General features: G+C 39.3%; 1 protein-coding gene across 1 annotated transcript; it reads left to right on the top strand.

Annotated features, from left to right (window-relative positions):
- Positions 1–15468: 15468 nt before the first annotated feature.
- Positions 15469–57518, top strand: FAM126A (family with sequence similarity 126 member A). Its single transcript, XM_030446245.1, has 11 exons — positions 15469–15566; positions 32552–32631; positions 33517–33618; positions 38717–38896; positions 41506–41586; positions 41964–42079; positions 42415–42510; positions 45276–45392; positions 45814–45901; positions 46351–46510; positions 53162–57518. Exons 2-11 carry the CDS (start codon positions 32581–32583, stop codon positions 53716–53718), a joined length of 1548 nt encoding a protein of 515 aa, XP_030302105.1. The 5' UTR covers positions 15469–15566; positions 32552–32580; the 3' UTR covers positions 53719–57518.
- The last annotated feature ends 14571 nt before the right edge of the window (positions 57519–72089 follow it).

Raw genomic sequence — 72089 nt, 5'->3', positions numbered from 1 at the left:
TAACTTGTTTAAGCTCACATGAGCTTAGCCTCCAAACTGGAAACATGTTTAGGGAGTAATAGAGCTGTTTGTACAAAAGTCAAAATCGATGGATAAAACTGTTGCCTTGTGTTCCTGAGAGTCACTCCACAGCCAAAGTTTTAGCAGTTCAGAGGTTTATTCTCAGCCAAATAATAAACATTATTTGACATTGCAGTAAAAATCTGTATTTGAACTCTCTGAATGTGACTATTTTCAACATGAATTTGTAGCTTGATAGCTGCTCTTTTTTTTTTCTTTTTTTTTTTTTTTAAGGTGGCAACATACAGGACAAGGGACTGAGTACAAGGCAGGGACTGAGTTTTTTTTATTACCTTTGTGAATTTTGACCACAGATAAACTGAGGTATAGAAAAGGAGCTTAACAGTAACAGTTGGGTGAAGTTTATGCCATGTCACCTACCCATAAAAGTTCACAAATGTTGGATTTCATCAACAGAAGAAGTTGGTATCAGTACTGCCAATTCACAGCTTTTTACTAATATCCCAGGGTGAGCAAGGGATATTCCTGAGCAAGCCATTAACTGCTTCATGTTCAAAGGCCAAAAAAAAAAAAAAAAGATTTGCTTTGTTTAGGGAAAAACCTTTAGGGGGGCACAATTTAAAATTTTTGTAGCAGCGTGCTAGAAAATAGCAGAACTGTCTTCATAGTGGTGTTGGGTTCTATCATCATTTAAAGGAACTCAGCCACTACATCCTGGCAATACTTGTGATGATAGGTCTATGTATACATTTTTAAACAAATCATATTTTTCCATTCCAAATGTTGCCTGGAATGGGATGCCTTCAAGAAAACAATGTGTGAGTCATCCTCAAGAGATGTGCAATTTGAGGCACCTCCTTTGGAACAAAGTCATGTATATCCAGCTGAAATATCCAATTATAAACATTATTATGTTACTCACAATTGCCCAATGGCCTTGGAAGCAATCTGTTGGTTGTTTTTTTTATGACAGTAAGAATTAATGTTGAGTTGTTGATGTGAAAAGTTATAATAACATAATGTGAAGATTAAAATGCCATTTCAGTGATAGTTTGTTCTGGATCGTGTAAAGAAGAGAAGTATGAGCCTGTGATTATTTAAGACTTGTAAAACTTACTTGTAAAACTTTTACCCCTCATTAAACACTTGTTTGACTGTCTGAATGTATAAGATACTTTCTGAGGATTAATTCCTGTGGGAACTTAAGGAAGGATGGAGAACTTGCTATGGATTTTGGTGTTTAGCAAATCTCACAAAGTTGTGTGGATTTTTCTGTGTACCTTTCTGTATTATGAAAATACAATGATAGAACAGATTTTCACAAATTTCCAGTCATATATGGGCTTAATGCTGACTGTGTTTCTCAACCCCTTTGTTCTGTTTTTTTATTTTCCCACTCTGAAATGGATGGGAGAACTAATGCAAGCAGAGAAATGTTTTAGAAGAGGTAAATATGTGTTAGCACTTGCTCATGGCAGGTGCAGGTTAGAGGGTCTCAAATTATAAACAAATCATAGAATCATAGAATTGGCTGGGTTGGAAGGGACCTCAGAGATCATCGAGTCCAACCCTTAGTGTGGCATGTTTAGGTGGAGCAAAATCATTTTGCTTGGCCTGATGTATGAAATTTAGGGAGTATGGAATCCATAAATCCAGCCAGCAGCCCACCTGCTTGGCTATAATACTTCCATGATATTGCTTGCATCCCTCTACTAGAAGAGGTCCTGTTGCTCTCTTCAGTCTGGGATAGTATGTGCGTGCCACATGGAGCTAGTGCAAGAATAAATGATTAGCTGAACTTCTCCCACTCTCTGGAAAACAGTCAGGGTGAATAAAAAGGGCAGCAGAAGGGAAGCCAGCAAACATTGGTTAGTTAGCACAGTAAAGGGACTACACAGACAAGCTCCATCGTTTTGGAATTTGCTTGCAGAAAATAAAACCATCTAGCTCCTCCAACTCTTTTCTGTCCAGTCACCCACCAGACTGGAGGTTTTGGGAGTTTCTACAGCACAGCAGTGGGAGGCCTTGAGAGCCTGGGAGCAGCCTGAACTCTCCTCTCAGAGCAGAACTCTGAATGGCTGCTGGAGCAGCAGTGAACCTTGGTGTCAGTAATGCATGTGCCATATGGAGCAGCTGGCTTTGAGGAATCATCTTGGATGACAGTGATGTGTTTGTCATGTTCATTTGACTGCATATTCATTTTGTGGGTAGAAAGAAGCTGGTTTTGAAAGAAATAATGGTGATGAAAAGGTGTTTTGCAGCGATTGTCACTGCTTCCTGGAGCAGATCATGAGGGCTGCTGGATTGCTGCCTTCCACTGAGTCCTCCAGTGACAGGGGTACCCCCATTTCCCTACCTGTGGTACTTCATGCCTTTACTTTTTAATGTTTTTCCTCTTGAAGCTCTTAACTACCTCTATTCAAATATCCTACCTCTGTAATTTTCTCTTTGGACTTCTTCACAGCTTTTGGTCACAACCTAGCAATTCTCTCAGGAGTACAAGCCAAGGTTATACAGCTGAGCTGTATTGAGTTGGATCCTAGGCACAGACAGCTGAACCTCTGGAGGGTGACAGACGAGGTGACCAAGAGAGGGTTGAAAGATGTAGTAGATAGGAGGTTACACGGTGCAATAGATCTGTCTGGATCCAAGCCCAGATGATGCTAAGTGAGTTTGTGTTGCAGGGATGCTGGGAATAGTGTGGCTGCTTTAAGTAGCATATCATATTTTCCCTTCAGAAAATAATCCAAAATTCAAGCAAATTAAGAAAAGTCTTTGTGAGTTTGTAAAGGTCAGACAGTGCCTGCTACACACTGACCTATGACATTTCACTTCTTCAGTTGTGGCAATGTCTTGGTATCTCCCAAAAAATACACATGCAGCTGGGATAAAATAAGGGCTTTACTGGTTTCCAGTGGGCAGTGAGTAGGGCTATGACACAACCACTGACCCATTTTTATCTGAAACAAACAACCGTTCTCTCTCGTTCCCTGCAAACAATAAAGATTGTTAGATCCAAGGCCAAATTCATGTTGTGAACAGCTGCAAATCCACTGACGTCAGCAGAGCTGTAACCACTTAGTAAAACAGCAAGTCCAGCTCATGGTGTTTTTTTCTTTGGATGAATTTCAGTGGAACAATTGCATTCTATCTATCTAAAATTCTGCAGAGTTTTTCTTGAGATTTATATGTTTTTCCCTGTCCAGTGCAGCTCTGAATTGTGTTGTCAAGCAGCTGCTTGTGCCGTGTAAATTATTCTTGCAGATCTCTGCCTTATGAAGACCAGAGTCTGTCTGGCTGAACTGGCTACATCATGGAAATGTGTGAGATTGTAAAAGGAGAAATAAAGCTTTGTATCTCAAGGGCCCCATGAACACAATATTCCACAGTGCTGGAACTATGAAACCTACTAGCTAGGCATAAACTCTACATGGCCAGCAAGAATCATAGAATCATGGAAGGGTTTGGGTTGGAAGGGACCTTCAAGGTGATCTAGTTCCAACTCTCTGCATGGGCAGGGACACCTCCCACTGGACCAGGTTGCTCCAAGCCCCATCCAACCTGGCCTTGAAGACTTCCAGGAATGGGGCACCCACAGTATCCCTGGGAAACCTGTTCCAGTGTCTCTCCGCCCTCACAATGAAGAATTCCTTCCTAGGATCTAATATAAATCTACTCTCTTTAATCTTAAAACCACTACCCTTGTCCTATTACTACATGCCCTTGTGAAAAGTCCCTCCTCAGGGAGGCCTCTTCAAGGCTGCTGTAAGCTCTCCCTGGAGCCTTCTCTTCTCCAGTCTGAACAATACCAATCCTCTTAGCTTGTCTTCACAGAAGTGCTTCAGCCTTCTAATCATCTTTTATAATATTCAAAGGACTGCTCAAAATAGTTGTGATCTTACAAGATGCTGTCCACTCTGGCTTGATCTTGCAGTGTCTAAAAACCTTTTTCCCATTGACACAGACCTTTAGTTACAAAAAACCCTAAGTGAAGCAGAGAACCAGGGCTGTAGAAGTTGAAATTTTAGAACAGTCGCTGGTGATTGCAGGGACTAATTTTTCTCTCTTTCCCTGAGTAGAAGGGTAACTCTAAATGGCAATGGAGAAAGTGCTGTGTCTGAAATATGGTGGAGCAAGTTTTTTTGACCATTGGCAGAAGTCACTTCCACTAGACTATGCCTACATCAGGTTGAATTGTGCTGATCCTATTCCCTGCCTCCAGTTCTTCCTATTGGAGATGTGTTGGTCTCAGGGGTTTCATTCTCTGTGTTGAAATGGTAGATATGAAAACAAGATCTTTGGGGTGGGTGCAGAGGAAGAGAAGTATTGCTTCCTATAATTTAGTCAAATGGAGTTTCTGTATGGACATTTGTGTAAGAAGTTCTAATCTTCATTTAAGTTATACAATGAAGTGTTTGCAGATTACTAAGGCAGACTTTCTAAGGCTGACATGAGCATAATACAACATCAGCAGTCAGGGTCTATTGATGATCTTCTTTGTCCTGAGTCACACTTAGGCTGATCTTTGATCCAAGAAGTCTGAATGACAGTGGTTTGGGATGCTTACAATGGGTATCTGATGAAATTGAGCAGATGTGATAAAAATTTTAGCACTGAAATGCAACATTTTGATGAAAGATGCATGTCTGAATCTCCGAGGGAAGCAATGTACAGGGTGAATTCTGAGTGTCCCATCTTCCTCTTGCTTGGCTAGAGGCTGTGGGAGGAGCAGACAAAGAACGTGTAATTGTTCCTGTACAAGAACAGACAAGCTTACACTGGAAGGATAGTAAGTGGAACTAGCAGGATTCAGGGATATTACTTGTAGTCTCTAAGGAGAAACAAATTTCAGACTAAGACCTTGATTATCAAAAGGAGTCAAAACACTTGTAAACCCTTCTGGAAGACACAGACGGGGAAGATCACCTTTCTGAAGCTTCTATGTGGAGACAAACTGACAGAGATTCTGAAGAGAATTAAAAAACTTCATAGACTAGGAGGATACCTGTGTACAGTTTCATGATTTTAGAGTTATCTCTATCTTTCATATGCAAGTAACACATAATAGAATTTCAGCTGGCCATTCATTACCTCTGTCATCAATACTAGAGAAAACAGAAGTCCAGTTATGTATGAAGGATCAGGGGAGTCATAATTAATACTCTGGAAAGTGCAGACAGCTCCCAACAGGAAGCAGAAGCATCAGGATATTTCATCACACAGACAAAAAAGGTGATAGCTAGAGGCTTGGGATATGGGAATAAACCTGTTCAGACTGAGGTCAGAAGTATTTTTCAAGTATAGCAATGCGAGCAAGTGGCTTTTCCCCTTTAAAAAAACTAAAGGAAAGGAAAAGGAAAAGGAAAAATGATCAGGGTAAAGCCCTATCTGTGGCTTTACCTTTTTCTGTCTTCTCTCTTTTGATACATATAGTCCTCCTAAGGGTAGTATTTTACGTATGGGGGTGTTAAATACTTGCATGTACTAGTAGTTCTTGTAACTACTACTCCAGCTATGTAGGGGATGTCCTTCAAGGAAAAGGCACTGGTGTTTCCTAAAAGCATGATTTAGCTTAGTTGTTGGCTTTGAAGAAGCCTTTTGTAAAATTATTTTGAAGCATCTTTTTTTTTTCTTTTTTAATAGAGGTATGTGATTTACTGGGGGTGTGATGGTTTTCTTTCAGCACATTTCTAAGCTGCCAAGCACTGACAGCATTTTTCTCCTAAGGGAGCCCTAGTACCTTGGGCAGTGGTTTTTAGGAGCAGTCATCTGCTGCCAAATTACTGTGCCAATGATTTTCTGATTCCTAAGCATCTTGAAATACAGGACAGGTGCTCTCAGGCAGTTTTGACAGAGGGCACATCAGGCTTCCTACCCATCTGTAGACTGAGCAACTGCTCAGCACGTCTCATATACAGTGCTCTTCCTTGTTGGCCTCCAAGTCACAGGCAGGGCTTCTTTCCAGTTTGTCCTGCATTATTTCCCATTGTTGTCAGCAGTAAGAGCTATTTTTTTTCCAGTTAACAAGTTTGACATCCAGGGCCTTACTCCCTGAGCCTCCTGTGATACCCAGACCATTCTCATTTCCTCTCCTCTTGCTTTCCACCACATTTCTCTTGCCACTGCAATGATTACTTCATGTTAGTCTTCTTACCTCTCTCCATTATTCCAGTGAATTTCCTTCATGTGGAAAAATTTCCTGAGTTTGTATATCGTGACTTTTCTGAGGAATTAATTTATTTCAGACCACCTACTAGTCTGCAGGCACCTCTTATTGTTTCTTTTCCTGTATCAGTAGGAAAGGTGGACTCCAGGAGACAGACAACCATCTTTTGTTAAATTAAAGCCTTCCTTTTGTTAGGTTGTGGCTTTTTTTGTTTCTTTGGGTTTTTTTCTGGTGAGTCTGAGTTTGTGCAGTGTTAGGCTGCAAGTTTATCTGATCAGGGCTGATTTTGTTTGGTTTGGTGTCATGGCAAAACCTGGCCCTGTGTGCACTTATTTCCTAGGAAATTCTTCTATAAACTTACTCAGAAACAACAGCCAGAATCCACATGCATCCTCTCCATTCCAGACACAGATGGAGCCTGCAGACATCACTTGCTAGCAGACAGCATTTGCCCCACATCATCAAGGAACAGAGTGACCAAGAAGACAACAGAGAGACTTGACACATGCCATCCCTCCTGCAGGTAGGGGACCTCCTCAGGCTGGAAGGTGGCTGCCAAGGTGTGGCCATTGCTTAACAGGGATAAATGGGCTTAAAGCAAAACAGGTGCACTTCCCTGCAAAATTTTAGTTTAAGAAAGCAACCAGAACGGTTGGCAACTCCAGTTTCATTTAAGTAAATTGAAGAAACTAATTGCCAACAAAATAAATTAAAGGTGATGCTTCAGAAAACATATTAATTCTCAATTTTTGAGTTATTATGTGTTCACCCCTCTCTCGTCCAGCAGGTGGCATCGTGGCAATGGAGAATGCTGCTGGGGACACTGGTGCTGAGACCTCCTGTGCCAAGGCAGGGGGAAAGCTTTGCTGTAATAGACTTCGTTTCTCTCAAAACGAGGTAGTTCTCTCAATGCGTAGCATTTATAGAGAGCTTTTCATTTCTGTAATGCTTTGAAAAACACGGTGACATTTAAAACACAGTCACCAGTCAGGTCACAGAGGGATGGGGTCTGTGGCAGTGGTGTCTGTATGCTCCAAAAGTGACCATATATTCAGATAAACATGGGTAGGTATGTGTGTACCATACTCAGTTTGTCAACTATTATTTTTTTTCAACTATATAGTTTCATTCATTTGCTGCTCCTTCCTCGAAGTTATCACAATCCCTTCTGTTACATTATTCCCACCTTGGAAGTGACAGTTTTGGTGAATGTGTGGTATATATCGAGTGTGTGTTGTGCCTTTTTAATTTCAGTCAGTGCTACACCTGTGTTCTTCATGACAGAATGATAATATATAAGATGTTATTGGATAAAATAGAGCACAACCTGAGTGAAGTGAAGCCAGAAAGCGGCTGAGCTGAAATGTGACTTTCTAAAAATCAACAGGGTGCAGCAATATCAAATAAGAAATCCATAATTTGAATGTTCTTTTTCATCTCAATAATAGCCCTATGAATAATAAGGTTTCCTGCTTTAAAATGTCAGGCTTCTGGGGAAGCAGACAGCAAGAAAGCAGAACACTAATGGTCCGATTAAGTTAAGAGTCTGCTTCTCTTCGAGAATGAAGCAAGCCTCTGAGATCAACACTCTAAATTCTAAGGAAAATGGCCAAATGATTAGACCAAATTTGTGACCTCCCACACTGAGAGGAAAGCAAGCATACTGGCAAGATTTTTTTCATTGTTCACATTCTTAAAAAAAAAAACATTGGCTGGAATTTTGTCCTTGACCAAGCATAAAGGCTCTCTGCTGGCAGGAAAACAAAGTATTTAAGCAGAACAAAGCAGCTGATGCTCTTGACAGAGCAAGAACAGACATCTGTCTGGCTGTTCTGAGTAAGCGAAGACAACTCAGAGAAAATATCAGATGAACTCCATAAAATTCTATTAAAATAAATGGAATTGTGAGAGAGATGAAAAGAATGCATTTGTTCATAAGTTGGGCGCTGTCAAAACCGTAGAGGAAGGAGTAAAAAAAGAAGGTATCTCTTTATTGTCAGGAAATTTAGTGTTTTATTATCAAAGTTAATAATGAAAGCAAACTGTAAAAATACCTGCAGTAAAATTTTAAGAACTGGGAAGCTGCAGCTGTGACCTATAAAAGCAGGAGGCAAACTTAGCTATAATTTATCAGAAAAGGTAACAAACATAACTACCTAGCTCGTGTTTGCTTTGGATTTTGCTTTGGATTTTGCTTCAAATATGTGAGTTTTTTGTTACACATATATTCCTGTTTAAAAATACTTATGTTCCTATTAACAGTGTTCCCTACTTATTCTAAAAGCTTTTTAGAGCACTGTAATTTAGCACTCTGAACTTCACTAAGTCTGAAAATATTCGTTCTATAACCCATTACTTTAAGGGGAGAGAATAAGAACATCTGATAACAAGCCGGAAGACCAGAAAATTATCATGAAGAGATATCACTCACTTCTCTGTATCTGTGTTAAAGCAGGGTAAACTATACCTAAGCTGGTTTTAATAAACCAAGCTGATGGTAGTTCCACATTTTCTTTCAGTGATCTGCTCCAGCTGCAGTGCTATCTGTACAGTCAGAGTAGGACCTCCCCCCACCCATCTTCTGCCTCCCTTGCAGCTTAGCCCTGTGATTTGTCAACCTACCTGCTTCAAAATAAACATTATCCTCTCTCAGGGCTATGAAACTTACTAATGTAGGTGAAGCTTTAACTTTTCCCAGGGGACACTGCTTGTTCTTGTAGCCTGGAAGAGCCACAGCTGGGAACAGGATGAGGCCATGGCACTTGAGTTGGGTGGGACCAAAGAGATGTTGCTGTACACACACACACACACACTTGGTGCTGCTTTCCAGGGCTGCTTCCACTCCATCCTAAAAGAGTGTGCCTGTGCTTCCAGCTCTCGTGACTCAAAGGAAAAGCTGACAAGGCCAACCCCAGAGTACGCAGTAATGAAATGTCAGATGGTAACCACACCCTCCTCATCAGCTAACCGCATGCCAAGGGAGGAAGTGGGGAGCAGAACAGGGCCAGCCTCGGACACAGCCATCTGCTGGGTGGTTCTGCCCTGGCCCAGGACACTGCCCTGGGGTGCTCAGCTTCTCACAGTCCCTTGGGAGGCAGGGTGGGACACAGGCTGGGAGACAACTCATGGCTGTAAGCATCTTCTGAAAAGAATAAGGAGCTCTCGGGCTGGTCAGGGTGTCTGACAGCCCTTGTAAACTGAGCTGTTCATTTTCTACTGCCCCACAGCAAGACAGTACATAAGTACACTCGAAACATTGCCAGCATGCCCAGTCATACGTGGGCTTGAAGAGGAATTTTCTGTAGGAATAACAGTAAGCAAGTGTCTGAATAACCATGAAAATGTAAAAAACCTCAGATTGCCTTGCATTATTTTTCCCCATCTTTTTTAACTTTCATAGGAAACCCTCCTCAGCCCTCTCTCCCTCCCTCCCTCCCTCCTCCTCCTTGTTTACACACCAAGGAGGAGCCCCCAGTCAGGCATCACAAGCAGCTGTGGTTAGAAAGAGGAAATCTAGCTCAGCTGTGATAATTAAAAGAGCTGTGATGCTTTACTTGAGCTGCTAATACCAATGCAAGGATGTTGCACAACAGGCCTGATGGGAAGCACCCTTTCTCTTGGTACTTCACCCAGCAGGGACAGGTGTTGTGCTGTGGAGGAGGATGTGCTGCAGGACTCAGAGGAGGTGCTGTGCTGGGGTGGATCCTTGTCACCTTCTTCTAACTTCCCTCTTCCAAATGCAGCCTTTCCTCCTCTTGTTTCTGTCATGCTATGCTTGGTTGTACTTCTTATGAGAGCAGTTGCTGTATAATGCTCCCCTTCTCTTAACCTTAGGGGCTTTTTTTCTAGAAGTCTGGACTACGTGGGTTTTGGATAGAATGCTTTTGTCTTTTCTCTCAAATGATCTTGTGAGCTGCTGCACTTAGAAACCTACACAAGTGCTTTTAACCTCTCCTTTTAAACTGTGAAGTAGTAATGGATTTCCTAGCTCTCCTGTAGTAAAACCAGTTTATGAATTATTTATGTTTATCATGATTTGGTTCCTACCTTTTTTTAACTTACATTTATGATACAGTAAGAAACACCTTTTTTTTACTGTAACTAATCCTTATAGTAGCTTCTCATTAAAATTTAATCAAAATTAGGAGCTACTGCATTTTATTTTCTAGTGTTATGAGCATCATGTCTTAGTGCAAAATACTGACATAGAACATGTTTCAAGAACTGGCCTTCAGCAGCTGGTCAAGTGTGGTTTTAAATTTGAGTTCTGTGAATTTAAACATTTGGAAGGACTTTGAAAAGTAAAAAATAAATGAAATATTTTGATTTTCAGTTCTACTGTGGTATTTTGTAATAAATAGATCTCTGCAATATAAGCAAATCAAGGCATAGTAATGCTGTTAGTGTGTAAGTTTTGTCAAGAAAAACTAAGAAAGAAAACCTAAGGAGTGTTACGGGTTGACAGAAAACTTCCAGAACAGTAAGAAACATATGAGAGAAAGCTATCTTTATTTAAAGTAAATAAAACTTGTAAGTTAGGAAATAAAGGATTTTCTAATAGTTCTAGGCTAATGTCTGATTCTTTTATATCTGAAGTTGTAGTAAAAGGACTTTTAAAAATCAGTTATCCAATAAAGTGTTTATAGAGGCCTATCTTTTCTTGAACATTTTCCTTCAAAAGGCTTTTGATAATACAGGAAAATTGAGGCTGGGATCTATCTCTTCAGTGTTTCAGAGTCAAACAGATGTAAGTGATTTTTTTTTTTTTTTACTCTTTCCTGGAAGATCTGGTAAACATCCTTTTTTACAGGAATTTTTTGTCAAAACATGGATTTGATAAAATACAACTTTCTGTACAAAAGGATCAGTTTAATCTGTATTTTCAAGAGAAAGCTATCAAAATATTTTATTCATGGTTGAAACTAGAATAGTAAGAGGAAAACCATAAGTTAAAACTAAAAATCTGACATTGTCAAAGTATTTTGTCAGTTGTTTCAGCGCTCTCAAAATAAAAGTTGCAGAATTTGTGTTTTTGTTTGGCTTAGGTTTTGCTTGGGGTTTTTTGTTTTGCTTTTTGTTTTGTTTTTTTTGGCTAGAAAGTGTTTACTTCCCATTTCTATTTCAGAGGACATTTCAGAATATCTGGGTTTTGTTCTTAGGCCAGCATGATTTTTTGATCCTGGCCTGGATCAGGAACAGCTCACCAGCAGGTCCAAGGAAGTGATTCTGCCCCTGTACTCAGCTCTGGTGAGGCCACACCTCGAGTACTGTGTCCAATTCTGGGCCCCTCAGTTCAGGAAGGAGATTGAGGTGCTGGAGCAGGTCCAAAGGAGGGCAACCAGGCTGGTGAAGGGACTCGAGCAGAGACCCTATGAGGAGAGGCTGAGGGAGCTGGGGCTGTTCAGTCTGGAGAAGAGGAGGCTCAGAGGAGACCTCATCGCCCTCTACAACTACCTGAAAGGAGGGTGTAGCCAGGTGGGGGTTGGTCTCTTTTGCCAGACGACTTCCAACAAGACAAGAGGGCATGGTCTTAAGTTGTGACAGGGGATGTTCAGGTTAGATATTAGAAAGAATTTCTTTACCAAGAGGGTGATCAGGCATTGGAATGGGCTGCCCCAAGAAGTAGTGGATTCTCCGTCCCTGGAGATATTTAAAAAGAGACTGGATGTGGCACTCAGAGTCATGGTCTGGGAACCGCAACGGTGGTTCAAGGATTGGACTCGATGATCTCTGAGGTTCCTTCCAACCCAGCCAATTCTATGATTCTATGTTCCTCCCCCCCAAGTTTTTAAGGGCTTTGGTTACTGAATCTGTTCTCGCAGAAGATGTTGGAACAGGAGTCTCCAGAGCCCTCTGCATTTGATACAAAGCTCTCGGAACTCTGCTGACATGAAGACTGACTCAGTGCTTGCTTGTAGTGCCAGTTACTGGAGTTATGGAAGGCTTTGTATGAGAGCAATGTGAATTCTGGGCATCTTTGAATACTTTAGCTGAATCTCTAATCAAGACTATGGCCCACTCTTAATTCTGCAGTAAGCAGAATCCTAACCAAAACAGAAAGGCTGCTCCACTATGATGTGACCATCCCAGTTGTTAAGGTCACAACCAGCCCGGCCTAGGCTGGCATTGGGACAGGGGACCAACAAAATGTCACTTCTGGAATTCTGTCTCTCTCCCTAAATAGTGCCCTTCTCAGTGTCTTATGGTCTACAGATTCACTATGAGATAAGATGACTGGAAATAACTTTTTTTTTTTTTTTTTTCCCCAAGGACCATATGTACTGCCTTTTAAAAATGGATGGCGGCTTGAATTCAGCTTTAAGAATGTGGTCATGTGACAGAGATTACAGTTAAGTATTTATTTATCAAGGATTTCTATTTTCAAAGCAGCTTACAACCCCATTATAGTTCACAATCTAAATATAAGATCTTAATGAAAAGGCACAGACCAAAAATAATGAAGCATGCAGAAGTCCTGTGTTCCAAATTATGTTCCTAAACAATTAAAATATTTTGTCAAATCCAAAGGAAACTGCTTCCTGGAAATACTGAGCAGCTCTGAATGCTGGGGAAGTGGAACAAAAGCTCTGATTTTTAGAGGGCACTTTGTATTGGATTGCTAATGGCAAAAAACCTGCTGTAAATACGAGACTGAAAGGCAGTAAATAAATAAATGTGCACATTTATACACAGAAACATAAACCTGGTAAGAAGCTATCACATAGAGTTTTATCACAGAATCATAGAGTCATTCTGCTTAAAAAAAGACCTTTAAGATCATTGAGTCCACCCATGCATTTGGAATATTTAAGGCTAATGCCATAGGAATGCCTGAAACACTAAAATAATTTAGGAGTTACTAAACTGTGTGGCAGTAATGGAAGGTGAACTATTTTCTTCTGATAATGTGATCTGAAAAGGGAGAACTATCAGTGTATGTCATGCTGCATGTGAAGATTTTGCTTGTCTTTTGTTTGTGGGTGATTCATTAATTTTACTGATCATTAGTTGCTACTGATTGGAGTCGCAGCGTGTTGGGAACTGTAAAAATAATAACTAATGACAGTATGATCTCAGTACATCTCTTTGCAATTTCAGGGTCATCTCAGTACATCTCTTTGCAATGTTAGGGTCGCTTAGGATGTCATCAATGTCACAAGCTGCATCAGGACCCAGTCTCCATTCTGACGCTGTAGGAATTCTGGGTCTGAGGATGAGAGCTAACAAACTCCTGCTCTGCTAGATTTTTGCTCCCATCACTTGTTCTTTGGTCTGTGCTGCACCCAGAACTGCAGGAGTCAGCAGGAAAACAGAGATGAACTCAAAAAAACAGCTTAAAAAGAGCAAACCATACCTATTCTGGATGTGATTCAGATGTATATTCTTTCTAAGAATATTATCTCACTCATAAAGTTACATTTAGTTGTTCCTAAGATTATGGCATTTAATTGTCTCTATTCATCTCAGTAAAATAATAAAGCTCTCTTGCATCTTTGTTGGAACTTGTATCATCTAGCTTTTCAGGAAAACAGACCTATTTTATCCAGTGTCATAGAAACTGGTGCCAGAATGAATTCAGACCATAACACAGTGGGAGTACTCTAAAGACAAATGACTTAGTAAGGAAGGTATTTGTATTCTAAAAGCGTTGTGTTATGTGTATTATAAAAGATCCTTAAAAATAATCCATAAGTTTTATGATCAGTAAATGACACTGATATACTATATACCTTTGGAAATGAATGCTACAATAACACAGCTCCAGGTACAGCTCAGACAAAAAGATGCTGATCTTGTACATACACAGGTTGTCAGGTTCAACACATTTCTTCAAGATTTCCTGGCCATTTTCACAGGTTCAATGCTCCAGGGAAGGCAACAGACTTTTGTGTGAACACATTACTTACCTGTACAAAGTCATTTAGGAAATTAAGACTGGTAAGGCATAGAAAAGTATTGCTCTTAAATGACTAATTGTATAGCACAAAGCTTTGTGACAGTAAGTGTTGGTGGAACTAATTTGGGCTCTGTCATTACATGGTAGTTGATGCTGACCAAATCACAATATCCTTGCCTCGGTTTCACCACACAGCAGCTAGATTACTGATTAATTTAATCTTTATTAATCCTGAGATTACCATAAACATGTGCTTCTGAGGATTAAAACCTAATCCTCGAAGCATACTTGCAAAGCAACTCTGCTAACAAAAATGTAAGCTGAGTTTTAATTAAAACAAAAGGCAGCTAATGATGGAGTATCCAGTTTTATTTCAAATTAATTCTTCAGAACAATCTGAGGATGAAATCAGAAGTAAAACTGGGAGGAAAAAAAAAGAGAGAAAAGTACCTGTAATGGAAAAAAAGCCCTATAGTATGAGGGAATAAGACATGCTCACAATTGCTTCGCTTTGGGAAGGCTGATAAGAATCAAAGATCTAAATAATAATAAAGACACTCCCGATAATAGTTGAGACATTCAATTATGAGGCATTCTAATTCAAGTGCCTGGAAGCATCCCTTGAGGAGCTGTCAGCCAGTGTAATCGTCTTCTTATTAGGGCTGGGGAAGTTAAGGACTTTATTTTGCTTCATGGGATCATTGGCCAGGCTACCGCCAGCTCGATTTTTACTTCAAAGTCACGGTAGCTCGTGGGGGCTTGGGGGCAGCGTGTGCGTTTTCGGACAGCGATAAAACCCACGCAACTGGTGCCAGCTCCCTCAGAACCATCCCAAGCGCTCCTGCTGCGAGTTTTAGTCTGTGCGACAGCTCCCGCCAGCACCGGCCCAGCGATTTCGGGTGCGGGCGGCTCCCTCAACCCCGGAGGCAGCATCTATTCCTCGGGGCACAAGCTTCCCCGATGCTCCGGACTCCAGCCCACCACCCGGCGGGGCCGGGTGCTGGAGCCACGTTCCTGTTTCAGCTCCGGCGGGGAAACAATGACTTTTTACTCCCCACGAGCTGCCGCTACCTCTCACGTTTCCAGGGCTGCGGAAGGCGGCGCTGCCCGCCCGCTTCTGTCCCGTCCCCGTTTCCCGCCCCCTTCCCTCCGCACCGCCCCGGGGCGCCCTCACAGGCCGGCGACCCCCACCCTTCCAGCCCCGCCGCCGCCCGCCCTCAGCGCGGGCAGCACCGCCCATTGGGGGAGAGGAGGGTGCGGGCGCCCGCAAGGTCCGTTCTGCAATCCTATTGGCTGGCGTCACCGCGCTGCGCTATCCCATTGGCTGCGGCCGCCGCCAGGCAGCGGCGGGGTCGGGCGGTGCCAGCCCGCCACTCCTACTCCCCCTCCCCTCCTCTCCCCTCGCCTCGCCGCTGTCGCTCCCGGCGAGCGGGTCTAGTTCGCAAGCGGCCGCGGTGGCGGAGGAGGCGCCGGGCGGGTGGGGTGAGTTTGGCTTAGCGGCTCGGTTCCCGCCGAGTCAACTTTTTCTCGGACGGGGCCGGAGGAGACCTCGCCGGCGGCGGGACGGTTGCGGCCGTTGGGTAACTAACGGCCGGTTGGCGGCAGCCCCTCTGGCTCCGGGTCCCGCGCGGAGACTCCGCGGCGGGAGCGTCCGAGCCCCGCAGCGCCCCTGCCCCGCCCTGGGGCAACCGCCGGGCGCGCGGGTGGAGCGGCCGTTGCCCGCCGGGCTCGCGCGCGGGGAGGGAGGAAGGGAGGGGGCGGCGGTGGGTGAAGGGGACGGGCAGGGAGGGAAGGGGTGGCGGAGTTGCGGCGGCGGGGCCGGGGAAGGGCTGGTGCCCTGGGGCGGTGGAGGGGTAGGAGAGGGGGCTGTGAAGGGCTCGGCGGTCGGCGCCTTCTCGCCTTGCTGTGAGCAGCCGGTCTCTGCCCCCGGTGCTGAGCGAGGTGAGTGGGGCCGTAGGGTGGCGATCTGGGGGACCAGCTTCAGCTTCACCCCCACTTCCCGCGGGTCACCCCGCGGCAACGCCGGCATCCCGGCTCCGTCTGGCCGCCTGCCGGGGTTTTCCCGCGCCGAGCCTCTCGTTCGGCTCCCGGGGAAGGCAGAGGGGGAAGCGGCGGCCTCGCTGAAGCAGCTGGAGGGGCAGCGGTTACTTGTGTCACCCGGGAAGGGCAGCCGGGGGTGCGGGCCGGCGGCTGCGGGCGAGACAAAGGAGCTGCTGCCTCTCGTCTCCTGGAGCACGGGGCAGAGAGCGTGGTGTCTGGCAGCGGGCTTCCCGCTCCTGCTTCTGGGCGCCTGTGCCTGCTTCTGGGGAGATTTCGGAAGGAGTTTACTGCCGTGGGCTGAAATATATTAAGTCTAACCCATTTGTTCTCTACCCTTTTTTCCCTGCCACTTAGACTTAGATGTCCGCGGGTAGGGATGCGAGAGATGGCAGCAACAGTTACAATTGCTGAGAGTTCGCAGCTGAGGTTTGTAAGTAGGAAGTGTGGCAGACTGCAGGGGATTGTGCCTGTGGAGGCTTCGTTATTTAGCTTCATGAACGTTAAATTAAAGGAACTTTCCATGTGCTTTGTGCTTCAAAAGTAACGGTAAAAGCAGAGGTAATGCCCCTGGGCTAGACTTATTCCCTGTTTTGCTGAAAGCCAGCATGTTTGCTTCCGAGCCAGTTGAATTCTAACTAGTCCAAAAAAACTCCTGAAATCTTAATTTCACAAGGAAGAGATCTGTATACTCAGGAATTATTAAATCTGGTTACCATTGATCTCTCATATTTTTAATAAAGACCACTATTGTGTGAGCAGACAACTACAGAAGAACCAAAATGTTTCTAGTAAGTGATTGCTCTTCGAATGGTTAGCTACAAATCTAGTGATTAGCTTGTTTTTAAAAGGCAAGTTGAACAAATGACATTACCAAGAAGCAAAAAGCAGTTTTATATAGCAAAGTGTAGAGTGACAGTGACTATTAGTTTTCTTTGCATAAAAGGCTTTTCTGCATTTTTTTTTCTGCATATTCCTCTAATAATACAGATAGATGCTGCAGTGTCTTTCCAGACAGTTGTGCTTTCCATAGAATGTGTTCCTATATGACAATGCTTTGCTTTTGTTGTGCTCTCCACCTACCAACAAATTCTTTTATGTTGTGAAAAGTAAGTAGTATTGTAAAGCTTAGTCAGATTAACTTTTAATTTATTTTAGTTTCATCAATGAAATACTTGTTATGTACTTTGAAGTTGAGTTTCAGGTGCATCTGGTACTGTTCTTGGATCTATTTTTTCCTCCAGATGAAGACAACAATACGAAAATACTACTTTTGAAATGCAAAATTCATCTGCTTCTCTTCTGTGATAACCTCTTTGGGGCACTATGTACTTTTAACATGCCTTTTATGAAGAGGAGCGACAATTTTGAGGAAGTTCAGTATTGCTTGGGATGTTTTATTAATTGTAGCAGTTTACTTTCTTTCAGTGTTGGGCGGTTTTAAAGGTGCAAGTTAAATTTATTTGGTAAGGTTCTCACAAGGTAAAAAGGCTGTCATGGACAGAATTGTGTTGAACTTTTGCCAGTCTCCTGAATGGGAGGGTTTTCTCTCACTTGAGAGAGTCTGTGGTGGTGGACATGTTCACAGACATAGCTGGGTAGTTAAGTCACTTGGATTCTAATTTTGCAAGGACTTGTATCAAAGACAAGCACATGCATGAGATACAGCAAGGCTAGGCACTGCAAATGGTATGTGCTGTCTATATTTTACTTAGCACAATGGATCTGACTCTAATCTGGGAGAAGAGCCCATTTACTGATGCACATATTATGACTATCAAACCCAGTAGTAGGTTGCTGAGTTGAAGTCTTAATTCTTAGTGCATGTTAAGTGTACACCCCAATACCTTGAACATTCTCTGTTCGTATCAGGAAATGGATTTTCTTTCAACCCTGGCTTCAGGTAAATGCTAGGTTCTCTCTTAAACTTTTAACACACGCAAAGTGAAAATTGTTAATAAATGTTGACTGATAATTAGAAAATAAACGTACATTTTATGGCCTGATATGACACTGTTTTTGTGGCAAATGCATGGTTTGAGAAACCTGCAGGATTTGTAGGGAGAAGTTACAATTCCCAGGGTCTCCTTTGGGACTGAGAGCCTGTGGAGGCTTTCAGATGAAACTTTCATGAGGTTTAAATGCTCATGTTGATGAGACTATTAAAACACAGTAGCACTTGGACACTTAACAAAGATCACCTGGGCACTCTGCAGATATACAAAGCCTATATCGGGAGCAGCTTATACTTAAATCCGTTAGGTGGATCACCAGGTCAGGTTTCATTCCCAAGCCTTCATTTGGGCAAAATGCTCCCTGTGTAACCTGGCATGCTTCCTCTCGCAGATAGAAGATGTGGTATAAAGCTTATACTAAAGCTGCCATGGAATTTGTGTGGGTAGTTTAGTTAGCGTAAATGGTGATTACATGTATGAATCACTGCACTTGTGTGTTACCAGTTATCAAGCAGTTGGTCTTCCAGGAGCAATATATGCATGAAATTCAAGCAGGAGATCCTATCATGCTGTATAGAAAATGAGAAGCCTGACAATATGACCTTCACAGTGTGTATGCACTGTCTTCTTTGAAGTTAGAAAAACTTGAAAAAGTTAGTCTTGTGCCCTTTAGAAAAACTGAAGACTGCAAATTTGTACTTTGGTTCTGAGCTCTAATACCTTGATGATTCTTTACAACCCCTAAGACTTATTCCATGATATTATGAAAATATGGTGTCCTCAAACCCTGCATTTTATATGCACCGTTTTCAGTGTGTTGGTTTGCACTTGGAAGGATGTACTTGAAAAATATTTGTTCTACTTGAATCTGATAGTTTTCCTACTCAACAATTACAGCTTTAGATTTGTTAATGTTGTTCTGTTTATTTATGCAAGAAAAAAAAAAACACCCTAGTGAGGATTGCAGGCATGTTAATTTTTCTTTAAATTCATATTTTCTTTCTTTTCCAGAAAAATTGGTTCTTTTAGCTATTCTTAGTGGCCAGAATTGAAATAGTGGCTTATTAAATGCAGATTTGGGAGCAGAGAATGTGTTGGAATGAAAACATTTTGTTGCTAGCATCACATAATTGAATTAATTTAAATGAATTAATTTATTTGAGGTGCTTCTTGAGATAATGTTGGAAGGCAGTAACAAAGTGATATCAGGATATGAACTAAAATCTGTGTCAGATTGATGTCATTCAAGACAAGGAGTACTGGTGTGAAAATGTTCTGAATGTGTAGCAACTGCGTATTGCTGCAAGACCTTGTTTAAAGCTTCTAGGCTGCTCACACTCTACATGATATTGAAATGTTTTATTAGATCATGTTTATTAGATCATGCATTGACCAGAATCTTCCTTGTACTCTATCATGTATAAGTGTACATGGACACTTGCATGGTCTTAAGCCTTTCTTTATAATTAAGCGACACTTAAAATATTTAAAATTAGTTGAAAACATTGGTGAAATTTGGCAGTTTTCCCATGAAGTCAAGGGGTCAAATGCTTCTGCATTTTTCATTATTTTTAAATTTGTGCTGGAACTTTGTTAGCACAGAATCATAAATAATACTGGATTAGATTTGAAAAAAAAAGCACAAATCTGAAAATCCAATTAATAGAATAGTTTCAGTTCATAGTACATTTGAAATACAGGATATGAAGGAAGTGTTTTCTTGTACTTCTGGTGAAATGGTTGTGAAGCCTTTGTCCTAATTAGGACCACGTTCAAGAGCAGCAGAATAAAAATAGAATGTTGGCTTAGTCTGGGGTGGGTGGGACTGTTATTTGTGGTGATTTCTTTAGATGCATCCCCATATGAATTTACATGCTTTGGTACCAGCTGGAAAGGTAGTGAACGAAAGCATCAGAACTTGCAGCCCAAGTGAGATCTGATATTGTCTGAATGTGACTTTTGTCATTGTAGGGCCAGAAGCGGGAGGAAGTTGGTGTATTTGTTTCAGTATGTTGAATTAAGGGCTCTTTTTATAAGAATTCAGTGTAATTTCTCAGTGGTGTACAAGTTTAGTCTAAATGGGTTCAATAAACTGTTGTTACTAGGAGTGTTATTTATTAGAACTGGAATCAATAAGCATGTGGAATTTGGATAGATAGTTAATAATCGTCACTCTTACGTATGGAGAATGTGAAAGTTAAGGGTGTGCATGAAAACATTTTTTTAGCTTATTTTAAATGATTAGCATTGCTGAGGAATCATCAGGTAGTTGAGGAAGAGACTGGAAATGCGTTATCTCTCCTAAACAAATGTATGTTTGTGTTGCTCTATCTCAAGCCTCTGAAATTAAATTCTATATATCAAAGCATAACAGAAATTTAGGTATGGGCACTACTAGATAAATAGTAAAAAATGCCTATTGCTGATGCAAAAGTCCTTGAGTATTTGTGTTCCATCCTGATTGGCATAAGAGCTCTCATAAATTTAGTGACAGAAACTATGTATTTTGGACACTTTTGATAAATTTAAAGAGAGCTCTCGTAAAAGATAAGATACTCTACATCTTGTTACTTTTTTTTTTTTTTCTATTTGGAAGCCAACCTTTAATTAAAAATATCATGGTATGCTCTGAAGCAGCACTGGATATTAATTAACTCACTTTAGTGCTTAAAGCCATGCTGTCTCCTAAGGTTTCCTGTTGTTTGCACTGGGTAAATATTTATGCTTCAGCAAGGCATTAGCTTCAACCTGAGGGATAGTGCATACCTCTTTAATAATTTTGTTAATGCTAAATACCATGATTCATTGTTTTTTATTTATTTTATTGAAATCCTTGGGGTTGTTTTTTTTGTTTGTTTGTTTTTTTAGAAAGAAGGGAAGAAACCTATTAAAACTTCATATATGTGATAAGAGAATTAGAGAATTAAATGTAATAGTCAATAATTAAGCTGTCTAGCAGTCTGAATCTTGTACAGAAGCAAGTGCTGGATAATATAATGAATGCCTGGTTAATGGGCAAGGCTGTGCTATATTCATGTGGTTTGTTTTCAAGTACTGGAATCCTGTTCTCATACATAAAGGCTGCTGTTTTGCTTTTCGAATCCTTTTTAATCCTACAGTATTTGCTGTATTAAAGGAAATGATTGGAAAAATGTAAAGTCATTAATTTGTCCTAATAAGTCTTCAAATAGTGTGAGTATTTTCAAACAGCTTATTGTACCATGTTGGGTATATTATAGCAATGTTATCTGAGGAGGCAGCCTGTAGGATCTTCAGGTATAAAAATGAAAACTTTTTTCCTCAGCATCACTCCTCAGTGTTTGCTGAAAGAAATAGTTACTCTATCAGAATTGAAGTAGGTTGCAAAATCAGACTGCATTGTCATATGTTGTGTTAGGCTGATGAAGGGAAATTTTTCTAAAAGCGTGGGGAGGAATAATAGTGGATTATCCCTTGGTGCTAAAGTAACAATTTTATGTTCCTTGTAGTAACTTTGCGTTGGATTTTGTCAGTGAAACTCCCAAGTGCCCTTCTGCAGTTTATGGTTAGTAGCACATCTGGCTGAACCAATTACTGTCTATCCAGTTAATAATAATATCTTTTCTACTGGCTTTCTTTAGATTGTGACAAAATACCTACCTGCCTCGTGTCACATGCTATGGACATGCTACTGCTTTTATTCAGTTACAGCTTTTAGACTCAATAAGCTGTAGTCTTTCCACTTACATCTTCCATGCTTCTAATTATATTGACTCCATATGTCGGGTCTAGAAAGACTAATGGGCTCCTGCTTTTTTTTTTTTTTCCTGCTTTGAAATGAAATCCCAGTGCAGCACCCAGAGGAGTAGGTGAGGCTTTTGACAGTAATTCTGCACATCCGCTTACACATGCATTCTGAAGCTTTGCCAGTGCTGGTATGGTATTTACCAATCCCTGTCTGTCTTGAGAAAATGTGATTTACATTTAATTGTAAAGCTGAGGAAAAAAAAATAGTCTTTCCTTCCTTCCTGTTTTCTCAGCAGCATTTTGTGTCAGTACTGTAAATTATGGGCATTTTCACCACAGTGGTGTGATGAGACACTATGTACTTCAGACAATCAAATTTGTTGTGTTACTTTGAAACACATCAAATGATACATCTGTTTTGCAGAGTACTTAATGATACTGCTTGAAGTGTCAGAATTCTGTTTCAGCTGGAATTGGTTGAAGTTTTGTTGGATTATCAGTGATGTATGAAAATATAGCTAGACTACTCTTCCAGCAATTTTGCATTGTATTAGAAATTGATTGAGAAGGTTAACAGTCTCTACTTTTTTTTTTTTTTTTCAGTCTTAGTAACTTTTATTTGGAATACTTATTTTCAGTGTTATTCTTTTTGTCTTATGTTCAGATTTAAGAGTGCCTGAAGTATATGCGTTTACAGATTTACAGTGGTTACTAAAGTTCTTGCTAGAATGCAATGCTTATTTGTGTAGTGATATTTTTATCCCAAACTATTGTTAGTGGCAAGCTGTAGCTGTACAGGTAAAACTGCTAATGATTTTTCCCATTAAACTTAACATCTCAACTGTGCAGTCCCTCTGCATACATAATACATACATTTATTCATTCCTTAAGGAACTAATAGAAATCTTTGATTTCCATTTTAGTAATTTTTTTTTAAAGTATACCTACCTGGCAAAGAAGTGGATAATAGCTCACATATGTTCATGAAGTTGCAGCAGTCCAGTGAAAGAGTGACAAGGGCTAACTCAGATAACTGTTTTATAATAGCTTTTTTTGTGTCTGGTAAAATTGAAGTCCTATATAAATGCAGTAGCAGCAGTAGGATGAGGCTGTGCTTGACACCAAGGGGAGAAGGAACACCTGAAAGAAGGTCCCAGCTTGTACACTGAACAGAGAAACTGATACAAGTGTGAATAGAAACTAAACTGAGTGATTAAACAGTAACCAAATGATGCCACATTCACCATTCAGGAGGTTCCTTAAATGTCTGCTCCTTTTAAATAAGTGTATGAACCTTGTGTGTTGTGTAGTTATTAACCTCACCTCCTGAATGTCATCCTGTTTGAAATGTGGCCATTCACTGAGGTGATGTTTATTTCCTCTGATGTGATATAGCCTGTGTTGGCCTTGAGTCATTGCATCTCCCCTTTCCTATGAGCATGACAGTTTTTATGAACATAACATGTTGCTTCCTAGGGTTGTTAAGCTGTATTGATGTTGTTAAGCTCAGGTTCATTTGAGTCCACCGTGTCCCAAATACATGTGTAGTCAATGGTAGATTTCCATGTGTCGTCAGAATTGTGTGTGCCCTTCCAGTGGCTTTTCAGTTGTTACTTGTAAGCAGAACACACTAAATCAGATTCAGGTTATTATAGAAAACAGTGTTTACCACTTTGTCTTTATGCTACAGAAATAGTTGTCAGGTTCTAAATCATGAAGTTTGTGCTTCAGATTCAGGGCTTTGAATTTGTACCTGAATGTTGAAGTAATGCTTATGTATTCTGGAGATACTAGATATGCATGGCTCAAAGAATGCACTTAGAAATCAAGCCTGCCTTGAGGTTTAATAAGAATGCAAAGACAAGAAACAGGAAAAGATAATTAATGCTGCTATTTTTAATCTGAGCCTGTTTTCTGCTACCTAAATTTTATCAATTAAGTTAATTAGAAACTGTCGTTATGGCTTTGGAACAATGTCAGATTACTTTGTGCTACTGTTTGCTCTGGAAATCTGTATCTGACTTGCTCAAATGAGAGTCCCACTAGAACCTGTGTAAGTTGTTTCATTAAATTTATATTTCTTTCCTGGAATAATTAATATTCTGAGCTTTAAATGCTTTCATGAAGTGGGAACTTTTTATTTGAAGAACTTGTTCATCTAATGAATTCAACCTAATAGGCCCTAAAATGTAAGACAATTAGCACCTTTTTTTTCTGCTTTGCCACTGTCATGCTTTTGGGGGTTGAATTTTTTTTTTCAATGACAATATAGAGCAAGACATAGAGTAGTAAAATGTCTGACACTTTAAGTTGCATATACTTCATCTGTACTACAGCATTAAAATTATATGTGGCAATAGAGCATTTCATGTGTTGGATGTATTTTTTTTCTGAAAGAGAAGAGTCATTTCTGCTGTTAATTTTTAAAATTTTCAGCTAAAGTACTGTTTTTTGGTTATATATAATGTATGTAAAATACACAAAGTTGTTAGGTGCTCTGAAATAGTCTTGTGAGTACAACAGGCTTGTGCAGGAAGGCTCTTGGGGTAGGGGTGGCAGGAGGGAAGAAAATGAGAACACTGCTATGGAGAGATTAAGTGTATTTTTCCTCAAACTGTCTAACACATGATTATGTGCATTTATTGATGGATCATTTTAATTCTGTAACTTAACAGGGAGCAGTCATAGAATACTCAAAACTAAATCCTCAGCTTATTTTCAGTATCAATTTATCCCTACGGATAATGCTTAGTCTTGCAGTGTACTAAGTTCTTTAAGGCCTGTTTTTTAGACATCAAAATCATTGACCTATCCCAGGGTTTATGCCAAAAGCATGGTTTCATACTTTGTTCCAAATGTGATGTGTTGGACTTTCTCAGCTGCAAGTGGAAATGCTTTGAATGCGTAACTCATATTTGTGCGCCCATGAAAACTTGCAGAGTAGGAGTCCAGGTTGTAGAGTGAAGTTTTAACTGGATGTATGCATTATAATGTTACTTTAACTTAAATTCTAGTTTCTTATGATGTGTATGGTTATTACTTTGATTTTTCTTTATGTTAAACTGTTAAGTATATTAATCCAGAATAAATATGAACATACTTTATGATTTTTCAACTATATTTAAAAAAAAATATATAAGACTAGAATGTTTAGAAGTGTTCTTTATCAAGGTTTCGATAAGATGTAAGCAATAGTGTTTGCATGGAGTAGAAACAGAGAAAGGAAGTACCTTCAGCTGCTAAGAAACACTGTTTTGAAAGTGATAGCTCTTATTTTCATGTAATGAATGTAACTGTTGGTATATTATGGATGATAGAAAACCTATCCCTTGAGGATGGGGAAAAAAACAAAAACCAAACCAGACAGCAACCCTGAAAAATGCCTTTGGCAATATGAAATTCAAACTGATCAAAGGTTCATATCCTAAGGTTCAGTGACTTTCAGAGACCACTGGGAACAAACATGTTCAAAACAGTTATTTTTGTGTAGCTCACTATCATATTTTGAAGAAGGCGGCAGTAATGACCATTCTGAATCAGACCAGCATTTCTGAAACCTTGTTGCCTTGACAATGGCATTTAAGAGAAGCCTAGAAAGGAACTGATAAGGGAAGTTGGAAGAGTATTCTGGTGGAACAACTTCTGACTTCAACTTTCTGAACTGGAAGAAGTGCTTCTATATTTAGTGGTTGTGGATGGATTCTTCCATGAATGTATTCAGGCATTCTTTGCATTTGCAAATTCTTTGCATTTGTGTCAAGTCTGTATACTTGGACTTGGGACTCAATGCATACTTCTTTCACATTGTTTTTGGTAACTCCTGACTGGTTTGAGCATTTAATCTATGGTTTCAGCTAATGTGTGTTAGTTCTCCTATTGGAAGGGGCTGAACACCCAACTCTTGTCATTCTAGGGATTTGCTCCTGAGTCAGTGATGCTTGGTGTACTCTAGCTATCTTGTTGGCACTGCCTGATTTTACACTGAAGACAGCAATTACCAGAAAATATTTGATACTGAGACTTTGAGCATTGCTTGTATTATGTGTTTGAGTAAAGTGTGTGTTTCAGGCTTAGCACAATGAGGGTTTTGTTTCTCTGTGCAAATTTTAAAAATTTCAAGAAGTCACACCAGGCCTTTGTGGTTTCTGAAACTTGAGTAGTTTTTGTAGTCCACAGTAGCAATTCTTTTCTTGAGGGACCTTTAAATGAGTACCCATGATTGCACCTACAAGTATCTGTTTGAACAGGATAGATGGACCTTGCATAATAAATTAACAAGATCACCATGTCAGTAGTTTGAGTTCTGAGTTAACATCAGGACAATTCCTTCTCCTTTTTGGCCATTTATTCAGGAGTGCGCTTGCTTGAGTGCTATTTCCTATTTTAAGGCTTACCAAGGATTGTGTCTTTGCCTTTGAAACAAGCTGTAGACAAAAGTTTTCGGCAACATGAATTTTAAGTGTAGGGAGTAGTCCTTAAGTGAACTTTATCTATAGTGCAGAAATGATTAACAAGTTTTTAATACTGCTTGTGCCACTTCAAAGGATAAGAAAAGTTGAGTCCTAATTTGCCCTTCCTTACTTTAGTATACAAAGTACTGTAGAATACAAGATCAATTAGATCAGCGTGCCAGGGACTTGATCTCTTATGGGCCTGGTAAATCCAAACAGAACGTTCACAAGTTTACTTTGTTCCTCTTCTGGTATGAGTTGGCAGATTTGGCTGATGGTTCATAAAAATCCTAACTTTCTGCTCCATGTTTCCCATCAGTTAAAAAAAAAATTCTTAGCAAATAGTACAAACTTCTAAGCAGATACTTTTCAGATTAAGTAAGGGCACAGTATATGCTTTCCATCCTCTTCCAGCAATTCCCAGAGGGTGAGACTTGAGTGGCTTTTGGCTCCTGGTTTTGTTTTTTCCATCTCTGACTTCCACTAGCAAATGCAGAGTACTGTGGTTCCTGAAGGTCAGTTCTGCAGACCTTGAGAGTTCATTCTTCATCCAAGTCCAACCTCCTCATACTTAATCCAGATTTCATTTGCACACATGCACTGTGCGCATGAATTCTCCAGAGGCTGGGTAGCTTTAAAGAATAGGAAAGCCACCTTTTTTGAGAATTCAGTTTTAAAGAACAACCTGTGCATGTTTTGTCTATGTTTTCTTACAAGGCTATGGTTTGATGCTATTGTGTTAAAGAAGTCTTACGTGACACATGAGAAAACCTGAGGCCATTTGAGCAGATGAACCCAATAGTAGGTTTGGCTGAGAATGTCTTACTTCATCTTGGCTCACTCTCCACCAGCTCAGTAAATAGCAAGTTTTTATCCCCTCTCTATTAAAAACAGTAAGTTTGGTAAGTTCCTCTTGTATTTATGCTGTAATGGAAAAAGTAATGGTCTTGGTAGAGAATTCATAAAGTCTCTTCCAAACAAGACTTGCTTTTGTCAGATAAACTTTCTTTGTACCTCACTGTAGTTGTACTACTCATTTCGAAGCAAAGCAAAAGTTGATCCTGTGTAAGGAGAGCTTTACTATACTATTAGAGTAGAGCAAGATCAATTTACAGCTCTCAGATATTACTTGGGAACAGATCCAGAGAACAGTCTTACCTCAAGCTATGTCAAAATGGATTGCAGACTTTGAATGGAATCCGAGTTAGACTTAGTCTTCTCTTGTTGATATTAGGGCTTAAATTGTGTATACCCCGGGATTCCAATGTCAGATTACTAAGGGCTGTATGGCTTTATGCATGCTTGCTTTAAATAAATGTTCCACTGGGAAAGCGAGTTTGTTAATTATTTAACATAAATCATACTTCTTGCTACTAATTGAAGTACAGAGTCTTGTGGAAAATACTGCAAAGTGCTTTTAACTCTCATGGCATAAACACAAAAAATTGCCATGTATTAGCTGGGCTGTGGTATCTGTGTATATTAGTATCATATGGCAAATGTGAAGTTATAGGATAAGACCTTTAATGAACGAGTGTCACTTAAATTATTTACTTCATGGGTGCTATAATCTAATATTATGTATACATCTAATGAAAGTCCAACTGAGCTGTGACAGCCTGACTACTAATGAGATCCATCACAAATAATTTTGTGGTATTTGAATCTTTGAGACTTCTTCCTCTTTCCTGCAATTGGTTTGCATCAGGATGACCAAATGACTCTGCCACTTAATCTTTTGGAATGAGAAGCACAGGGACTGTCAAAGGTGCTTGTCTGTTTTAGTCAAAGTATTGTTTGATTTGTGGAGACAAAAGCAATTTGTTTTCTGAAAAAATATCTCAGACTCCACTCATCTGAACTATTTTCAGGGATTTAAGAGGAAGAGACCAAAGGGAATTGTGTGCTGACATACCTTAAAAGACCTTTTTAGGGGAAATGCTGGGTAGTGTCTATTATATTGTTTGATTGTTCATTAAAGTTTCGGTATTTATAAGATACCTTTTAAATATATATTTACAGCTTTTTCTCTTTTTTTCATGTAGAATTGTTTTACTTTATCCATTTCATAGTTTAATTCTGTGGTGACTGGGGCATCTAATTCTTACAATGGCCCAAATCTTGCAGTTGAATCCACTCAAACAGAGCTGTAATTAAGGCATGCTTTTTTAATCCTTTTGGGTTTGTTTTTTTCTGGAAAAGGTTAACAGATGCTGTAAATTAGGCCTTATTTTATCTTCAGGAAAAACAGCTCTAAAATAGATTTCTTCTTTGTGACACTCAAATCTATATTGCTGTGGATGCCTGTATGCTTGAGGTTAAACTGTATTCAGAGGTGTATGTGCATTTTTTAATGTGTGAAAGTAAAGTAAGGACAGTATTTTCTGTGCATCTTAACTGCCTCAACTCTCAATGTCTCTGCTGCTTTTAAATATCAGACCTGATCAGCAAAAACTTCATCCTGTTCCTTTAATCCATCTTTTTGTAGATTTTTTTTCAAAAATCCCACACTTTTGTCATCAAATACATAGTCATAAAAACTTGTAGTACTGTCCTTAGTCCAATGGATAACACTAGCTAAGGATGCTCTTGTTTTTACTTGTCACATGGCTCCTGTATTCTCTGGGAGCCTTTAATCTGAAAACAGTGCTTGATGCTAGAAATAGGTGAAAAATACCTCTTCAATAAATGTGGTGTCAGCTGTGAACAGGAGTATCCAGGACTCCTCTTGACACTTGAAAATCACAGGTTTCTTGCTTTAAACAGTCAATATTAGCACAGGCATTTATGCTACTAATTGGACTCAGTAGGGAATGGTTGCTATTGTCAACCCTGCTGAAGCAGGAGACACTGCAAAAGCCTCTGTCTGCCTTGGCAGGAATGGAAGTAGGGTAGTAGATCCTGTGATTCTGTAGGAACTGATGAGGTTGTTGCTTCAATAATTGTAGTAGGACTGGACTTCGTGTGTGTTAGCACACAGTTACATCCTTAAAAGCCTCACTTCACAACAGGGTTTGACACGCAATCTATACCATTCAGAGACCACTAATCCTGTCATCATTGTACCTTTAGAATCATTAGTCCTGGTCAGAAAGAGTTGGTATTAAGCTAAATGATTTTCCTTTATGACAATCCTTCCTATTTCTTTGTTGATACAGTATGACAGAATTGATGAGGTTTGAATTGGTTTGACTTGATCTGGAGATCAAGTCCAACCTTTTCTCAAAGCAGTGAAAATTGGCATAGTTTCCTTGCTCAGGAGCTTGTCCAGCTGGGTTTTTAATATCTTCCAGGATGGAGACTCCATAGCCACTCTGGGCAACCTGTTGCAGTGTTCAGTAACCTTTATATGAAATTACATTTGGACCCTTGTAGTTTAACACCAATCAGCAACAAAGCACCACAAAGCCGTTCACTCACTTCTCCCTGGTGGAATGGGGAAGAGAATGAGAAGGGTAAAAGGAAATATGGGGTTTGAGATGATGACAGTTTAATAGATAAAACAAAAGCCACACACACTAGAAAAGCAAAACAAGGAATTCATTCACTACTTCCCCTAACAAGGCAGAGGTTTAGGCATCCCCAGGAGAGCAAGGCTCTATCATGTGTGAGGATTACTTGAGAAGAAAATGCCATCACTCTCACCATTTCCTTCCTCCTTCTTCAGCTTTATATACTGAGCGTAGTATTATAAGGTGTGAAATATCCCTTTGGTGAGTTTGGATCAGCTGTCCTGGCTATGCTTCCTCCCAGCTTCTTGTGCACCTGCACACTAGAAAAGCAGGGAAAGAAATCCCTTGATCTCTTAGCTGCAACTAAACCCATCAGGATGTTGTCAACATTCTTCTTGCATATCAAATCCCATACTGAATCCAAAACACAGCACTATTCTACTACTATGAAGAAAATTATCTTAGTCCATCAGCTTTGTGGCCCTTTCCTTAATTCTCTGTATGCTTGTGTGCTGGGGATCCCAGTGTTCCAGATGCTCACCAAGGTTGAGCACAAGGAAGGATCGTATCCCTTGAACTGCTGGTGATCTGAGGGCTGTTAGCTGTCTTTGCTACAAGGTTGTGTCTTTGTTGAAAGGATGCATGTGTCTGGCTCATGTGCCCCTTGTTCATGATGACCCTCAGGGTTTTTATTGCCAGCCTGCTTTCTGGCCATGTGTGTGCTGGTGCCAGGGGTGGTTTGTCCCCCGGGATAGGGCTCGGTGTTGCCCTTTACATTTCTGAGATTCATGCGCTGGCTCACGTCTCTTGCTTGTTGATACTCTTGTGAATTCCAACACCCCTTGAGGGGCACCAGGCTCTCCTGGTTTTGTGTTATCTGCATACGAGCTGAGAGTGAGCTCTGTCCCATCAGCCATCTTCATTAACAAAGATGTTAATATTTCCTGGCCTAGGTATTGACCCCTGGCATACACCAGTAAGGTCTCCAGCTGGGCTTTGTACCACAGGCCTGAGATTCCTGAGGGGAGCTCTTGCTGGTAACAGCAAAAGCAAAGGCAGCAGTGAGTACCTCGGCCTTTTTCATCTCACCTCACAGCAGGCCCCATTCAGCCATGGAGCCCCAGTCTTCCCGTTGCTGATAATATTTTTGCAAGAGCATGTGAACCATTCTTGAGCTTTCTTGATCCTTCTTCCTCTTAGGACTCTGTGTACTACTGTGTCACAATCACTGTAGCTATGGCTCATGCATCACTGCTCATCACATGCTCATCACGGTAGCTCGTGGACCTGCCCCAACCCTCCACCTACCTTTTAATGGAGCTGCTGCTGCATAGTACCTCCTAGGTGTTTAAAACTACTACTGTTTTCTCCAGAAATTAAATCTAGCCCTATGTGGCTTGTAATTTCTTATTCCCCTTTCATCCTCAGAAAGCACTGTTTTTGTATGCTTTGTACAGACTTGCATACATTTCTGAGGTTGCAAGAGATTGCCCTATTTAGTTCTCAGTGTTTTCACCTGACCATGTAATTTATTTAATGATAGTTCTAGAAGAAATGTCTGCTTATGTTATTATTGTATATTAAAATTATTCAAGAAGTTTCTAGACAACCTGCTCAGTTTTATTCCTTTTGCTATGCATGTCTCAACAACAACAGCCTATCGATTGAAAGATTTTGGTTGCTTTAAGTAAAGCCTAAGTACTTTTTTTTTTTCCCCTTGCTTTGGAGGATTATAGTGAACTATCACTATTACTGTGTCTGGTTCTTCTTCCTTTAGGCTTCTTAGAATTCTCTGGATATATTCCACTATGGGCTGGATTTCAGAACAAAATTTATATTTCTGTTATACAGGAAAATTCTCCTTTTTCCCTCTTTTCCTTGCTTATCATTCATCAACAAGGCCATACTTGGCTATCAGTACTTCATAACTAATTTTAAATGGGGAACGGAAAACTTGATGGGATATTTTGCCTGACTGAACATTTCACTGAGTGTTCATTTTTTCCTCAGATGAGTATTTATTTTTGTAATTTCAAAATCCATAATCACATTAGGATAAGCTAATGTGTATTGTTTAACAGTTTACCTATGTCTAGTGTATGCCCCACAGCACGCTCATTTAACTTTTAGTAGTTTTGTATCGTCATGTTATGTTACTCTTTGTTTTAGAATAACCCATTCTGAAGGACAGTTGTTTTTAAGTGTTTTCTCAAGAATTAAGAGAAATCAGAGATGAGTTTCAAAAGCCACTCTAGATCTCTTATGTTCAAGTCTTCAGTACTGATGATCTTACTCTGTGTGAGATTTTGTGGAATGTTAGACTGGGAAGTCCACCTTAAGCTACATGCTGAGGCAGCAGGCTCGTTGTCTTGCAGTTGCCATGGTGGAGGAGAATTGAAATGTTTTCCATCAGTCTTTGTTTCAGTGACCTTTTCTGAGTTAGGAATAGCAGTTGACTAGGAAAAATCTAAATAGTAATTCTTTTTCAGTGAGTCCATACAGCTTTCTCCCAGGTTCTTTATGCTGGAAAATAAATTGAAATTGAGAAGGTAACATTTTCTGTTTCCAAAATGCCATTTCTGCACGTCTTTGAGTTACTGAGCTTCCCATGCAATATGTATTTGGAATTTATTAAACTGTGGTATGTGAAGACTCCCATGCTTCATGCTTCCAGTAGGTTGCTTAAGTGAGGTTGAATGAAAGTTCAAAGTAATGTCAGCATGTGAAATGTTAAAGGTAAAAGGCATTATAAGATTCTTCAAATATTCACGAGGTCTTCTATTTCATAATCTTTTTAATGCAGTGACTACATAGTTTTCACAAACTGTGCTTGCTTGTTCTTTCAGGCTGAAGGTTTTGGAACAGATGTTGGAAGATGTTAGCTGTGGATACTGGGGTTGTGGAGGAGTGGCTATCAGAGTTCAAGGTAATATAGTCTCAGATATTTAGTAGTGTATGAATTAGAGTTGGAGCAGTGTGCCTGAGTGCTTGATTGCTTTAGAAAGTGAAAAAATACACTAACCTTGGATTTTGCTGTGATAATGTGATTAATGCAAATGTCTACTTGAAAGGATTTTTCTCCTTGTCCTCTGTAGGATTAAATATTTCCTGACACAGCAGTGAAAATGTATCTTGCAGATGAATGGTCTTGTTTTGAGTTCAGACTAGACTTGACTATAGGTTTTGCTCTTGGTCAGCTAAAGTGCAAATAGAATGTGTTTTCCTATCTGTATGATGGAGCATGATCTCTGAAGGACTGCAGATAAGTACTGTAAGAGCTATGAAAAGGGAGTGTAAATATATGGCTTTCAAATGGTTGTGAAAAACATTAGATTTTTACCCTCCAAAATGCTGGCAGAAAATCTGTTTAGTGTTAGAGAAAAGCAGTTCATATCAACTGGAATTAGTGGTCTTTCAGTGTAATACTATATCCTATAATAATTTTCACTTGGTATGCCTAGTCAGTGTTAAGAAAATATATATCTGCAAAGTGCTGAGTTTCACAGAACTGAAATTTCACAATGAAATTTCACTGGGATTGCACCTGTCAAACTGCTGGATATTTATTTCCTATCCACTATCATTACACTGTGTATGAAACTCTGCAAAATTATAAAATACACTGAGTCTTCTGTCAATTATGTAATCCTGAAAACATGGTAATTTCTGTAGTAAGGATTTCTTTGTGGAAAAAAAGTTTGTTTATAGTAAGTGCTGATAAATAGTAACTTGTAATGGAAAAATGTTGAAATAGCTTGTTTATCTTAATGATAAAAATTGCTTTTTTTTAGTAATTCTGTTTTTATTTCAGACACTGCCAGAAGCATCCATATCCAGCTATGCTGCAAACTTGAAAGACAAGAGTACTTTGATTTCATCTCTTTACAAAGTAATTCAGAACCCACAGAGTGAAGTGAGTATATTGTATCTCTTGCATAAAATGCCTGACATAACACCAGCAGAATAAAACAAGACCTTGAGTGCTAGTTAATTGTGTTCTAACAGAACTATAGAACTACATGAAGAGTCTCCATCAAAATGTTTGTGCTTAGCTATGACATACTACCATGGAAACAATTCCTAAGTTTTGTAACCTACTGATCATAGCTTAGCTCATAGATAATACTCATGGGCTTCAGGACTTGAGTATAGAAATGAGAAATATGTGAAGGAATCCACAAGATATTTGAGATTTGAAAGAATCTTGTCTGTTACAACTAAATAAAACAGTCTTACATAGGTTTGCAATTCTTTTAATTATTGCTTAGATTTAGGTTGTTTGTAGTTTTTTTGTTTGTTTTAAATGCATACAATGGAAGTATATGCATTTATACAGTGGATGTACTCTTGCTGAAATGATAACAAAAATTGAGTGGAGAGGGGCAGGTTTGATCTGTATCTGTGCCAGAAATGGTTCTATGACCCAATGCTGCACTTGTTTTAAACAGTTAGGACACACAGTTGGTTTTACTTGTGTCTTCTTAACTGCACTGTCTCACTCTCTACCATCTAACAAACCTTTGTGTGTTATTTTAAAATTGCAACAACTCCTTAATTCTTCCTCTGAAAAGACCCAGCATAAGGAACCTTTACAAAATTTCAGATTATATCAGTAGTGGTCAGAGGATAAAATATTTCCAGTGGATACATTTTTAGAGAGAATACTGATAGAGTATAACTCTTAGGTTGTCTAGCAAAGAAGAAATGCAGTTTTACTTTGTGGTTTAGAAATTTCAGCTTAGTCATTTCAGCTACTGAGTCAAGGCTGTCTGGACTTCAGAATGCATATTAACATTTAATTTAATCTGATGAGTCTTCCTGTCAATAGCCAAATTGATACTTTCATATGTTATTTGATTTCTTACTATTTCCAGCTTTCACTAGGTTTCTCAGGGACCTTAGTAGCAGGGTGGTTAAGGACCTGCAAATTCTGCTTGAGACGGTTGTCGGTAATTCTAGGGGCAAAGTACAAAGTTTTTTAGTTAATGAGGCTTTGAATGGAAATGAAACACCTGTGATGACATTGGGTTTTGTGCTGTTTTTGGAGAGCAGTCCTAAAATCTTTATTTGAACTGTTCTCCTAGTACATGTCAGTTTGTGGAAAGGGCTGCTTGGAGCTTTCCATGTTGTGAGAATACTTAAAAAATAGCAGTTAAAAGACAAGTAATTTCTTTCAACTGTTATTTGGAATCTATTAGCTGCATTGTATGCTTTCTTTACAGTGAGTGTAGAATATGTGCTGTCCTGTCTTATCTCATGTGTAATGCAAAGAGAAAAGATTAATGTTTGAACACTACAAATACTGCTGAGATTAAAACCAAACAAAACCATCTGTATACCTATGGATACACCTACTTCAAATATAACTGTCATTGGTACCTTAAGGTTGTGATTAATCTCATTTTGAGGGGTGGATGTGTTCTTTTTTTTGAGCATTTGAAAAAGTAACTGTATGTGTTTGCATGTGTCTGCATTTTGTTTCCTGTTCATATTTACTTCTTGTATAGGTTTCTTTCTAGTTCCTTTTTGAAAAATTTAACCATCTGTTTGTAAGGTAAATGAACTACTTGTTTGCTATAGTAAAGAAACATCCAGTTCATAGTGGTCTTGTTAGGAAAGACTAAAGTTGGTTACTTTTGAGGTTCCTGAGCCACTGATAGGTGAAAAATGCAATTCAGTCCAAGGAGAGTCTTGAGTAGATGGGACTCAACAGTCCAACAGTAAAAAACAGTAACTATTTCTGAAGCTTGTTTCTGCACTAATTCAAGAGTTTTTGCTTCCTACCTAAGCCTCATGGTTTAAATTGTCACTGTTGAAGAAAGACCTCTAAGATCACCAGGTTCAACCATCAACCTTCCCCTGGCACAACTTCCATTTCTTCTAGTTTTACTGTTCTTTACTTGAGAGAAAAGACCAACACCCACCTCACTACAACCTCCTTTCAGGTAGTTTTAGAGAATGCTTAGGTCTCTCCTCAGCCTTCTCTTCTCCAAACTATACAATCCCAGTTCCCTCAGAACTTGTTTGCCAGACCCTTCACCAGCTTGGTTGCCCGTCTCTGAACTTGCTATCCTTTGACTTAGCAGCCATGCAGGCACTTGCATGAGGAAAGTGTTTGGAGCATCCAACACGTTTGGATGCAGCTTGAAAGGAAAAGGAATTAAATTGCTTGAGCATTCTTCTATTCCAGCATTAAAAATGGCTTCCGTCTAGATACATTAAAACAGTTCTTAAAGGTAAAACAATGTTTTGAAACAGCAACAGCGATTAGTATGCTTTGATATTAGGATGTAGCAAGTGGGGGCATTTTGGGGAAGAAGATCAGTTTTTGTACTGACTACACATTTAAATGTGCTGGTATGAAGTTGTCTCAGCTGAGGTAACACTGTGAATGTGGATACCTGTCATAGCTATTTTTATGTGATTTTTAAAGTTCAAGCACAACATTCTGAGCTGATACTTCATTAAAGGAAGCATGCAAATTCTGTGAAATATGTAAGCTGAAGATAAGCACTTGCGTTGGTAAAATTTTCTAGAAGAATCTTTGATATTCTTCTCTTAAAACTAATAACTAGTTTATCTTGGCATTTTTTTTTTGCCTTTGTAGGTTTTTCACATTTAAAGAAAATATTTTAAATGGATCATACTGTCCCAATTAATTTCTTAAAAAGAAGCAAAACCTGCTAAGATCCTTTGCGTTCAGAAATAGCTTTGGGAGGTAGGGGGTTTTGACTCAACTTTGTAGTCGGGAGGAAAAACTTAGGAAAGCAAGAAGATTGCTTTTGTTGTTGTTGGGTTTTTTTAGCATGCTTTCCTGGTGAAGGTGCCTCTTTTGGTGCAATAAAGGGAGGAAAATACAGAAGAATGGGTTTCTAACCTTTCTGATTGAAAAGACTTGATTGAAAAACTGAAGATGTGACCTAGACAAATAGCATAACAATTTTGTTGTGGTTAGAATAAAATGGGAAAACATGATCTGCACGTTACTAGTAGTAAAGTACATATCCATATTCCAGTTCTTAGGAATAATCAGAAACATGATGAGTAATACTTTTGCTTTCTCAGCTGAAGCGCAGTGGCAATTCTAACTACTGTGGTATCTTTTCACAGTGTAAGCTCTAAAACACTCTAAAATGCTGGTTTGGATTCTATCCAAAATGCTAAACACTCTGGTTTGGATTCCATCATTTTCAGGTTGAAACCTCTGAGTATTGTTGTGCAGGAATATATGTTAGTGAAGACCTATTACTACCCTGAGCATTCCTGGCTTGAGTCTGGTTTTTGTGAGCCAGATAGATGAATGGTTAAGAAATTAAATCTTGGAGGTAAGAATCAAGGTAGCAAAATGAGTCCTTTAGGTACATTAAATTTGAATTCTGTCTTTAAGAGCTTTGCAGTTGGAGAATGTCACGTTTTATGTAATGCTTTTTTATATGGTAGCTGGAGCTATTAAAATGAATCCTAACAGCTGGAATCTCAGATATAATTTTGTAAAGCTTGCTAATATAAATGCATCAACTGCCTAGATTATTTTTTGAGGGAGTAGTTTCTTAGATGATAGATTCTTCCTATTTCTTATTACCTGCAAATAAATAAATTTTAAAACCTCCTTTTTTCCCTACCTCTCTTTTACAGTTCCAAACTCTTATTGATGGTTTGCTGTCCAAAAAGTATTTTTTAATGTCTCCTTTTGAGTTTTCATTTGACGGTTGAGTGTCCAGTTCATCTGACTTTGAAAGTGCCTACTGGTTTTGATGGGTTTTTTTGATGGTATTTCCTACTTGGGTTAGGAAATCTCCTATCTAGGTGAAAGAATAAAAATAACTTCCATACATGGCATGATGGTTAACATTGTTTTTTTTCCTGTAGCACAGGTAGGTAGTAGCACATTAAATCAGAAAAACACAGTACATATTGATTGCTTAATAAAGTTTTTTTTAACTTGTTCTATCTCAGTGTATTACTTCCAGTTCAGTGTTATATCAGCTTAGGAAATTTGATTGTAAAATCACTCTTGAGGCTTCCCATTTCAGTCTCAAGCTTATAAACACATTCAAGTTTCTAGAAGATCTTAATGAGAGTGAACCAATTCTACCCCATTCTAATTTATTGTGATAGTGTGCCATGCAGCTCTTCTTCCTTGGTGGGGAAAAGCTTCTAGCAATTTGTGTGTATACTGTTGGAGCTCTAGAGTAGCCAAACCTTTTGTTCAGGTACTTTTTCTATATATTAGAGATATTGAGGGCATGGTATAAGGTGTGATGGTAACAAATATTCTCTATATATGCCTTTGAGGCTGGAGGAAGTGAGCCAAAAATGAGAGAAGCCATTGGAATTCTTTCTTCATATGGAATGGAAGGCTCTACTTTTATCATCTGAAAATATGTTGTAAGCTATAGAAAGCGTATAACGTGACTTGGGTAGTTATTTCATCAGTCACTCCCTAATAACTAAGTTGTGACATTTATCAATGTACAATTTACAGTTTTGTCCAAAGTATTGTGTTAGACCTTAACAAGATTACCTATAGAGCAAAATTAATTAATTAATTAGAACTAATTAATTAATTAAAAAATGGGCCTGTCAGTAATGCAGCATTATATATATATTCTGCTGCTGTAAAAAACCCAAACAGCCCTAGGTCTGCAATCCTGTCTTTTTCACAAGCTGCTGGTGTAGTCTGCACAGGAATAAAGCTCTTATCAGCTAACACAGCTTCATAAATGTGTTTCCTAGTGGCTTTTGAGCAACACACATTCAAGACAATCCTAGCAAGTTTAGAGAAAGCAACTTCAGAGAAAGTTGTATTACATCAGGGAAAAAATACCACTCATGGAATGTGTGCTGAACTCACAAGTAGCTTGGGAGAAGGTGGTTTTATTGCCACTCTCCCTTCTCCTCCCAGTTTTACACATTTTAAAACCTGTTTTCTGTGTCTGGCTACCACTGTCAGTGAAAGCTGTGGTTTCTTTTAATGTTTTATTCATTCTCAATTGTAAATTGTATTTCAGCTTCTGGAGCCAGTTTGTCATCAGCTCTTTGAGTTCTATCGCAGTGGTGAGGAACAACTGCTACGCTTTACGCTGCAGTTTCTGCCAGAATTGATGTGGTGCTACCTTGCCGTCTCAGCCAGCAGAGATTTGCAGAGCAGTGGATGCATAGAGGCTCTTCTCCTAGGAATTTATAACTTGGTTTGTATTCACATGTAATGATTCAGGCCTAAAAATATTGGTGTACTTTTACTATGGAGTATTTTATTGAGGGATAAGTAATTTTTCACAATTGAAACAAAGAGGTTGAGTGTCTTGGTTTTGACTCTTTAGTTGGAGTCTCCTTGTCAGGAAACTGCAACAGGAAATTTTTTCTTTTATTTTGGTGAATATCTTCTCTGTTCTTTTTATAGTTCCTGGAAAGTGTTAGTGCACTAATGGCTGAAGGAGCCAAAGGAGTCCTATTAATATTTTTTGTTAATTCTTGTATGGAGATTAAACTTAGATTCTGCTTGAGAGGCACTACTTTTGAAGTGGCTTCCAACAAATCCTTAGTACTTGACTGCTGAGCAGATTGCTTAGGCTTGAGATATTAGATGTCGTCTTTAATTTTGTAATAAACTTGACAAAATTTATGAAAGCTAACAATAGATAGTTTGCAACTATATCACTGCTTTGAAGAACAGAATTGTGAATGAATCTTTAAGAGCACTGTATTTTAGCTATGCATTGAGGCTTTTTATTGTTATAATAAAAAGCTTACTGTTGTGATGTCCATTGGGATTATCTTCACCGTAGCTTGTGTTCTGGATGTTTTAGGCAGGCTTTTTGGGAAGTGAAAGTGATGAACTGTAGGTCTCTTCCCATTCTGAAAATCTGGAGATGGCAGCTCCCATCCTTTTTTTAAAAATAATCTTATGTGCCTTTACCAAGTGAGTGAAAATATATTTTCACCTAGGGGTCTGCTTTAAAAGTCCAGAGCCTTTTTTAGGCAGAATATAGGCTGCATGTGCTTTAAGAGTGCTTTGTTATAACTAAGAAAAACATTCCTGGAAAGCCTTTGGGTATATTTTATGCCTTAAGTCAATTCACTTAGTCAATTTAGTCAATTTATATAGCCATCCGTTTCCAGCTGCTCAGGGTCATAAAACTTTTACATCAAGCATCCAGATCAACCTGATTTTTGGAATATTGCCCACTCCCCCTCCATAAGAACTAGTGCTTGTGCTAAAGTAAAGCCATGTTACTGATGCTGACTTCTTTGTTGATACAGCAACTTGGTAACAAGGTTGAAAAGATAGTAGGTGAACTGCTTAGATACTTATTTTCTCTTTAATCAGATACTTTGTTTTCAAAAGCAAGAGGAAAGAAGTAGCCTAATGCAAATAGTAAATCTTCTGTAAGCATGTATGGTGGTCTCTTGCAACTTGAGGTAATTAACATGCTCAACAGTCTTGCGGTTTCTTACTGAAAGAAACTGAAAAATTAACTATTGTTCAGAACAACTTTTAGATTTACTATGTTGTCAGAGTTATGGAATTATTATGGCTGAATCTTGATCATGATCTGTTTTTTTTCTACCCTCAACTTGGAGACATACACTGATGGTGCACGTAGGTGATATTTTTTACTTTCCTGACTGTAATTATCAGTTTTTCCTAATATGCTTCAGATCTTGAAATGCACTTCTCAAACTTAGTTGCAAATCTTATAAGAATGAAAAGTAGAAATAATAGGTATTTTTGGATTTTAAAAGTTTGGGTGTAGCCAGTTTCTCTTCCCTTCTCCTATATATCGAGGAAAAGCTTTTCCACATGGCTGCAGAAGCAATATTGAAAATTAGTGTCTGTGGTTTATGTGGAGTGTGGAGGAGCTGTGTAATTTCAGACAGAACAGCTCTGTGTGCCTTTTTATGTCTCAGTCTTCCTTTGTCACTTTATATTCTAGTTTAAAGATTTGAGTTTTAATAATTACTATGTGAAATTAGGCCTCTAGCCTTCCAAAGCATGGGCTTTTAGGAGACACTGAAGCTCCTCTCTAATCTTTACCTTTGGGTATTTGAAATCTGCTGTTGAAATTTAGAGGGAAAAAATTTTCTTGTGTGTGTGTTGTTAGTTATCAGTCAGGTCTGCTTTAGAACTTATGAAATGTTTCATATGAAGTACTTAGGTGCTCTTCTGTGATACGTAGGCACATCCTTTTTTTGCTTTACCCATTAGTCTTCCACTAACTTGCAGGATTGAGATGTCTGCTAACATACTGCTATGGTGGTATCTTGCAGAAAAGTAGCTTCTCTAAAGCTTTGCATCCACACTTTTCTGAACTCTCTCTGAAAGTATGGAGTTATGAAACTTGGGCTTTTTCAAATATTATGGAGCTGCTGTCACTCCAGAGCTGTTGTATTTCCAAAACAGTTACTTGTAGAGTCATTACTTGATGGGTAAATAGTTTTCAGAACAGAATTAAAAAGAATTAACCTTCATGATTAGCAAATAATGTATAATTGAAAAAAGATAACACTCTTTTAAACATCTGAAGGCTTCCAGTTAGTGTTTTTAAGGTCGACTATGCACACAAATGTATGTGCCCTTTGTTAAGTCATTTGAATAGTTTCCAGAAACAAAGCAGATGCACAGCGATAGAAAGGAGATATGGAGATAATTTCTAGGTTGTAGCTTGGAATTGCTATAGTGTCCTGGTAATCATTTGATGGCTTTCTTTATCCATTCAGCCCCACCCAGTATTTAATATTTTTGAGTGTCTGGTTTCTGTACTACAGCATCACCATTGGTATTTTCTGTCTGTTTCAGGAGATAGTTGACAAAGAGGGACATAGCAAAGAGCTGAGTTTCACAATTCCGTCTTTGTCCAAACCTTCAGTCTATCATGAAGTAAGTGATGTCTGCAACATAAAGTTGTTACTTATTGAAAAAGGAAGTATGCTGTTTTTTAACAGTAAAAATGAAAAGCTGTTTTATGTCTTGCCTGATGACATATTTCTTAGTCTGCTGAGTACTACTACCTGGTCTTTGAGGTCTCTTCAAGATTCAGTAATCATAGGTCTAAAATATCCATGCGTGAACTATGTAATTTTCTATTCTGAAGCCATTTATCTGGTGTAAAATAACTTGTCAAATCTGAGACAGCTAAGCAGTCAGAGAACCTGAAACCTGTGGAGAATTTATGTACAAATATGGTGATGCTGATTGTTGTCTATTTTCACTTGCATTATAGCAAGGTGTGTTTTGAATTAACCTTTTTCCTTTAGCCTTCCAGCATTGGCTCCATGGCTCTCACTGAAGGAGCTTTATCACAGCATGGTTTGTCCAGGGTTGTATACAGTGGACCTCATCCTCAGAGGGAGATGTTAACAGCTCAGAACAGGTAATAATATAATATTTAATTATATAATATATAATGACTATATAATAACATCTTGCTTGAATCACTAATCTTAATTTCTTAAAATTTTTAATATTGTTATAGACTGAAGGTGATATTGTTGTTCTTGAACACATGTAAAATGTACATGCAGAAAAACTGGTAGTGCATATTGCTGCATGAACAGGGAAAGCTCATGGAGCCAAACTATTCAGTTGTCAGTTCATTGAAACAAAATACCAAGTCTGTTCAAATAACTCCTGCAAATTTCTAGGTAAACTTTTTTTCTTTTCAAAAATAAAATAGGTAATGTAATTCTCATGTTTCTTAAATCCCAGGTTTGAAGTGCTGACTTTTCTTCTGCTCTGTTATAATGCTGCCTTAAGCTACATGCCTGCAGTTTCTCTTCAGTCATTGTGTCAGATTTGTTCAAGGTAATTTCTGTAGGTTGACTACACTTAAAATGACATTTTTTAATTGAAATGTAGTCAGTTTCAACTCTTTTTTTTTTTAAAAAAAAGCTTCATGTTCCCAAAAGCATTTGACTTTTTTATTTGTGTTTACAGCTGCATTATTTGCTTTTAAAAATATCTCTTATATAACTTTTGGGTTGAGGTCTCAAAATGGGGAAGCAATGGCCTGGCTTATATGCAGTGCTGTTAAATGGAGAAGTCAAATCAAGGGAACTGTTTTTCATCAAAGTATTTATAGATGTGTTAACTAAACACTCAGAAATGTCTTATAAAATCTTGGTAAATTTTGCATTGCAATCTTACTAAACATATTTGGGATTTGGGTGATGTGCAAGTTGAAACTTTCTGGAAATTGTAGTAGATATTCAAATTAGAAATGCATCCATTCTTGCAGATACTTTGGGTGTTTCCAAAATCTGTCCAAAAAACCAAAACAGAACTCACCTCAGCTTTAATTCCAGTGTCTATTTTCCATCCATTTCTTTTTTCAAAGAGGAAGAACTGGTAGTAAAAAAATCAATTTTGAGATTTTTTTTTTTAAGTGGACTTAAGGCTAAGCAAAATAAATGAGAATGTTCTCATTAAACCCAGAAGCCCAAGAGATATCTAGAAGTCAACTACAACCGCTTTTTGCCAGTCATAGTTCCCAGGTTCCTCACACAAACAAAGCATGGTAATGGATGCCTGTAGGATTCCTGCCTCTTCAGAGGAGGTGAGAGAGCATCGGAGCACTTGACTGTATTTACAAGATATTTGTTGGCTATGCTGGTCTAAAATTTAGGGTAGAGAATATTTAGAAGTTAAGGGTTGTGGGCAGAAATCTGATGCTTATTCTGTTTGGTTATGTTTGGATTGTATTTGGGTTAAGAAATTTTTAAAGAGTTTTCAAAAAAAACAAACCACAAAACCCAAGGAAATTGCCAGTAAATGCAAACAAGTCTGCTTCAAAATGTTGAGTATTTGGATACTGAATTAAACAGTATCTTTATTTTATCTTAGCTCTTCATTCCCTACTGATATTGGCATCCATGTTTCTCTGCTTACTGAAAATCTTGTCTTGACAGCAGTATAGGATTTTAAGGGAATATGTGTCAGAAGACCACAATAGTTTTCAGCATCCTGTTTGGATGTTTTGTTACTGACAAAACTACCAAGAATCTCAAGAATAACTCCTTTAATTGGAGGGCTTGGGCAGTGTTGAATTTAGGTTTGTTTTGAAAGATTTGCTTGAAAGCAATCTACAACGAGTGTGCTTTTTTCTAGTAAGGCTAATTCAATTTTCATCTTTTTTCTAAGGAAGCAAAAGCTTTTAGTACTTTTTATAAGCACCAACTATAAATGTGGCACTTGTAGCACAAAATATTTTGTGCTGATCTGAAGTGTTGTAAATCAAGTTTTTTTTACATTTGGGCATCTTCAGTCCTGAAGTCTCTTTTCATAAGAATATTATGTTACTCTGTAAAGCAAAGCACTTTGCTGATGTCATTCTAGCCTTTTAGAGGAAGTAACTTGATCAGACTACAGCTTTTAAAACTAATCAATACTGGCATTAACAGGGTGTATGTACTAAAGTCTTTTCTATATAATTATCAGTCTCATCATCACATTCCTACTGTGAATTCACTATTTTCTCCCCAAAATACTTTATCCCTATGCAGTAGTATTTAGTAAATGCATAAATATATACATCATAAAAATGCTGGTTTTATGGAAACTGGATGCTCATTTGCTGCTACTGCCACTCCTCAGGCTTTACACAGCACTGAAATGTGTAGTATTTTAGTGGATAAGTGTCATCTTTGAGCCAAACCATATGTAGAAAACTAAACTGTCTGGAACTAAAGTCTTAAGGTCTTTGTTTGGTTTTTAATTGGTTAGTTGAGTTTATTTAAGTAGCCAAAGCAGAACATAAATTGGGATAAAGAAGAAGAAAAAAGTGTAGTGTGTTAGTGGCAAAGTTGGTATTATTAAAATGAGGCTGCTGAAATCTCTATTACAGATATAATTTGGAAGGCACTACAATATAATCTGAATTCAAACATTTCAGAGGAATTTTAAAAGAATTAAAGCTTTCTGAGAGTAAACCTAGTTTATGCTTAGGAAAAGGAAATAATTTGATTAATATTATTAAAGGTCTTTCTAGGCTTGGTCCACCAATAGCCAATGAGTTGAATATTAAACTTTGATTTCCAAAATGTATTGAGTACACAACTTGATGTGGAATTTAGTTGACAACTAAATTTTAAAGCTGGCTTTTAGTGGGACTTTAGAATAGTTTTATGAATAGGACACTTCTGGTCTCTGCTCAAAAACTTGCACACAACTTCCATATTATATGCAATGACACTTTCTGTCTGTAATATTAACTGAGAGTTGCTACATGCCTTTATATCTTTAAATGCTATTAACTTTTTTTTTTGTCCACTCTGCAGCAAGTGCATGCATTCAGAATGACTTCTACTGGTAGTTTTCTTTCATATTCCATTTAGTATAAATTTAACAAGTGTCTCTAAGATGTCTGTATTTTGAAGAATTTGAACTCTGCCAGTAAAGGGCAAACCCTTCCTCCATAGTAAGAAAAAGTCTGCTTCAGCACGGGATTGTTGGTGGATTTCTTCCTGGGGGTCTGGTGTAGATAAAATGTATACTAAACACTTAGATTTGTAGAGCTCTATACAAAGGTGGTTCTACATTATTTACTAATGTCCAATGCATGATTTCTTCAGAATTTGTGTCTGTGGATATCCTCGCCAAAAAGTGAGAAAGTACAACGGAGTCAACAGTAGGATTCCAGTTTCATCTGAATTCATGGTGCAAATGCTAACAGGGATTTATTATGCCTTGTAAGTTGGGGGTTTTATACACATACAAAATTTTAAAATGTCTGCTTAATGCTGATGTCATTTACCCTTTAATAGCCATGTGTGAAGCTTTCTTGTTAACTGAGAGATTAGTAACACAGGAATACTCAAAAGGTGGAGTAATATTAAAACAGTCCTGTCTGAATTTCAGAGTATTTCATAAGTAGCTGATAAATAACTAAGTATGTAACTTTTTAACTGCTCAGGGTAGCCAGTGAAAATAGAACTTTGTCTCCATAGACACTACTTTAGAACAAGTTGTCTAAGTATTAGGCTTACTAGTAGTGAATACACGTAGTTAAACTCCTCTAAACTGAGCTCAAGGAATGCTAAATCTATGAAGGCTATGTGGCCAAGAAGGTTCATCTGTTGATAGACATGCTTATTATATTTATCTTTCTAGTTATAACGGAGAATGGGATCTGGCTCGTAAAGCTATGGATGACATTTTGTATAGAGCACAGCTGGAACTTTATCCAGAACCTCTGCTGGTAGGTGTTGTATTTCAACTTTTTTTTTAGTAGATTTTTTTAGCTGAGGATAACTTCCTGTGAACATGCATGATGTGGCATCACACTAGGGACCTTAATTCCATGAGGTTTATGTGGCTCTGCTTGTGTGAATACCTAGATCTGTAGGTATACACACATGCACGGGTGGTTTTGGTGTACTTAGTTAAACTTCTAAAGAAGTCTTGAAAACTTAGTAACACAGAAGCACTCTGAAGCTCCTGTTAAGTAATAGCCACATCTTTAAGTTGGAAACTTTGTCTTAAGCAATGAGCATTGCTTGTAACTCATGCAAAAAGCTAATGTGCTTTTTTTTATGTTAAACTGGAATTGTACACAATATTCTTTTTGAAGCAATAAGAACCATATGACAAATATTCTAAAATTTGCATTTTCATGTTAAGAACTTAACTGCATCTTTTCTTTTCTAGGTTGCTAATGCAATAAAAGCTTCACTGCCTCAGGGCTCCATGAAATCTAGTAAAGAAGGTACGAGATGCATTCAGGTTGAAATTACACCTACTTCATCCAGAATATCAAGAAATGCTGTGACTAGCATGTCTATCCGAGGGCATAGATGGAAAAGGCATGGTAAGAAACACATTTTGCAATGAATTACTAGCTTTTCATGTGTGTTTTAAATATTGAGAATTTTCTTGTTGGACATCTTCATTGCTAGTTAGCAAACAGCATTTTGAAGGTTTTTATTTTTGTAACTGATAGATGGGAATCTTAATGCAGTTCAGATGAAGTATATTCTTCATTTCCTTAATCATGTTTTTAAAAACAAAACAAAATAAAAACAACCAAAAAAACACACCAAAAAACCTGTTTTGTTAAAGGGAGCTGTACGGAGCTAGAGTCTTTAAAGAGGCTGATGTTCCTGTTTTCTTCTGAGAAATAGTGGGGTTCTTTATTGCAGAATCTCATCTGTCTGAGATTATTTAAATAAGAATAGGATTTAAAGGTAGAAGGATATTAGGTGTTGGGTTTGTGGCTTTACCCCAGCCAGCAACTTTGCACCACACAACCATTCACTCAGATCTCCCCAGTGATGTGGAGGGAATCGGAAGAGTAGAAGTGAGAGAATTCCTGGGCTGACAGAAAGACATTTTAATAGGTAAAGCAAAAGCTGTGCATGCAAGCAAAACAAAACAAAGAATTCAGTCACAGTTTCCCATTGACAGGCAGGGGTTCAACCATCTTCAAGAAAGCAGGGCTCAATCACACTGAACAGTTCCTGGGAAAGACATAAACCATCACTCTGAATGTTTCCCCCTTCCTTCTTTTCCCCCCAGCTTTTATTGTTGATCATGAGGTCATGTGGTATGGAATATCCCTTTGGTCAGTTGGGGTAAGCTGTCCCAGCTGTGTCCCCTCCTATCTTCTTGTGCACCCTCAGCCTGCTTGCTGGTGGGATGGTGAGAGGCAGAAAAGGCCCTGACTCTGTCTAAGCACTGCTCAGCAATAACAAAACCATCTGTATGATCTATACTGCTTTCAGCACAAATTCAAAACATAGCCCCATGCTGCCTACTGTGGAGAAAATGAACTCTTAACACAGCCAAAACCAGCACCTTTGGGCAAAGTAATATGAGGGTTTTCATGAAGTAGAACACAGGTCTGAGCTGAGAAGTAGAAAAAGAGTGGTTCTAAATGTACTGCAAAATGAGAAACATTATATTCCACTTCTTCTGCCATCTTCAGATAAGGGAAGAGCCACTGGAGCAGCTACCAAAATTTGCCGAGGCGTGTTCTGCTGTCGTCGTAGTTCTGATGGCAGGCTAAGTGAGTGAGTGTAGACAAGAGGGCTCCTATAATAGATTCAATAAAGATTTTGAAGTAGCATCATAAAATTTTTTGTCTGTGTACTATATGAGCTTTTGTAGCATATGTACAATCTGGTTAGAAAAATCAAGTTACTTGTAAAGGACTGAGAGGTGAGTCAGGTCAGTATTAAGAAAATTATTTATAAAAATGCTGGTAGAAGATGTCTTTAATGACAGAGATTATACTCACTCTGGTGAGTGAGTATTATACAGGTGGCTGTAGTACCAATTGTAGGCTTACAGAGAGAGTGGAGGGCAAAGTTAAAACAACCAAATTTATTTTCAATTGATTTAAAACTACTAAAAATATCAGACAAGTGTGAGGAGCAAAACATTAGTGTCTTTAACTTGAGTGAGGTCCAGTAGCAAGTCATTACTGAAATCTCAAAACTATTTATGACCATTTTAGTTTTTATGATTTAATTTTCTTTCTTTAGGCTTATGGTTGTTAAGGAGAGGTTATTTACCAAGTGGAGGAAAACTGTATGATATCTCAGCTTATAAATGGACAAATGCCCACTGAGGCTTGGCAATTTTGTCAACTATTATTTTTGAGTGGTTCTGATGCTTGTTCAAATGAGGTAGTGGAGGAGGATGATAGATGAGGGATACTGGATTCTAGTTCATTCACAATTATTGGAACTGCATTAAAACAAAGATGCATTTTGTCTTTGTTTACAGAAAAAAAGAAAAGAAATTAAAATGTTACATAATCAGTATAGGAAACACCCTTGTAAGAAAGCAAAATTTTCAGCAAAATCTAGAAGTTTTTACAATTATTGCCTTCATGCAGAGGGTGATACTTGGTCAAGTTCAAGAAGAAATGGGTGAGACAAATATGGCCTTCACCAGATAACAGTAAATGAGAATAATAGAAGGATTAATAGGAATGGGGAATGCTGTGTTTTATATGAGTCTCAAAGCAGGAAGAGTGATAATCTAGTTAGTTTGACCCAAGTGAATAGTAGCCAGTGTTTAGGGATGAGGATTAAGAGATCAAGGATTTAAAAAAAAACAAACCAACTTTGCAACATTTTGCATACATTATTGGGAAAATTTTGGATTTGCCTCTGTAGTATAGGATTTAATGAAGAGAATAATTTGGTGGAGGGAAACTTGTTTAGCAGTTTACACAAACACTTGGAAATTTGAAGGCTATGTAAACATCAGGCTAGCTTAAAGGTCAAAACTGAGTCTATGATGTCTTTGGCTGTTCTGCAGTTGTTTTGTTTTAAATGGTAAATATTCTGTGCCTGTAGACCCATGCATATGATCCTGCACGTGATTTGAGGCAATCCCAACCACAAAAATAGTGGCTGGGCAGAGAATGGATGAGAGCAGCCCTGAGGAGGAGCTGGTTGATGAGAAGCTCAACATAAGCCGACAATGTATGCGTGCAGCCCAGAAAGCCAACTGTATCCTGGGCTGCATCAAAAGAAGTGTGACCAGCAGATTAAGGGAAGGGGTTCTCCCCCTCTACCCTGCTCTGATGAGACCCCACCTGCAGTACTGCATCCAGCTTTGAGGCTCCCATCCTAAGAAAGGTGTGGAGCTCTTGGAGCAAGTCCAGAGGAGGGCCACGAAGATGCTCAGAGGGCTGAAGCCACCTCTCCTATGAAGACAGGCTGAGAGAGTTGGGGTGGTTCAGCCTGGAGAAGAGGAAACTCACAGGAGACCTTAGAGCTGCCTTTCAGTACCTGAAGAGGCCTACAGGAGAGCTGGGGAGGGACTTGTTACAAGGGAATGTGGTGATAGGATGAGGGGTAATGGTTTCAAACTGAAAGAGAGTAGATCAAGATATTAGGAAAAAAATCTGAATTGTGAGAGTATTGCTGGCACAGGCTGCCCAGGCATGTTGTGGCTGCCGCCTCCCTGGAAGTGTTCAAGGCCAGGTTGGATGGGGCTTGGAGCAACCTGGTCCAGTGGGAGGTGTCTGTGTTGGTGGCATGGGGGGCTGGAAGTGGGTTGATCTACATGTTCCCTTCCAATCCAAACCATTCGATGGTTCTATTTACTGCTTCAGCCACTCTTTAAAAAAAATTCATTATAAAATACTAGCAAAATTGTTGTTCGGGTCTTGGAAAAGCCTTCTTAAAGTCAGAATTGATGATCTGATTTCAAAATTCCTAGTAACATAATTCAGTGTCCCACAATTCTCAATGAAAAAAAGGGAATAGATCTTCAGGGTCAGCATACGGAAAGAATAATGAAGCTTGTGCCTACAGATGCTTGTTTGAATTAAAAGGAATACTGGAATTGGTAGAAATTAGATGGCAAACCTTGTATCTCCTGACCATTATTTTCTCTCCCATGATATGAGGGGGAAAAATATATTTGATGGTTACATTTTTATGCTTCAATATAATAAAAGCTAGTTATGCAAATGCATTAGGAAGCTGGAGGAGACAGCTGAGAGGTAGTTTGATCTTGCATAATGTGGACCAGAAGACCTGATGAAGCAAAAATATCCCTTGGCGAAGCAAGGGCCACAATTGTCAAACACTCGCTATTTGTGTAAAAATAAATAAAAGAATTACAGCAAATCACACTTCCAGCTGAGAAGCATTTTATTTTTTAATCTTTTAACAAGTTCAGTTTAGTATAGAATTTTTCAGACGTTAAAACTTGCTACCTTTGCTACAACTCTGGAGTGAAATCAGTTTTGAAAAATGGTCAATGATGTAACGTTTAATCTTGATACTGAACCCTGTTCCTTGTTCATTAGAACTGTTACTTAGAAGGACTTTTAAAAAATCTAATTGGTATTGTCAGTTTGGACTTCTAAGGTAGGTACTTTAGAGGTACTAAAGGTAAAATGCAAAATGAGTCCATCTAATTACAAATAGATAGTATTTATCATCAGTTGTTAATAGCTACTACTTACTAACAAATTATTTAGTGCTATTGAATTGGATGGCTTTTTTTCTTCTCCAGGTCATCTAAATGCAGTTTTGCAAGGTTGTCAAGCTAGTGCTGATAAAGCAATCCTGAATATTTTTAAAAAGACCTTCAGATACTGAGGATACTTCAAACACTGTGCAGCTAACAGGTCACTAGGATTGTAGTTTATAAATACTTGGAATTTCTGTGAAGTTTCAACTCTCATTCTTATTTTAGACTTTTTTTCTTAATAAGAGTTCATCCTTCTTAAACCTGTCTTCATCTAATGTAGACAGGCATCCTTTGGCTGGGATTTGTTTTAACAGGACCTTGTAGGAACTATAACATTCTTTTCACTAAGTATCATTATTAAATTGCTTGTGCTTAAACAGCCACCATTCCTGGATTTTGAGAAGCAATGGAGTTTTCTGTTTGCATAGGGACTTTGTTATGTCTACTGGAATCTTTGTCTTGAAACAATTTTCAAGGCTGAGTACTTGTATATCTGCTGTTGGTCACTTAGCCAGATAAAAATCTAAGTACCAAGCTTTATTGGACTTAGCCTTAATTTCTTGTTTTGGGTTTTTTTTTTAATCAGTGCTGCAGAATTTTGCAGAATATTGTGATGCTTCCCCCCACCCCCAGCTTAATCCTTGTTTAATCAACTGAATTTAGTAACTGACTTGTGTGACAAAAGTAAGTTTATTGCTAACTAATTTGGTTTTAAGCTCATATAAGAAGCTCAGGCTAAGGAGATGAGCATGTATGGTATATTATTAGAAGGTGGCAAAAACTGCAGCAAAACTACCTGGGTTTTAGCTGAGTAAATTGAGTTCAGTAACTGGATAATTTTGCTACTGTAAATATTTCTGTTGTTGAAAATAATTCTTTGAAATGGAGGAAGAAAATGGAAGTCAATGGGTGCTTGAATTTACTTGTTTGTTTCACTGTTCGTTTCCACTGTGCAGCATCATGACATTGTGTGTGTAGAACTTCTAGTCTTGAATGATAACACATAAAGTTGATATGCCATTTAATTGTAAAAATAAGTTTCACTTAAGTATGGCGATGCAGAGAATATAGTCATTAAAGTGAATTGTGGAGAGTTCTTTGTTCTCTGGATATTTGCTTCATGATCTTCAGAAATTTCAGTTTTGAAGGATTAAGCATAGGACTTTCAAGTATGTGGTTACAGGCCAATAATTGGAAAAATAAAACCTGCAGTTTAAAAATAAAGCAAAATTCCATACTTGCTAATGTTGCTAATTAACAAAAGGTTAATATGTGAACATTTGCTTTAATTCATAATGCTTTAGTCATCTATATCTATTGGCTTTTGTTTCATGTTTTGTTTCAGACATCTTTTGTTTGTGTTTTGTTGTTTTTTTTTCTTATCCATCTTTAATTCTAGAACAACCAGAGAATGGTAATGATGCTACTGAATTGGGCAACTTTATCATACCTGAGATTAGTGTCACAAGTGTGGCTGGAGAGAGGACCGGGAATGGGGAAAAGAGCAGAGCACTAGCAGAGAATGATGTTCAGCATTTACAGGGAGTACAGGAAACAGCTGCAGACCCTAGAACTGACAGCAAAGGCATGCCAGAAATCAGGAGGCAAAAATCTGTAAGAAAAATGATGGAGGATGGAATAAACTCATCTGGCAGAGTGCAGTTTTAGCAGAACACTTGTAGCTGCCCTCTAAGGTACCACTGTTGATTGAAAGGGTCACTGCTGCATGTTTGGAGAATTAAAGTATGCAGTTAATATATTTGCATGTGTAATAATACAAATGCATGTATTTCACACAGCTTGGTGCCACACAATGGTGACACACAAGTAGACTGATTTATTAATCTGGAGAAAATATACTATGAAACTTGACATATCTTTGAGTTTAAGCACATTTATTTGGTTTACAAATTCCATTTATGACTGGCATGAAGAATCCATCAAAATGGATGTGAAAAGTACCTCAGATTTCCCCAATTCCACCTTTTGTGGTATACTGGAGATCTCATGTTGTGCTTGAGTTTCCAACTCATACCACCAGACCTATGATGCAGAAAGTGACCTTTCAGTCTTAAAGCATTCTTGGGTTGCTAAACATGCAGGAGCCATATTGGGTGTCCTGAGGCATTTTCTATACCCTTATAATTAACATGCTTTGCAAAATCACATACTGGAGCACTTGCTCAAAACAAAATTTATATTTTGTTCTGTGTGGTATCTTCTAAGTTTCTAATCTCCTGCATGAATTAACAAGACTGCATTTTGTTCCCAAAATCACAGCAAAATGAGATTGTGGGCATGCTTTTTGATCTAGTTAGTGCAGCACTATATGCTGTAACTTTTTATTTTAATTCCCAAATGTAATAGAATAGGTAAGTTTTGTTTCTTGGTTTTGTTTTCTGTTCCCTGTTCTGTTGCTTTATGGCTTCATGCTTGTAAATATCAAAATCTAGAAATAGATAAAATCAATAAATGTGAGAAGGTCAGTTGCTAATTCTTTTTTTCTTTCTCTATCATGCAGGTAATACCGATCTAGCAAATCAAGAAGATCTGATAGAAGTATCTGAAACTGATGAAGGGTTTTACTCCAGGGCTACTTCTAATACAAGTCAGTCTGCCCTCTCTAGCAGCAGCAACACGAGCAGTAAGAACCTTTTAGGGAAGAGCCAGCGAAGGTCTGGAGGAAGCAAGACTGGAGGAAAAGAAAAAGAAGGAGAAACCTGCAGAGAACACTTGTCAAGAAAACAAACTCAGAGAGCTATGAGTGAGAATCTAGAGCTTGTCTCTCTGAAGAGACTGACACTGACAACTAGCCAGTCCCTGCCTAAACCTGGTAGCCATAGTCTGGCCAGAACAACCACTACTGTGTTTAGTAAATCCTTTGAACAGGTCAGTGGTGTCTCAGTTCCAAATAATCGTGGTGGTGTGGCTGGTACAGAGGCAAACAGGTTTTCAGCTTGTAGTCTTCAGGAAGAAAAACTGATATATGGAACAGAGAGAGCAGATCTTCCAGTTTTAAGTAAACAACCTAATCAGCAACGACCTCCTAGTATTAGCATAACTTTGTCAACAGATTGATGCTATAAAATTGGCAAATATGAAAAATAAAATTTGGAGGGTTGGTACATGGGCACATTAAGCTCCTTAATGTGCTATACATTACTTTCTTAAACCTCAAGCCCATAAAGTCTCACATTTGACAGAAGTAGTGGATAGACAACAGTTAGTTATTTTGCAGTAGCTCCTTGTAGCTTGGGAAGTCACTCTTTGACTTACTCTATTTATACTCCTATTTGCAGATGCCTTCATATGAAGTTCATGGCTTTCACCAAGATAACAAACATTGATCGTTGTCTAGCAACTGACCAAGTCGTGTAGCTTTTTACAAATACACAGTATGGGAAAAAATAGTCTCTTTTTCAGATTCTACTTTTCACTACCACTTGGCATAGGCAAAACTGCAAGTACTTCTTTTATGTAAGAGGAGTCTCAGTATGGGCATGAAATTTTGGAACAGCATTGTAAGGACATAAGCACTCTGGTGTCTTAGCCATGGCAAAGCTGTGATTACACATAGGGTTAAAACTAGAGGCATCAGTTCAGGATTTGATAAGGCATTTTTGTAATGGTAGTACATGTTGCAGTCTTAGTTCTGTATGCTGAATGAGTCTGAATTATGGATGCATTTTGTTTTTTGTATATGCCTTTGAAATTGGGCCAAAAGCCATATAGCAACAGTACCTGTGGATGGGAGCTGGTATCACTATATGTCACTCTTTAGACTTCAAAAATATGTGACAGACTTTCTTTCAGATTCTCAAATATCAGGCACAAAGCTATTAATTGAAATGTCACTGTCATTGCTATTTTTATTATTTTGGGGGAAGAGATGTGCTTATGTAACAATGCTACATAGGAAATAAGGTATGAGCCCTTTGCACTGAATCAAACAAATCAGGAAGTGTGAATATGTTTAACACAAACTTCTTACTTGAGACTATGAGACTACTACCAAAGGATGTGTACTTTTGGTAACATGCAAGCACAAAGGAGAATAATAATGTAAATATAACTAGCACTGTAATTGCTAGGTTTTTGTATCTAGTATTTTTCTAGTTTGAAATTCTAAAACAGCCTGTGGAAGGTTACCTAACCTCCATTGGTGACCTTGTGTGATACCAACTTTTATAATGTTAAGATTTTAATTAAAAATGGACATTAAAACTGCTTATGCAGAAATTTGGAGAAGCAGTAGGTGACAAAGCACTCCAGCAGCTGTGTGTAGCTGATAAACAGATAATGTTATTATGAGTTGAGAAACAGGATGAAGATATAAGTCATTGTCCTTTCCAGCTGTCCAGATTTCTGCAGCTAGCAACCCCTGAATTTCAAGAACCTGGTAACAGAACAAACAAAAATTCTGGTAGACTTCCCTGTTTGCCTGGAGATTAGTTTAGATAGCTCTTTTTGACTTCAGACTGAAGCACAAGTAACTTTTTAGCAGCTAATGTTATTCAGGTTTATAGTAATTAATAAGATAATTAATAAAAAGAAATGAGGAGACATAGTTGTTAAAGACAGGTAATTCTGGGACTGCAGACTAGATGTGTACTGTTCTGAATGTTCACCAAAGTATCTGAAATAGCTGCAGCAGTCTGCACACATTTGTCTTCACCTCAGAGCTTGAGTTTAAAATAAGTAAGCCACTTTCTCATGTTTTTCAGTTTGTGTGACATGCCTGTTCTAGTAATACCACCTTTTAGAGTAGTGTTGTCTTAGTTGTACATAAAAACTTAACATTCCTAATGTATAAGGTACAAGATAGTCTTGTTAAGTGTTTAATACTTCAACCAGTGAAATAAACTGGTTCTTTGAAGTTGTATGGCTTTGTAAATACTTTGTACAGTCAAAAATTTTGCCTCTTTTTTTACCAATTTTTCTGCAATATCCATAGCCCATTTTTTCAGAGCAATGCACGTGCAGCCACAGGGTTAGGCAGTTGGTAGCAGACATTGTCTAGCACTGCACATACTGAATGCAGAGCTCTTCCTTTCCTTGAAGTTTGCTCTTTTACAAAGAAGTAAACCACAGAACTTAGAGCTGCCTCCTGATCTGCTCTTGCACTGCAGCATTTGAAAATATTTGGAAACACTTTACAGTAATTTCAATGGAAATGTGAAGTAGAATAGAAAAATAAAATTGCAATTGACCAATGTTTGTGGTGACAGAATTAACTGTGAGTTAGTGATAAGGGACTAGAATTTTACGGTAATTATACTGCTTCTGATTTGTTTCATTTAGATCATGATTGTTATCTCCACAGCAAGCACTCTTTCAAGGTGGGTGTTGGTATAAAAGATGTTCATTATACTGGGAAGATTTAGTCACTTTTTATGCTATAAATAGCTAGAATTTTGAAAGAACTAAAATGTAGATATGTAACATAATGTTTACAATACTGTTGGCTCCAAGTCAAACAGTATTAAGCAAAGTTAGTTTATCCTTTTATTTTATCCAACTAATTATTCTAACTGGTCTGGCTTGAGCCCGAGACATTGGCTTACATTGGTATCACTGAAATTACATAAAGCTTCATATTTTTTGAAAAAATTATAAAAAGGGAAAGGTTCTTGGTATGGAAGGCTACTGCTCATATACATATGTGGCTTCAATCTGTGTATTGGTCTCTGGAGCAACTTCAACAATGAGTGTGCTTTTGTGAATTGATGTCACACCTTGATACTGATTGAATCTAGAGAACTTCTTCTCTGATTTCAGTAATAAAACCTTCAGTTGTGTTTATTTCTATTAAAAATGGAAAAGAAAAAAAGGATGGGGGAGAGGGAGGGCAGAATAATTTGTTGTCCAGGTATCCATGATACAGGACTGGAGGGTAAGGGGAAGTAGGGCAGGAAGGAAATAGATTCTTTTAACAGTATTTTTAAAATTGTCAGGCTCTTGGGCTTTGATCGCTTTAGACTGATGAATTAAAAATGGGTATTAAAGTAGTGGTCTGCTGACAGTGCAAGGAAAACCTGTTAAAACATCCCATATTGTAGTCTACTCTTGAGTGGGTAGTTCTGATGAATACACTCCAGACATCATACGTGGCTGCAACATTCTGCAGAGAAAATGTTATGGAGGAGTGAATCATCACAAATTATAAGAGAAGCTGTTCTAATGCTGACATTTATAACTGACCTTGCTGTTTAAATCAAGGGATGCTATCTCAAATGATGGCTTTGAACACCAGTGTTTGCAAAATTGTTAAAAAGGGGAAGAATTATTTTTATGAGAAACTGTAACACTTGTGCAAAAAGTGTATGGTCTCTGTCCACTTCCTGTAGGGTTGCAATTATTTTTCTGAAGGGAGTGAAATCTCCCTGAACCTGCCTTGAATGCCTGATGGATTTGGCAGGTACTGAAATGTATAGCTGTTTTAGCCACACTTCTCTCTAAGGAGCCGTCTGCTGATTTCTATGAGGTTTCTAGAAAATTCTAATTTAATTATGTCTGATATATTTTGTCAGTGTTTGAGGCTTACAGTGCAATTTATAGGTGTGTGATATATTGCCTTTTGTATAATACCTTTAAGACTAGATGTGTACATTTCTTAATACCAAAGTGTGTTGAGTAGCTGTATCAGTCTATAGATGTCTCTCTTCACCTGAGAACCTGAGTTTAAATGAATGTGCCACACTTTCTTTAGTTCATTGTGTGACACTGTCCTGTGTTACAGTAATGCAGTATTTCACCTTTTTTTTAAGTTGTGTTCTCTTGATTGTACATTAAAATTTAACATTTGTAATGTATAAACTACAGGATTGTCTTGTTTAGTGTTTAATAATTTGGGCAGTAAAATAAAAATCTTCTTTTTTTGAAGTTGTATGATTTTTTAAATACTTGTGCGGCAGACTCTGCAGGATTTGTTGAAAAACACATGAGACAGCAATGTATTTGTTCAGTTTTCTTAACACACATCCAGAAGTCAGAGTAGTGTTGACCACATTACTTGAAATATGCTGAATACCTGTTTTACAGAACATACACTCTGCAAATGCAGCCCTGTCAGGTGAGACATCCTGGGTGAACCACTTGGCTAAGAAACACTGACAGGTGAGAAGTGGAAGCAGATGAGTAGTGAACTGGCTGATGGCAGAAGTAGATGACTGTCCTGTCAGTAATTTGCATGTTGGCAAACTAGTGCTGTGTTTTGCTGGTTAAAATATAACAATGGTTTGATATACAGCCATTGTCTGCAATGTGTCTTTATTGTTGTTGTCCCCAGGGACAGGACTTGGTGTCATCCTTTAAACTTGAGAAATTTATGTGCTGGCTCTTGTCTCCTGCCCGTTCATGTCCCTGTGAGTGGCAGCACCCCCCTGGGGTATCAGGCTCTCCTGGTTTTGTTATCTGCAAGCATGCTGAAGGTGAACTCTGTCCCATCACTCATCTTCATTAATGATTCTAAGCTATCCTGGCCCAGGTATTGCCTCTGAGCACCCCACTGCAGTGTCCAGCTGGGATTTATGCCACTGGTCACAGCCCTTTGAGGCAACTTTCTGTGCTCAGAGACCTCTGATTCCTGACTTTCTCTTGCTGGTAACAGAAACAAAGGCAGCAGTGTGTACCTTGGCTTTTTTCATATTCTTTGTCACCCAATCCTCTTGCCCATGCAGCTGGGGAGTCCTGTTTACCCTCAGTCTTCCAGCTGTCGATGATGTTTCTGCCGAAACCTTTCCTTGCCCTTCACCTCCCTTGCTAGATTCCACTTCAATTGGGCTTTGGTTTTCCTAATCCCACCAGTGTGCTTGGATAGCATCTATAATCCCCCTAGGTTCCCTGCTCTGGCTTCCACCTCTTGCTTGCTTCTTTTTCATGTCTAAGTCGGAAGCTCCTTGTTCATACATCCAGGTCCACTGCCTCTGCTTCATCTCCTGTTTGTTGGAATGGACCATTCCTGATCCTGGAGGAGATGGTTCTCAAAAACAAACCACCTCTCCTGGATCCCTTTTCTCTCAGGGATGGGCTCCCATGGACATCTATGGAGAAGGTTCCCTATGCAAGGCAAGTTTTCTTCTGTAGATCCAGAGGTGTGATTCTGTGTTTTGTTCCAAGGTCTTTCCCATTACAAATGTAGTCTCTGATCCAATGCTGTAGAGAAACCTGGATGAATGGAAGAACTGTAGTAGGTGGCAGCACTGGGATATCTTGCTCTGCATTTTTTGGTTGGGTTATGTTTTTGTGGGTTTTGGGTTTCTTTCCTTTTTGGTTTTTTTTAAGTGTCAATCTTTAACTGTCTCTTTTGAATGGGCAAGACTCAATTCTCATGCATATAAATGGATGAGAAGGAAAGCTCATTCCCAACACTTCACTTGAGCAAGTTATCTTTCCCAAAAAGTCAAAGTTAGACCTGATTGTCTTGCTGTGTGTAAGGTTTGCTGTTTCAGTTACAGTGGGGTAAAGGCAGTGCTGGGAGTGGGCTCTGACATGGTTTCAGGCCTGGATTGTTACTGAATAATGAAAAGACAATGATGCTGGAGGCCTCAGGTTCGAGACTCCTCAAAGCCTCACCCTGACAGCGATGAGCTCTAGTAGAGCAATAAAGGTAGTGCAGTGCTGAAAGCAGCACTTAAAGCCAAGCATGCTGAGATTGTGAGTTCCAGTGTGAGCTGAGCCTGTCACTCAGGCCTCACCTTTTATTGGCCCCCTGGTCCTGCTCATGCGCAGTGGGGGCCTGCCCTAATCAGGCACAGGTGGGCTTGACACAGGCTCATGCTCACTCCCTGGCAATTAGTGGCACCTGGTTGCCTCATTTCACTACACAATGTAAATTTAAATACCTCCTCTCTTCCCACAATATGGTAGGGAGTGCAAAAGAAAATAATGCTACCCCAAAATAATGGAGGATGAGAGTACCTGAGAGCCTGCTGGACAAATCACAGTGAGAGGGATGTTGGGTGGTTATGCAAACAATTGGTAGCCAGTGACATTTGTTTCTACAGACTTTCCAGCTTGTTGGTTGCACTGAGTTTGTAAAAGTTATAATTCATACTTTGTGTTAACCTAGCTCTGTATTAAAGATCACTTCAGCATGGTGGTTTGCTCCCAGCCCACAGCTGTCAGGTAATAACTACATCTGCTGACTCGGGATAGTGGGAAAAGTGTCACTGTGACTCCAGAAGCCTCTCTGAAACAAACCTTTACATTGCTCAGTACTCGCTTCAGTAACTTGATTCCCCAAATGAGATTGTGTTTAATCACCTGCTACTCTAAATGTGCTGGGATGATACTGAGATTTAATGGTGTGGAAAGACTTGTGGAAGTTAGTCTGAGTCACGCTGTACTTCTGACAAGCTACTTGGGTGTTGTTATTGTCATGAATTCTGACTCATACTGGCAGTTCTCTGTATAAAGGTGCTTGGTCTGCATTGTGATGGTAGTGTGAGAGGACAGGTTTCAGAGGAGGTGAGAAGAAACATCAGCTTTTGCCTCCTCAAGACACAACAGAGTAAATGAAGGAGTGTCGGGTACTGGCAGAGGAAGTCCTTAGTGTGGATGTGATTTTTCTGCAATGCAGATACTGACCCAAAGTACTGAATGAACATTCAGCACTTCTTGTGAAAAAGGTCCGTTGTTTGCATAGGAAACCTGAATATCATCTGAGATTCCTATCAAAGTGGGAACAGAACAGTGACTCATTTAAAACATACAGAAAAATGTGTGTCTATATATTTATACATATATACACATACGTATGGTTTCCTCTTCAATTAGTCAAGGTTTGGAGGTTGTAAAACTGTTGAGGAGATTGTTGGAGTTGGCAAAGACTTGGACAAGTACTGATGTCAATGACCCGAGATACCATCTAAGATAAACATAGCCAGTGACTACAAAGTTGCTCTGTCACTGATGTGTTCTCCTTGTGGTACTATTGCTAAGGGCAAATTAATTTGCATATAAATGGTACAGGGTCCTGTATGTATTCCTTGTATTTTCTTCTTAAATCACAGTAATTTTTTGTTGTTGTTGTTGTTAAAATGAAACATGGTTTCGTTCTTGTCAATTACCAGCAGTTCAGACCTTGCTAATAATTTGGATTGAATGATTGGGATACTGTACTATACAATAACATTTCAGCATCAAGCATAATCCAAATGATAACAAATGTCAGCTTTCTGCAGGCTGACCTTCTAAAATGTTGGTGTTTGAGAAATCTCTTATCGTAAATCACAAAATGGAAAGACTTTTGGAAGGCACCAGCATGATTTTTTTCAAGAAGACTCTTTACCTTTTACTTCATTGGTATTTATTTTCTTCATTTCAGCCATTTATGCAAACCAATCCAACAGCTCTTTTTGGACCCCTCCCTGTATTGACTGGAGAAACATAGAGGCACTGTCAAACTGAGCTGGCACATCCTGAGACAGGGAGATCCTCTGACACTCAAAGTGTTCATTCCATCTCTCACTTGTTTCTCATCCTGAACAACTGGCTTTGCATGGCTGCCGTGTTACTGCTTCCTACTGAACTGAATCCCTTCTTGCTGCATAAAGTCAAAATAAGCTTTAGCACAGCATCAATCATTTCAGCAAAGCTCTGAATGTCAGCAGCTGTGTGATTTTTATTAAAGGCTTTACAAGCAGCCAGATGTCTAGGAAGAACAGATCAGGTTTAATAGTTCTGCCAGGATGTAAGGATCAGCTTGAAATAATGGGGACAGGTACTGGGAGCTGCAGTTCAAACTGTGTCTGTTCAGATTATTTGAGTAATCATGAAATAGTTGCATTTTTAAATGTCTAAAGCAGGGAAGAATGAAAGAGCCAGAGCACAAATCTTTTTATAGCGTTCCTGTTTCTGCCATTTTTGCTTCAGGATCACACTTGAAAGTATGGAATAGCTTTAGCAGCTTTTGGATTTTAAAGTGGAATAGAATCAAGGAAGTAAAGCATCCATATAACTATAAGATACCTGTTCAGGTCTAGCTGAATCCTCTGACACATCTCAGGCTTTTTTCTTAACTACTCTGCCTGGGAAGGAGCTTCTTGATTCCCTTGCTGACCATGTGAAATTCATTACTGAACTTCTTTGGTTATCCATGCAAACTTACTTTTTCCATCTACCAGTGTAGGAAGCAATGTAAGAAAGGCATTGTCCTTGAATTCTGCATGAACCTGAATGTGTTTCAGGTGTTCAGATTTTCCCCAGCTCAGTGCAGGGCCAAGGAGAGATTTTCATGGCTATTTTTGTCTTTGCACAAGACAGGTTTCCTGCCAAATTTCTCATGCATTACAGTGCTGCCAGCCTTGAACTGAGGCATTCGTATGCCACCAGTTCTACAGGTGGCCACAGGAGTGAGGGCGGAGACCAGTGCAATCTGGAGCTTTTCTGGTATTTTTCCTCCGTGGTGAGGAACAGCAAGAGGCCAGATACATCTCCCAAAGCACCAGGAGGGGAGGCAATTGCAGAAGTCTCAGACTAGACACTGCATTAAGTCCAAGCAAGACTTCAGCTGCCAGTCCCCTGGAAACACTGCGATCCAGATTCTAAAGGGTTTAGCCAATTGCTTTGGCATTTTACCCAAAACAAAACATCTTCATGGGCAAATAAGTTAAAGAAATCTCTGGGAAATAGATTTCTCTGGATTCTCACACTGTATGATCCATCTTTTCCTTAAAGCCTGGCATGCATGGCACAGACTGCAGCATGATACCTGCTTTCTGTTCTCAATGTATGACAGTGATTTTGCTCCTTAGGAGCAGTATTGGGGGAAAAAAAACCCCACCAAGCATGTGATGCTTGCAAGCACAAAGGGTTTTGCTGAATTCTGATAATAGTGAGATGAGTAACTCCTTGAATATGTCAATAAAATTAGCTACTAAGTAGATCCACTTATAAAGGCATTTGATGCCATAATTTAATTTCAGGCAGAAAAAGCAACGCCTTAGGTGGAAGAATCTTTATTCCACCTTGAGATACTGAACAGCCTTAATATGCCTTGACTTTCAGCACCACATTCATAATCCCTGTAATTATTCCTTCCTACTACAATAAGAGCAGGCACTGTGCAGCACGAGTACTGAGGGCTGGTTTTGTTTCACGCTTGAAAGGAGGAACACGTATAAAGCGCACTTTGTGCTAAGCTGTGGGAAAAGAGGTGAATGGGGAGGCTAAACCAGAAGCTTTAAAAGCAGTTCAGAAGGTCTCACACACTTCCTCTCTGCCTGTCTCTGTGTAGGCAGTTTTGAAAGAATGAAGAAACTCACAAAATGAGAGGCATAAAGCTGAGAGCTTACTAGAGATGGGGTGGTGTCCTCCAAGGACAGCCATCTTCCCCCCAGGCAGGGTTTGTGCCACCAGTGTTCTGCCTCTGCTAAAAACTTCTGTCTTTGTTTCCTTCTTGGAGAGGAGTGTGAGTGCTTGCACTACCACAGTAAAAAATACAGGACACCTATTGCTACAGCAGAAGGGCATTTCTGAACAGGCAGAACTGGCAGCTGTTGTCTGTTCCATAGGTTTAAGCATTGATGATTTTCTACTCATGTTTTGGTGTCAAGAAGTATGTGACTGGTACCTGAGGCTAAAGTATCAGGAATTAATTCAGTGTGTCTGTCAGAGGGTTAAACAAAAGGATGAGAGACAGTGAGTGAGGTGAAGAATTTTTTGCTTTCTTAAAGGGAGTGGCCACTGGGTTGGCTATTGGGGTGCCCCTTAAACTGGAGAAAACAACAGCATTAAGAAGACTTGGTGAATGTACTGCCCCTCAGCAGGGTACCTGAGGATGTTTATGGAAGAGACAATGCAAAGGCTGCAGCCCTTGTTCAGATCTAACTTTACAAAGTATGAAGGAGAATTTCATAAGGTGGAGGGCTGGAAGCTGTGAAGACATCTGATGACTGGCAAATACCAATCAAAGAGGGGAATGAGATTCCCAAGGTACATGAAAACAGCAGGTCTGGCATGATGGAGGAGCAAGGCTGCCCATGTGGTGTGTAGTAACTGATCTGACCACCCTGAGCAAGGACAAGCTACAGATCTGACTCTACAAGAGATCCTAATTTAAAAAAAAAAAAAAAAAAAAAAGTCAACTGTCTCACTGGCTTGGACAGAGTGATGTAACTTAGAATGTGTCTTTTTTTTTTTTTTTCAGTAATGCAAGTGATTCTGCCCCTGTACTCAGCACTGGTGAGGCCACACCTCCAGTCCTGTGTCCAGTTCTGGGCCCCCCAGTTTAGGAAGGATATCGAGGTCCTGGAGCAGGTCCAAAGGAGGGCAACCAGGCTGGTGAAGGGACTTGAGCAGAGACCCTATGAGGAGAGGCTGAGGGAGCTGGGGCTGTTCAGCCTGGAGAAGAGGAGGCTCAGGGGAGACCTCATCGCTCTCTACAACTCCCTGAAAGGAGGGTGTAGCCAGGTGGGGGTTGGTCTCTTTTGCCAGACGACTTTCAACAAAACAAGAGGGCATGGTCTTAAGTTGTGCCAGGGGAAGTTTAGGTTAGATATTAGAAAGAATTTCTTTATGGAGAGGGTGATCAAGCATTGGAATGGGCTGCCCAGGGAAGTAGTGGATTCTCCGTCCCTGGAGATACTTAAAAAGAGACTGGATGTGGCACTCAGTGCCATGGTCTAGCAACCGCAATGGTGGTTCAAGGGTTGGACTCGATGATCTCTGAGGTCCCTTCCAACCCAGCCAATTCTACGATTCTATGATTCTAAGGAGTTTGTATAACAAGACTCACAGACCACGCATGCTACAGCAGTATGTGAAAACCTTTGCTATAGAAAAAATACCCAGAAGCAACTTTTGTAAGTGGAGTATGAGTATGAAGAGATCAGTGGGACTAAGAACAGGCTTAGCTTAAGGTACAGTTGGTGAAGTGCAGAATGTGAAGTGTGTGGCCAATTAAAAAAAAAAAAATATGGCCCTGGGGCTAAAATCTCTTAGAAAAAGGGTTGTAAAAATGATTTAGTGGGATAAAGTTACAGGTTTGCTATAAGCTTTGGGGAGACATTTGTAATCCTGGCAGAGGAATAGTTACAGAAACCCTCATTAGTAGAGGCTTAAATTTTCTTGCTATAGATTGGAAGAGAAATGCTACCAATAATTGTAGGTCCTTATTGCTTCTGGAAGTTTTAACTGACAGCCTTGTCCAACAAAATGTTCCTGAAGCAAGAACAGGGTGTGCTGCTTCAGGCTTTGAGTATCTTTATGTTGCATACTGCTGGGCAATGGATTCATAAAACTGTGAAGAGACATAAATCAGCCCCAGGTGGGAACTCTGCTGGTGAGAGAGCCCTTCTGGGGCACAAATCACCTTGTTTAGCTGGGGCTCTGGTACTTCCACACAAGACATCATTGTACCACTATGAAAGGCTTAGAGTGAAGTGAGATTTTGAGAAAATACTCTTTTTTGTTGTTGTTGTTGTTGTTTGGACAAAGCATAAAAAATAGACCTTGAATGAAAGGACTTCTTATTTCTAAAGGGCGAACTTTGTGAAATGGAGATGTCTAGATAGTGAACATGTACAGATGACTTAACTAAAAAACCCCCCAAAAGAAAAAAGCACCAAGGAAGAGGGGCAGGAATGGGAGCTGAGATCAGCAAGTGTAAGAAAATGCGAGCAAGTCTAAGATTGCCACTGTGTGTGTCCCCTCCCCAGCCAGTCAGGACAAGGACAAACCAATGCACATCCAAAGGCTAAAGCTAAATGCATGGTAGGGTGACATTCCTACAGTGTCACAATGACTTCTCTGAATTGACAGTGAAAGGTCAGGTGTCCTGGGCAGTGCAGAGTGTGAGCTGTTCATTATTCCAACTGCAGACACCAGGGTAACCCCCCAGCTTCATTTACATGGCACATGCTCTGAGTACTGTGGACTCCCTCTGCCAAGAACAATCCAGTGACTCACAAGGTCAACAGTTTATCTCCTTTCAGCTTTTAGTTATCACAGCAGATTACATTTCCTGAAGCTGGAAGTAATTGCAACACAAGCCTTCATTGTAGTTTTTTGTACTGTGCTATACAAAATATTTGTATTAAACCTTTTCTTTGCAGCTTTCATTAGCTGGACAGCTGACGTGAAGTGTGGCAGGGTTACAATCCTGAAGTCGCTCTCGAGTCCTTCTGTCAGAAGGAAGATGTCCCAGGGTGATCTGACTTCACCACATTTCCTCAAATCTCTCAATATCTGCTCAGTGGGCAAGTTATTAGCGAGCATCAACTCCCCTGGCCTTGCCACTCAGCCCTACACTATTCTGACATACAAATCAAAATGTCAAGTCAAATAAATCACTGAGCACCTACGACAGCAGACTGTCAGATGGAAACCAGAAGGAAGTCAAAAAAGAGGAGGTTCAGGGTGCTTAGCCAGCCTTTTCCCTACAGACTAATAGACAGTCTGTAGGAAAACAACCAGCATGGCATTAAATACCAGCTCTCATTCAGCAGCAAACATGGAGAACCTGTATCACTTCTCACATACTGCTGTAGCTCTTCATAGGGGTGTATATGACCTGTCATCAACTGAACTCATCCTGATTAACATTTCTTTGGAAAATATTATTTTTCTGCAGGTTTGTATAGCAGGTGACTGAATTAACTTAAAAAAACACACCCTAGATGGAACTATGTGAGAATGTATGATAGAAAAGAAATGCTGGTTAGATGCTACAACTATCTGAAAGGAGGTTATAAGGAGGTGGGTGCTGGCCTCTTCTCTCAAGTGAATAATGATGAGACCAGAGGAAATGGTCTGAAGTTGTGGCGGGGAGGTTTAAATTAGATATTAGGAAGAATTTATTTACTGAAAGAGTGGTCAGGCACTTGAACAGCCTGCCCAGCGAGCTGGTTGAGTCACCATCCCTGGAGGTATTAAAGAAATGTGTAGATGTGGCACTTCAGGGCATGTTCTATTAGCCAGAATTGTAGGGATTTTGGTTTTTTGCTTTTTGTGTGTGTGTATGGTTGGACTCTGTGATCTGAGGTTCTTTCCAACCATGACTATTCTGTGATTAATAAAACTCATGGATCCTAACTTTTCATAAACTACTGCATTGTATAGATGACATGATAAGTTTTGCTGCCACTGTTGATTTGTGCTAATTACAGCAATTAAGATGCTTGTGGAGAAGGAAATTTGCAGGGAAAAAAAAAGTATACTAAGTATTCAGAGCGCAGCTGCCTGTCAGCTGGAAGGCAGGTGAGTTAATTTAATATAACAGTCTATCATTTCCCTGTTGTAAATCAGTGATTAAGTATAATCTCCATGCCCATGGCCATATGTCACTAGCCCTGGCAGAGCAGTAACAGGCCATGTTATTGATCACAGCACTGCTGGAGCTGAAAGCTGCTACAGTCCTGTGCTAAATGCCTTACACAAGCCTGATTGGTTTGTGTTGCATAGGACTAATCTGCATCTGGAGTGTAGGAATTAAAATCAGCCCAAATATCCCATCAGTCTTGAGCACACATTTAGTGTGATGTGTTAGTGTGAGAACTGTAACTATTGCTATTTACTGTAAAAAGATTTATATATATAAAAAAAAAACAAAAACCAAACACAAAAACATACGAAGTGGCAGAAATATCCCCTGGGAACAGGCACAGAAATCCTGAGGAAAGAGCTGCTGCCAAGTGCTAGATATCTTGAAACTAGGCATTCCCAAAGTACTTTAATGTCTCCAGGTATCTGGAAATTGACTACTTTTAATCTATAGCAGCCTTGGATACCAAATGAAAAATGTGGAGTTGTCTAAGGGACTGCTTTTCTCAAATGTCTGTTTTCTATCTGATGATATATTCGTGCCAGATTTAAAAGACTGCTTAGAAACAAAGTGGCTTTCAAATTAGTGTTGTATAGAAATCATTCCTCTACCTCACCTCTCCTGATGGATTTTCAGGGCAAAGGACTGACCTGAGTAGATGGAAATACCAAAAATGAGTATATGAATGAAGTATAAGGGTTTAAATCTTGAGACCAGTCACTTGTTTGATAGAGCCTGGGGCCACAGCCTGCAGCCACTGGGAACTGGAGATAATGGCACAGTTAGCATGATATTTAGGAAGGATAAAAAGAATTATGTTGCCAGACATTCCTCTAACCTTCCCTTATGTTGGGACTTCTCATCTGTGAGGACAAACCAGAATGTAGTAGTGTGTACCTGGCATGAAGGGCAATATGGGGTGGTAGGGAAGCAGCTTAATGAAGCCAGCTGGGCTAATTGTGAAAGGGAGGCACTTTCCAACACACATCTATTGTGTCTTCTGTTCTGCTTCAAGTAGCTCAACACTGGGTGTCACACAAAAAATGTGATGCTTTCTAGTCCTCTTTATTAATCCTCTTTACCAGACTGCATACTGTACCCAGCATGTTTGCTCATCTTTATTCCCTACTAGCGCCGATAAAAACTGGTGAGTAACATGAGGTGTTTTGTTGAAGAGGGAGGTAGACTTTTTACATTTGGCTGCCTTGAAGGTGAGAAAGGAATCAGCTGCCTTCAGCTAGAGGAGAAATGCCACCCCTTAAAGATCCATTCATCCACCTCTGTCTGGAAAACAGGGAGTTAAGTAACTGCCTGAAGGTTCGCACTAGCTTACACTGAGGACTCAAAAGCATGGAAGGAAAATGAAAGGATAATAAATGCTTTGTCCATTTAGATCAGAGTCCTTGATGCCACATTCTTCTCATGTTATCTGCAGTCAGAAGATTTTGCCCCAAAAGGCCAACACAGCATTGATCTGATTCCTGTAGATCAGAGTCTCCCTGAAGACACTGCAACACATGCAGTGTAAGGCAGGAAAAAATGCATTTCATTCCCTCAGCCACGTCAGCACAGTTCAGATACAGCATTGTTTTCTTCTGTCATTGTTCACACCACTGAATGGGAGGCTCTGGTATCTTTTCACTGTATTTCCACTTACCCAAAACAAAGGTGGATATTCTGTTTTCTATCAGCAAACACCTTGACATCTGAATTCAGTAAGAATGGCCCATGAGAACAGAACATCATCCTGCATCTTAGATTTTGTGGTTTTCTTGTACCTGCCTTACCCTTCCTTCTCTGAGTACAGAAGGTTTTGTAAATATGAATCCCTTGCATGCAGATTAATACCTGAAGATCAGTGGCCTTCAAATTTGTATTTTTCAGGCCAGCATTGAGATACTTTGCAGAATCAAAGGTTTTAACATGCAAGAGATTTCTACAGTGGCTTGCTTTGTTTGGTCCTGTTTTTCTTGCTGTGGCTGTCTGTGGAGCATGCCTGGAGCTTGCCTTTCACTCATACAGTGGCTGCTCAAAAAGGTGCATCAGCCATGTGTGACTTCTGTGGTGGAAGAGCCCTCTCTAATTTGGCTGCTTCTAGACTTGAGTTGCTCCCACTTTCCCTGGCTCTCATTGCAAGCCACAAGCAGAAAAGCAGAAACCCTATGGATATTGTTCTGGAGCGCTCTACTCTAAAAGGACAAGATGAATGTAATTTCTTGGAAGCAGAGAATCCTAGCCAAGAGCTGGTATCTCCTCAAATACCAGACTGGTTGGAGCAGCATGCCTAGAAATGCTGGTATCTGAGCTGAAAATGTGTTTGTGCATCCTACTGCCTGCATTTGTGTAGTTATGGTATGGGTCTGCTTTGCCAGGTGGAATCAAAGATACCATTCTGCCTTTTTTCCATTTGCAATGTACGTATCTTCCACAGAATTAAGATGTGTATAAGCTCTTTCTGGTAGTTGTTCTTGAAGCAGTGGTGGCTTCCTCCTTCTAGTTGTTTGTAGACTTCCTTGGAAGCTGCAGTGACAGTGAAAAAATTAGTCCTCCATGAAAAAAAAAAAAACCTACTATTTACAATTCCTGTGAAGGAGGAAAACGGAATATTACAAGTGAAGAAGTTAAAAACAAAAGCAAGGTGTTACAGCACTAATGCCACTTGAGAGTCTAAGCAGACATTACAGCATTCATTACTCTTTGAGATAAAAGGAATTTGTTTCTTCCTGTTGCATGATGGACTGTGTGCTTCCAGATAATACAGAGTCTTTTAGCAGTGTTTATCAGCAGTGTTTACTTTCCCTCTGTGTTAACAGAAACTCGGCTGCCCTGAGGTGAGAACAAGCTGCAGTTTCTGACTGCAGTGTAAACCTGGCCCTGGAGGAAAGGGATCCCACTGATACAGGTATGTTACACTCACAGTTTCAAGGCATTGATTCTGTAATTGCAGTTTCTTCTCACCAGCCTGGTCAGGAGAGAGGTTCTTGTTGCTGAGCAGAGCTGTGTTTTTCTAACATTTAACTTGACAGACCTAACCATGATCTGCAATCTGAGAAATGCTTGCCCTCTATACAGGGTTGTGCAGGAGCATGAACTGCACTTACATCAAAATACCAGTGTCTGTCCCTAAGTGGGTCTTTTGCAAGTGTCAGAAACACTAGTATGTCTTTTCCATTGCCCTTCTATGTGTTCTACATAAAATACATAAACCAAAATAATAACCTATTGCATCTCCTGGATATTCTTGCTTGCTCCCAAAGATGCCAGCTGAATTCTGGCCCTCATAAACAAAAATCTGCCCAGGATGGGTTTACTTCTCACTGCTTCACATTAACTTCACATGAGAATCATTAGAAGTGCTTCTCTTTCAGTCAGCTTCCCTCAGATTTCTCTCCTGCATCTTAGTTGGCTAAAACTATATTTAACCAGTGTCTAGCAGCAGGTGATAAGAGTACTGCTTCCCTCTATAGCTAGAGTAAAACCCTAGACTCTTTTCCTCAGCATGTGCCTCACATTCTTGGAGATTTCATAGTCTGAAATCAGTTTTTAAGTGGTGCCTGGATCAGTTTCTTTGCATGGCAGCTCTGTGCAGGAGGGTTCATTGAGCTTTTCAGGATAGTGTTAGCGTTTTTCCAGTCAGTTTTGGTTGTTTTGTTTATTGTTGGGCTGTTTTTGTTTTGTTTTGGGGTTTTTTTGTTTGTTTTTTTTTTCTAATGAAAACACTGATGATGGCTTCAAAGCAGCACTGTTACACAGCTGGATGAGAGCTTCTTTACACTTGACAGTGGCTCATGCACTTCTTCCAGCTCCTGGTTATCACCCCGCTGCCTTGCACAGACCTGAGACTGAACATGTGTGGCGTGGCTGAATTATTGTCAGGACCTGCCACTTGGCTGCTTTCACAGCTTAATTACACTCCAACACTGTAATTTTGAGACTCTTTAGTTTAGTAATGCCTGAATTAAGACCTTTATCCTTGGAGACAATCCAGAAAGCAGATTATTCCTTGTGCTGGGCTGCTGTGGCCTGTCCCAGCATGGCAAAGGTTGTTCTGGTTGATGGTGAGGGATCAGCCATAGCATGGGAATTCTTCAGCACACCCGTGAAACAGCTTTTGTATTCACCACAAGCTAGGATGGGCCTCTTGAGGTCCCTTAGAGTCAGGTCATCTCCTCCCTCTAGCAGCTCTTGGTAGCCAGCATGACTACTAGGTTGCCTCAGGTCACCTGAGTGACAAATGGCCCGGTTGTGTTAGGGGGCAAATGAGTTTAAACTTATTTTTGCACATTGGCTTCACACCCCCCCAAATACATACTGTTTATGGTGTGGGAGATACGGTTCTTATCAAGCTACGTTTTCCCCCTCTGTGCTCATCTTCTGATTTGAGATAAAGAATGTGCCAAACACATACCAAGGCAGGAGCTTTACAAGCCTTCAAACATCAATTGTAAGAGAAAAAAATAAGGAGAAAATTGTGCTCTTGAGGTCAGCAAATCTAGAGGCACCCCAGACAAGAATATTTTGAGATTGCTTTGGATTTACAACATTTTACTTGAGTAGCAAATCCAGTTTGTGATGTCAATAGTAAAACACTTGAGTGTGTGGAAACAAACTTACGTCTCTTAAAGCTTTCATATTTATCAGGCCTTTATTTAATATTGCCAGGCACTGATCTTTCAAGTAGCATCAATTCCTTACAGCACCTGAATTAATTTCCTTGCTCTCAGGGAGTTATGCAGTGGTGAGTGGGTCAGCAGTCTGGCTAAACTAAAGTGTTTCAGATGACACAAGTGTAGTGCTGTCATCAGGCATTCAGCAAGACCAACTTGTGATATCTGGGCACAGCAGAAAACAACCAGCTGGTGAGCTAACAGCAGCCTTCCTGCTTTCTGCAGAAACCCAAGGTAAATTTGAAAGAGTAACTATAGAGTTGTGTCAGAACAAATGTCTTAGGGTTTTCTTGTGGTAAGTGTCCAGGATCAAATACAGCTGGCTCCCAGGTAACATCTCACATTTAATCCTCTGAGACAAAGGTTTTTGCAATACTTGACACAAGGATGTGGAGCCTGACATCTGGGTGACCAGCTAAATGGATGTACATTTAATGGATGTATGGATGAATGGATGTTCATTCTTTTAATGCTACTATGGTGAGAAAGGACAAGGATATTTATTTTCTACTGGGGAG

The sequence above is a fragment of the Calypte anna genome, chromosome 2, assembly GCF_003957555.1.
Source record: "Calypte anna isolate BGI_N300 chromosome 2, bCalAnn1_v1.p, whole genome shotgun sequence".
Classification (NCBI taxonomy): domain Eukaryota; kingdom Metazoa; phylum Chordata; class Aves; order Apodiformes; family Trochilidae; genus Calypte; species Calypte anna.
This window is presented reverse-complemented; position numbering and strand designations above follow the sequence as displayed.

Excerpts from the sequence above, each read along its gene's own strand:
- FAM126A (XM_030446245.1), top strand. The coding sequence starts at position 32,581 with ATGTTAGCTGTGGATACTGGGGTTGTGGAGGAGTGGCTATCAGAGTTC. Across the intron at positions 41,587-41,963 it reads AACCTTCAGTCTATCATGAA|CCTTCCAGCATTGGCTCCAT; the intron begins GTAAGTGATGTC and ends TTTTTCCTTTAG. Across the intron at positions 42,080-42,414 it reads ATGTTAACAGCTCAGAACAG|GTTTGAAGTGCTGACTTTTC; the intron begins GTAATAATATAA and ends CTTAAATCCCAG.